At 38.6% G+C, this 72,089-nt stretch overlaps 4 protein-coding genes across 6 annotated transcripts in view; 2 read left to right on the plus strand and 2 right to left on the minus strand.

Moving 5' to 3' along the window:
* The first annotated feature begins 735 nt into the window (after positions 1-735).
* Positions 736-20,224, plus strand: LOC140238583 (mesenchyme-specific cell surface glycoprotein-like). The gene is made up of 12 exons (XM_072318483.1): positions 736-931; positions 12,258-12,479; positions 13,110-13,380; positions 14,679-14,820; positions 15,310-15,430; positions 15,733-15,924; positions 16,327-16,371; positions 16,902-17,008; positions 17,828-17,992; positions 18,690-18,907; positions 19,272-19,396; positions 20,121-20,224. The coding sequence occupies exons 1-12, from the start codon at positions 736-738 to the stop codon at positions 20,222-20,224; spliced, it is 1,908 nt and encodes a 635-aa protein (XP_072174584.1).
* An 8,142-nt stretch (positions 20,225-28,366) lies between these two features.
* LOC140238918 (adaptin ear-binding coat-associated protein 1-like) lies at positions 28,367-43,100 on the minus strand. The gene is made up of 8 exons (XM_072318816.1): positions 43,004-43,100; positions 34,330-34,427; positions 33,822-33,926; positions 33,273-33,354; positions 32,801-32,915; positions 31,693-31,879; positions 29,367-29,505; positions 28,367-28,444 (listed from the first exon to the last, which is right to left on the minus strand). The coding sequence occupies exons 1-8, from the start codon at positions 43,087-43,089 to the stop codon at positions 28,411-28,413; spliced, it is 846 nt and encodes a 281-aa protein (XP_072174917.1). The 5' UTR covers positions 43,090-43,100; the 3' UTR covers positions 28,367-28,410.
* Positions 43,101-47,377: 4,277 nt separating this feature from the next.
* LOC140239280 (ATPase family AAA domain-containing protein 3-B-like) lies at positions 47,378-58,466 on the minus strand. The gene is made up of 13 exons (XM_072319152.1): positions 58,394-58,466; positions 57,015-57,176; positions 56,142-56,211; positions 55,485-55,650; positions 55,031-55,100; positions 54,393-54,605; positions 53,789-53,914; positions 52,943-53,067; positions 51,739-51,790; positions 50,932-51,002; positions 50,216-50,383; positions 48,372-48,480; positions 47,378-47,906 (listed from the first exon to the last, which is right to left on the minus strand). The coding sequence occupies exons 1-13, from the start codon at positions 58,436-58,438 to the stop codon at positions 47,751-47,753; spliced, it is 1,533 nt and encodes a 510-aa protein (XP_072175253.1). The 5' UTR covers positions 58,439-58,466; the 3' UTR covers positions 47,378-47,750.
* Positions 58,467-60,889: 2,423 nt separating this feature from the next.
* Positions 60,890-72,089, plus strand: part of LOC140239281 (uncharacterized) — a 15,059-nt gene continuing 3,859 nt past the window's right edge. For 2 of the 3 annotated variants that reach the window (XM_072319154.1, XM_072319156.1), the window contains exons 1-3: positions 65,094-65,148; positions 67,279-67,913; positions 68,874-68,974. In XM_072319154.1, coding sequence (XP_072175255.1) covers positions 67,427-67,913; positions 68,874-68,974 — 588 coding nt within the window. In that variant the 5' untranslated portion in view covers positions 65,094-65,148; positions 67,279-67,426. Of the gene's footprint in view, positions 61,019-65,093; positions 65,149-67,278; positions 67,914-68,873; positions 68,975-72,089 lie in introns of those variants that run through there. The other variant, XM_072319155.1, reaches the window with a different exon arrangement.

Below are 72,089 nucleotides of genomic sequence, written 5' to 3' on the forward strand. Positions count from 1 at the left end.
AACTTTGAATTCCTCTTAGAATGGTATGCTCTTTACTATTTCATAAGACTGTTTTCTTGGTATCTTGCAAAAAGTTGAAAGCCCAATCCTCAGCTCCACCAATACTATACCATCCCTTTAAAGCATCATTGATAAGATAATAATGACGTTGCTATTTGAACCAAGCAAATATCATATTGCTACTCCTGAAAATAAAAAAATAAAAATCCACTTTTAAGAAAAGAAAACTTAGAGAGAGTGTAACTATAGTTTGTAGTTAAGGAAACACATTTTACGTCACAGAGGGTGATTATGAGAGATTCCCCTTACTGGCCAGTGTTGTGGTAATTAACTCTATTTCACACATCCGCTCAAGGCAAGGGAGAGGGCCGAATTATTAAGCCCTATTTCACAATTTAACTCTCTTGATGTCAAAGCAGTCAGAATAGGTTGGCTGGCTGTGTTCTCCAATGCCTTTAGTCATCGTGGCGTGAGCTTTGTAAGATATAACACGAGATCTTTACGTCAGAGCACTCTTACTAATTCTAGCATCCGCGCATGCGCGTGAGTCTTTTGGGGAAGTTTTGCTCCACCTTCATCGATCCCTCTAGAACACCCTCTGCATTTGTGGACGTCCTTGGGTGATCCACGTTCTCTAGCGAGCCTCTTCTTCAACTTCATCATCTCACAAAGGAGTCCACTTGTGAGGTACATCCATCTCTCCTTGAAGGACTCTGCCCTTTGTACACCCCAACCATGGGACTTTTGCGAATCTTATCCGTTTTCTTGTTGTCAATCCACGGCGCCTTTGCCGTGTGGACTCTTCAAAAACTCTCCACCCAGTACGTTCCTGCGGACTATATCAACGCAGCAGAGCCAACTTACGTCTATGATGGAGGTGCAGTGAACAGCGTGGTTTACGACCCAGTTACCTCCTACGCATACGTTGCAGGTAAGTCAGTCTAAAGTGGTCAAACCAAGAAGGTATATTGATAAAACTAATGGTGCCTCTGGCTATCAATGTCCAGGGTATTTCTCGTCGAGGAAGCTGGCATCAAAAGTAAAGATAGGAGAACGAGGAGGAAGGGGCAGAAAAGAAATATAGTATGGTGCAAAGTGCATCGCAAGTATCAGGACTGAGATTTGAACCTATATTTACATTGAAAAAAGATATACATAATGATATGCAGCGCAGAATGAAGCTGGGACTTCTGGAACCGTCCTGAAATGGAATGGTTACTATATAACAATAGCAATGGAAATGTACAGATTGAAAATATAAGAATAAGGAAGAAACAAAGTGTATATTATCAACATTAAACATTTGAATTATTGATAGTATACAGCGCGATATGAACTATAACGGGAACCTCGACGATGCCAAGACATTCATCTCGTCTTAGTAGAGTTTATTGATTAGTAATAGCCCAATTATTGCTGCTAATATCTGGATGGTTTTATGTCCACTCTTGCCAGATGAAAAATTCGATCGGGCTATGTAACTTTTTCTTTTTTTCGAAGTTGGTCCGCGTGCCAATTCAGGGGGGCTAATTTTGGAATGGGAAATTGTTGGCAGCTGGCTGGCTAAATTAAGTCTATCCGGGCGTAGGGAAGGCTGTGCATTCGTCTCTCTACGAGGGCACAATTAAAGGTAGCATATTGGATGCAAACATCCCCAATTCATTAAGATTTTATCAATGGAATGCATGACACAGTGTTTTTTGTGGCCTGAATTCTTGATATGAGTTACGATGAATATCATAACTATTGAATAAGGGAGGATGAAAAGGGCCTCTTACAGTGTTTTAATCTCCTATCTATAGTTATATCCATAATCTAATAAATACTTTCGAGATTTAAGCATTACATTCCTGAAGCAGAGTAGATAAATGTTATTTCCAGCTATTTGGCCATTTTATAGACGCCTCTGCATGCTCACATATCAAATCGGGTTCGTTAGCTATAGGAAATTTCAATGAATTTTGTGAAAACTTTTCATGAAACTGACTTTTAACGTGATGAGATGTTCGCGGTTTCATTCACGTGCAACATCTACTCGTGACAGTGAGGTGTATCATGCTTTCGGGGGGGGGGGGGGTACGCAGTGCACGTGTTCTGTTGGCTCTTATCGTCTGTGAGCTAAACACAATAGACCACAGCATATTAATCAATGGTACGGAAACATTTCAACGAAACTGACTCTGATTGTTCTTATTTCAAACATCTCAGTATCAATAATGATTGTTCCTAAATAGTGTATTAACGTTATCAATTTCAGCAGATTTGTTTTGTTTTGTTTCATCATTCAAGAAAAAAAAACCCACAAAAGTATATAAGGTATATTGGAAACATTGAAGTTAAAAAATATCAAGGTGCATAATCCAAGTATAGTAGGGCTACATTAAATCATCATATATAAATATATATATATATATATATATATATATATATATATATATATATATATATATATATATATATAATCATGCAGCATTAGATGCGAGTTTCAGTCTATCTTCTTGTGTAGCATGCGACATCAAACTAGAAAAGTCATGACAACGCTACTGGAATAAACTTACATGTAGTTCTTATACCTTCTTACTTGCAAATATATATATATAATATATATATATATATATAACTACTATTAACGTATAGTTGAATTCAACTCTATATAGTGCAGATTAGAAAAAAAAAAGAACACGTTTAACACTTCTACGATTTTTTATTGATTATATATTCGAGCTTTTAACTTTATTTTTAACACATTTTTTTTTTCTGGTTTCATGTCCATGCTGACTCTTCTTCTGATAGGGTACTTCATATATTAGATTTTTGCTGTGCTATTCTCTTTGGTTAACTCATCCTTGTAGGCTAATCATCACACCTTTTGTTCCATGTTGCTGTTTTTTCTTTTCATTTTGAACAAAAATATAGATGTACCAAACATATCATGCTAATTAAATTATACATTCCTGTTGTACAAACATTCTCTTTCTGCAGTTTCTATTCATTGTTTGTTGAACCCGGTAATGCCATTAAGTTGTCGAATTTCTTTCTTCTTGAAAACTTTTCTTTCAGGAGTGCAATGTTACCCCTTGTCACCACATGAGTGTTTCATAAGAGAGATAAGATATCACTATTCTCTCTCTCTCTCTCTCCCTCTCTCTCTCTAACACACACACTTTCTTCTGTCTGTCTCTTCTTCTTCTTCTACTAATATTTCTTCTTTTTTTCTTCTTCTTCTACTAATATTTCTTCTTCTTTTTCTTCTTCTTCTTCTACTAACATTTTTTCTTTTTTTTTCTTCTTCTTCTTCTACTAACATTTTTTTTTCTTTTTTCTTCTTCTTCTACTAATATTTCTTCTTCTTCTTCTTCTTCTTCTTCTTCTTCTTCTTCTTCTTCTCGGTTTTGATTTCTGTCTCTGTTGGCGAAACCCATCTCAAGGTTTTGATTTCTTTGTGTCTAGTCCCTGTGCGTCGTTTCGACATCCTTAGTCTGCTCCACGCTGCGATGTGTCATTTCCCGTACTCGACTCTCTCGTCCTAGGCCGCTGTCTACCCCCTCTCCAGCGCTTCCCTTCCCCTTCCTCTTCCCCGGCTCATGTAAAGGTCAATCCAGAATAAAAATACACCAGTATATAGAACAACGTGCTTCAAATTTTATCCTTAAATCCTAACACTAACTGCTCCTCAGTTAATGTCGCCTTTTTCAAAGATGACAATGTGTCAAATTTCACCAAGCCTTAATTGTAGGCCTATACATTGAGTCAAAATTTGGTTCAAAGCGGATCAATATTATGGTGTTTGATAAAATGAAAACACTTCCAAAATATCCTCAGTTATCAACTCACCGCAAGTAAATCTTTCTATATCAGTCAATTCAAACTTCAAATTTCATGTCCTATTTTCGTGACAGCAATCAATCGACAAGCTTGTGTACGATGTCGCCAAAATGAGTAATCAAACAGTCCTAATTCAGTCTGTGTTCACCTGAAGACTTTTTTTTTGTAGTCGTGGCAAGTATTGATACTATTTTTGGGAATAATACATCAATTAAATTATCAACAAGTTCATGACTCGTGTATGAAGGCACTGTCTGCGCGTGAACATTTGAATGCCACAATCGTCATGTACCCGTCGCTTTTTACGCCCTGTCCAACAGGAAACGGCATTCTATATAATTTGCAGTCTTTGCCCATTGTAGGCTCACAGAATATCGCAGATGAAAGGAATCCGGAAATATGCGTTTAGTTTATTAATTTAGATAGTGCCCAAGAAAAAAGAGATTTCATTTTGAACACGTAATGTCAAAACCCAAACTTTGTGTTCTTTATTGGACGCACCGCAAGGAAGTGCTCACTAATCAAGGTTCTATGGCAATATCATAACATCTCCCTCCGCACAGGGGGCTGTCTGAGCCCTCTCCGTTCTGGACTTGAGAGAAAGAGCAAAACTTTGCTACAGGTGATTAAGATCAATATCCGTCGGGGTTTGTTTGGTGATAACGTGCGTTTTCCTCTCCAGGAAACGTGGATTATACCTTTAATAATGATCGCATTTTGCACTCCTACAATATAATGGTATATTGTTCCAACCAAGGAAAAGTCAAACAACGCCAAAGTCATTCTCAAGAATTTTAATACGCCGAATTTTAGTGACTGTTGTAGCATTCTAACAAATAATGTCTTCCAGAATTAGAAGAGATCGTGCTGGTGGTTGTCAGATGATTTGGCAACTAGATCCCTTTCGCTAATACGTGAGGCTGGTACTATCTTCCTGTATTAGCTTAGGTATCACTTTTCACTGAGGAGCTTGGAGACGACATCTGTTACTGTGTGTAGTTAAAAAGATAAATAGATAAGCAAAATGAATAAACAAATAAATGAATAAATAAATAGTAGATTTGTTAGTAATTAATTATATGTCTACAATTATGCATATCAAGAATACATAATTATGCTACCATTTTGTAAAAGAAAAGTAAACGATGCAATGTTAGAGTTTAAACTCTCACATAAATAAGAAAGGTATATAAGACGACGATGTTTTAAGTTTCACATAGTTTAATCAAGTTAAATTACGTTTCGTACAAGGATAACATAATATCGTCACACACTTGCTGATTTAGTCACCTTTTGTTAAAAGAAAAAAGTTGCCAAGGTTTAAGTGAAATTCAGCTTGAGACTTCTAATATGCATGGGCGTAAATCCCGGGGGGGATGGGGGGGATATATCCCCCCCTGAAATGGAGGAGGGGGGGATGGCCTGTACAATCATCCCCCCCTGAATTTTGAAAAAAAAAAATGGAGGAAGCAGAAATGTGATTGTATCAATTTTGGCATATTGCGTGACGTTTGTACGCCGGCCTTCAGACAGGAAACAGAGCTGAACAGTATTCTATCTTGTAGGAAAATGTATACATAATTTTCTCAAGCGCTCGCTCGCTTCGCTCGCTCGCGAAGAAAGTAACATCGACATAACCGTCGGCCTTATGCCAAAAGGCCTTAACACCATAGACTTTGTACACTATTAGTGCCCTTTCGGCATGAGGCCGACGATACTGTACAATGTAAGGTATGGCTCAGACGTTGACAACGTCACATAGTATAGGCCTACATGTAAACATGCTATGACGCGAGTAACTTGGGACCATCTGCAAAATATGTATGAAAACAAACAAACAAACAAACAATAAAAAAAACTATATCGCCATAATTGAACCCTCTCCATTTCCTGAATCATTCCTGAGAAACGACAGTGACTGGTGACTCAGTCAGGATACATCTATGGGCATACCAGGGAAGATCAGGGGCGTCGAATCTATTTTTTTTTTTTTGGGGGGGGGGGCAAAGGGGGGCAAGTGTTTAGGCAGACAAATCATTTATCCCCCAAGCAATTCCCGAGATGAGGACAAATCTCGAACCTTCTTAATGGAAAATTGTCCAAATATCGCCAGAACTATGCACCAGATAGTTGTATTGCAATCTTTAACATGCAAAAGCTCCGCTATACAGGATCCCTTTCGATAGACTTTGTACACTTTTGAGATTGACGTATATTTCCCTAATTTATCAAAGAGTGTGCAGCTGATCTTTCACTTAACAAAAGCACCCTCATATGCAGAGGCGTCGATGGGGGTGGGGGGGGAATGGTTCCCCCATAAACGTGGGACAAACAAAAGCGAAAAATATAGCCACAAACGGCAGTTTTTGGAGTGTAAAATGTCAAAATTTTAAAGCTCGCTCGCTCCGCTCGCTCGCATTTAATCGCTATGCCATTCTTCTGATGTTGCTGCCAGTGACTGACAGCAGTTGCGCCCGGTGCGCCCCCCTTAATTTCCAAAGCGAAATATGGTATAGCTGCAAACGACAGTTTTTGGACTGTAAAATGTCAAAATTTTGAAGCTCGCTCGCTTTGCTCGCTCGCATTTAATCATTATACCATTCTCCTGATGTTGCAGCCAGTAATTGCCAGCAGTTTTCGCCCGATGCGCCCCCCCCCCCTTAATTTCCCAAGCGAAAAATATAGCTACAAACGGCAGTTTTTGGACTGTAAAATGTCAAAATTTTGAAGCTCGCTCGCTTCGCTCGCTCGCATTTAATCGCTATGCCATTCTTCTGATGTTGCTGCCAGTGACTGACAGCAGTTGCGCCCGGTGCGCCCCCCTTAATTTCCAAAGCGAAATATAGCTACAAACGACAGTGTTTGGACTGTAAAATGTCAAAATTTTGAAGCTCGCTCGCTTTGCTCGCTTGCATTTAATCATTACACCATTCTCCTGATGTTGCAGCCAGCAATTGCCAGTAGTTTTCGCCCGGTGCGCCTCCTTAATTTCCAAAGCGAAAAAATACAGCCACAAACGACAGTTTTGGGGACTGTAAAATGTCAAAATATTCAAGCTCACTCGCATTTAATCATTATGCCGTTCTCCTGATGTTGCTGCCAGTAACTGCCAGCAGTTTTCACCTGGTGCGCCCCCTTGATTTCCAAAGCGAAATAATACAGCCACAAAGGACAGTTTTTGGGACTGTAAAATATCAAAATTTTCAAGCTCACTCGCTTCGCTCGCTCGCATTTAATCGTTATGCCATTCTCCTGATGTTGCTGCCAATAATTGCCGGCAGTTGGCCCGGCGTGCCCCCCCCCCTTAATTTCCAAAGCGAAAAAATACAGCCACAAACGGCACTTTGGGGACTGTAAAAAATAATGTCAAAATTTTCAAACTCGCTCGCTTCGCTTGCTCGCATTCAATCGTTATGCCATTCTCCTGATGTTGCATACTGCCAGTAATTGCCAGCACTTGTGCCCGGTGCGCCCCCCCCCCTTAATTTCCAAAGCGAAAAATATAGCTACAAACGACAGTTTTAGGACTGTACAAAGTCAAAATTTTCAAGCTCACTCGCTTCGCTCGCTCGCATTTAATCGTTATACCATTCCCCTGATGTTGCTGCCAGTAATTGCCGGCAGTTGGCCCGGTGTGCCCCCCCCCCCCCTTAATTTTCAAAGCGAAAAAATACAGCAACAAACGGCACTTTGGGGACTGTAAAATGTCAAGATTTTCAAACTCGCTCGCTTCGCTTGCTCGCATTCAATCGTTATGCCATTCCCCTGATGTTGCTGCCAGTAACTGCCAGCAGTTGCGCCCGGTGTGCCCCCCCCCCCTTAATTTCCAAAGCGAAGAATTAGCTACAAAGACAGTTTTGGGACTGTAAAAAGTCAAAATTTTCAAGCTCACTCGCTTCGCTCGCTCGCATTTAATCGTTATGCCATTCCCCTGATGCTGCTGCCAGTAACTGCCAGCAGTTGTGCCCGGTGCGCCCCCCTTAATTTCCAAAGCGAAGAATATAGCTACAAAGACAGTTTGGAGACTGTCAAAAGTCAACATTTTCAAGCTCACTCGCTTCGCTCGCTCGCATTTAATCGTTATGCCATTCCCCTGATGTTGCTGCCAGTACTAACTGCCAGCAGTTGCGCCCGGTGTGCCCCCCCCCCTTAATTTTCAAAGCGAAAAAATACAGCTACAAACGGCACTTTATGGGGACTGTAAATATTAATGTCAAAATTTTCAAACTCGCTCGCTTCGCTCGCTCGCATTCAATCGTTATGCCATTCCCCTGATGTTGCATGCTGCCAGTAATTGCCAGCAGTTGTGCCCGGTGCGCCTCCTTAATTTCCAAAGCGAAGAATATAGCTACAAAGACAGTTTTGGGACTGTCAAAAGTCAACATATTCAAGCTCACTCGCTTCACTCGCTCGCATTTAATCGTTATGCCATTCCCCTGATGTTGCTGCCAGTAACTGCCAGCAGTTGCGCCCGGTGCGCCCTCCTTAATTTCCAAAGCGAAAAAATACAGCCAAAAACGGCAGTTTTTGGACTGTAAAATGTCAAGATTTTCAAGCTCGCTTGCTTCACTCGCTCGCATTCAATTGTTATGCCATTCTCCTGATGTTGCTGCCAGTAATTGCCAGCAATTGCACCCGGTGTGCCCCCCTTAATTTCCAAAGCAAAAAAAATACAGCCACAAACGGCAGTTTTTGGACTGTAAAATGCCAAAATTTTCAAGCTCGCTCGCATTTAATCGCTACACCATTCTCCTGATGTTGCTGCCAGTAATTGCCAGCAGTTGCACCCGGTGCGCCCCCCTTAATTTCCAAAGCAAAAAAAAAAAAAAAATACAGCCACAAACGGCAGTTTTTGGACTGTAAAATGCCAAAATTTTCAAGCTCGCTCGCATTTAATCGCTACACCATTCTCCTGATGTTGCTGCCAGTGATTGACAGCAGTTGCGCCCGGTGCGGCGCCCGGTGCGGCACCCCTTAATTCCCAAAGCGAAGAAGTATATCTACAAAAGGCAGTTTTTAGACTGTAAAAGTATTATGTCAAATTTTTCAAGCTCGCTCGCTCCGCTCGCTCGCATTTAATTGCTATGCCATTCTCCTGATGTTGCTGCCAGTGATTGACAGCAGTTGCGCCGGTGTGCCCCCCCCCCCCTTAGTTTCCAAAGCGAAGAATATAGCTACAAACGGCAGTTTTTGGACAGTAAAATGTCAAAATTTCAATGTAAAAAGATGGGAGGGGGAAACCCCCCTACCATACCCTCCCCCCCCCCTTGCTTGCTTCGCTCCCTCACGATCTCAAAACCGCTCCCCCTAAGATCAAATCCTGTCTACGCCGGTGATAGGCCCCACTATTTAGTAGGCCTTTGCAGTGATGTCGCACAGGCGGAGCAAGAGCTGAAATACCACGATTTAGTCATTCAATAATATATTGTGAATATTTCATTTTCTATTGGGTTTTTTTAAAGAAAAAAAAACACAAAAATTTCACCAAACGTGTGCACCAGATCGCTGAATTTCAGGTCTTAAAATGCAAAATCTTCCTCGTGTGGGAGAGGGATACACCCCCCCCCCCATACACACCCTCCCCCCGTTCGGTCGCTCCGCTCCCTCTCACAGATATTTCAAATACAAACTGATTTTCCGCCGCAAGTCATCTGACAAGCAAAAAAAAAAGCAACAACAAGAACAAAAAGTCTTCATATTTTTGCTGCCATTCTCCTCCCGCTTTATATTTCTGCAAAAGAATGCATGGGACATCCGATCCCTGTAAAGTGTGTCTGTGGTGGGGGGGGGGGGAGGGGAGGGGGCACAAAGCTTCCCCCCCCCCCCCCGGTTATGGGCTTGTGATCGTGGTGATGACCATCCCCCCCACTCCTCAGTACGGATTTACGCCGTTGCTAATATGAGACGATGATACCCAAACTTCGGTGGCCTATATTTTTATTTTGATTGTGACCAAAGTCAGTGTTTCATGGGGGGAAAAATCTGATGTTTCTTTTCTTTGTGCGATTTTAACAATAAAACTTCTACCGTTTTGTCACTTTAGGTTCGGTTGGCTTTTATTTACGCTATATATTCAAGACAAACTAGATACGTATGTCATTGCGATTGTCCTCCACAATAACTTACTGTAATCATAATTGTCTAAACGCTTTGTCGTTTTCTTTCCAAACCAATGTAGATTGTTACTCATCATGTTTTGATGATTCGGAGCACGACCTCTCTCGCTCCGTCTGTATTTCATTTTTGTCAACTTTATGTGAATCCTCTTGTAATAACTGTACCATCTTGACTCATGAAACACTGAATTCAAGATCTTATGAATTGAACAAACTACCAGTGGGATAACTAATGTACAAATACAAAAATAACACTTGTTGTGTTCAGAGAATGCCGTCAGTATTGCAAGATAATTACAAATAGAATGCAGCGTAGTACATGATCATAAGAAATCCTTATTCTGGTTGTGTAGGGGCGACTTATTTGAACTATATTCAGAAGACATGGGGTCTCTCTATACTTCTTAATTGCTTCTGTAACCAACATTTACTTATCCCAATTATTCTTTGTGAATTCTGTACAAAGAGAAGGAAAAGGAAAAAAGTTTCTGAAGTGCTCATTTTTTCTTCATTTCCATAAGACTTCAGCACCAGTCAAAGAAGCAGCAGCCTGGAAACTTACGTCGTACCACTCACCCCCCCCCCCCCCTTCTTAAAGGTCAAATCTATACACTGCACGCGGTCAAGAGGAATTCGGTATCAAATTATTTATCCAGTCATTTGAAACTAGTCACGAATGGTTATTTAGTCGGGAAACGGAGTGAGGAAACATCTTATGCGGACCTGAAAATAAACCTCGGCCTGCCGACATCGATTAATGAGACTCATCACCGGATTCCTGTTATCAAAAAACCGCCCTGCGAGGGGATGACGTAAGAGGATGTGCCCCCGAATCAGCTAGAAACGCCCTGCTGACTTCATGGAGTGTATACTGTATACTGCGGGGGAAAGTAACCGTGATACCCAGTTGGTGCTGTTATGTTTAAACTATTAGTATCATGATTATAAGGTCTCCATAGAGAAGGATTAATGCCAGTAATCATGGTAATGTCTTAAAGCCATAATAGTGCTGTCAGGCAGCTAATTGATATGACCTATCTCTGAACCCATGCCAGCTCTTTATAGCTATGAATCTTCCAAGGGATATACATTGCTGTAGCAGCAGTAAAACACTGTATCGAACCTGACATCATTTTATCTCAGCTCCTTCACGAAGTTGAGGTATGAAAAGAATCCAAGAGTTGTTCGTGTAGCATCTTCGTGTTCAGTGAGTTACATTAACGTTTTGAAAAATACATGTACTGGGAACTTCACGTGACATGCACCAAGCTGAAACTTGCTCATGTTTTCTGTACCTGTTGGTTAATATTGGCAGTAAAGTAAAGTGAATTCCACCCCCATAAAAACAACAACAACAAAATAATACAATACTAAACAATATACAATTTTTCAGCTGAAACAATGTCAAAGTCCGACGTCTTCATGAAGTTCATTCAGCAAGAGAGTTCAAGAGCACAAAATAATTTTCAATCACCGACAATCATCATTCTGTGCCGAATGAAAAAACAAAAACAAAAAACTAACAGTTGTGGCAATAGGCGATTAATGATAAATAGAGATACGCCTTACGTATTATTATTATTTGCAATAAAAAAAAGAATCAAGCAATGGCCCCTTTCCTCTGTATAGTGTGTTGTATCCCAGTTCTCTTTGTAAAACACCAAATGGGGTACTATCTTGCTGTCATAACCCATTCATCACAGTCGTATTAATAGATAATGTACATGTATTACATAATAATGATAATGACGAGTGTATATCTGATTTCCAATGGTTCTAAGATAGATTGTTTTTGTTGCTGTTGCCTTTCAGTCATATTTTCGATGTAATTCTGTGACGCACTGATAAAAGTAGCCTCTATGAATTTGCAAATTATAGATATATCATGAACAAGTTGTATTTTACACTGCATATTTGTCAGTGCACAATGTGATTGACCCATTGTTCTCTTTGAGTAAAGATAAGCACAGAAAACTCATTGCAGAATAATACACACTGTCCAACGTCTTTAACACAGAGAGGGTTAAAGAGCGGGGTTCACGGTTTGTATAGAAGGACTGGTGACGTAGTGATGTAATGAGACAGGCATGCTCATTCACCGAGAATAATACACACTGTCCAACGTCTTTAACACAGAGAGGGTTAAAGAGCGGGGTTCACGGTTTGTATAGAAGGACTGGTGACGTAGTGATGTAATGAGACAGGCATGCTCATTCACCGAACCTTAAAACCATAGTACGATGAATTGGAAAGTTTTTGGAAAGTTTTTGGGAAGTTTTTGCAAAGTTTCATATTTCCCATTTATCATCTCCCTAGGTGACAAGCATGTCCAGGTTGTCGACTTCGCGCGCTTCCGGCGCCCAGACATCGTGGCTAAGGTCAAGTCTACAGGTGGGGCAGTCACGAACATTGCCCAGTGCGGATACTTTGTGGCCTGGCTGACCCGCGGTGCGTCGATCACCGATCCGGGAACCCTGACGATATACGACAGCTATAGGCGGGTCTCCAAGAAATGGAACATGCTGTGCTCAGCACAAGGTAAGAAAAAGAGATAATAAAGGTTAAGGAGGGGAAGAAGAGGAAGGGGAATAAAAACAAAGGAAACTATGAATTTTCACTTCATTGAATATACAAGATATCCTTCACTTCGTATCATGCTGATAGCAGGAGGTGGATGGATACGTATGCCTATATAGAGATATAACATCTCTGACAATGGTGAGGATTAGTGACGGATCCAGGCGGGGGCGTACCTGTCGCCCCCTATTTTTTTTTTGTTAAAACAGAAGAAATAAAAAGAAAAATGGGGATGCGCGTGCGTCTCCCCTTTAATTTTGTAAAGCCCCCCTTCCTCCACCCCCCCCCCCCCCCCTTTACGAAATTCCCAGAGCCGCCTCTGGGTGATGTTAACGATGAAATAAATCTTGATGATATATAATAGTAGAATTAATTACAGGAAAAATGCTAGTCGAATGTATGCTAATGATGACGATGATCACCAATAACCAATCTGTTACACATACACCTCGGAACGCGTCGCTGTCATTAGGTACGTTACTATAAGAAAGCATACCACAGATTACGAGCAAGTTGTGCTTTCCTATTTGTTGTGTTAATTGTGTTACATTCTGTTCGTTCAACTTCTTGATAAAACTACGTCCTTTGCAGTCGGAAGTGATCCAGTGCATCTTCGCTTCTTCCATGACTGCTCGACCATCGTCGTCGCCAACAAGGGCACAGCTGCCGGTGACGCCTCTGCCGGAACTTTCACCAACCCCGAAGGGACAGTCTCCATTGTTCGTCTGTACCCCAACTCCGGCAACCAGCAGTTACCGCCAAATGGCCCACCAGCAGGTCCCGGTGTACCACAAAACTGTGGTACGGCTGCTCCATTCAGAATGACGATCAGCACCATTGACTTCACACGATTCAATGATCCGTAAGTCCATAGAGCCTGATATTGTTTATGGAAAAACAGATTACAACCAATTTATTTGAAATGGTCTAAATTTGAGGGGTTTTTTTGAAACACCATATGACCCCGTAAAGTGACTTGTAAGCCTCGAATGAGTGAGGAGGTGTCTGACAGCCTGAGTAAAATATATCCCACAGAAAGACTCGTTTTGAATAAATGAAGTGAGAGGAAGGAAAAAAAGATGGGTGGAAGTTCGTATCTACATTCAATGACTGATTTATAGCAATCTTAATATCGACGAATCATCAATAATGTCGAATGATGATGCCGAAAAAAAAAAATCTGGGTCGTACGTGACTGTAGCAGGTGATATGCTTGTAAGGGATAAATAGGAGCCTACAGTGTAGTTGTTTGCGTGAGTTTCCACGAAAGAGATAAAGAAAGGTAGGAGCCTGCATGAGTGTTTGTGTGTATATGTGTTCGAGGAATCAGCGGTTGATAGGGTTAGTCTATCGGGCAATGGGGAGCAAAACTATGACGTCACGATCAAAACACCGAGACGCTTATGTCTCGCTTTATGTCCGAAACACCAGGTTTGATTCCTGGCTGATGCATATTCTTGTGATTCGGTAGCTCCACGGTTCTATCACATTAAATAATGATCGAAACCTTACCAAATTTGCTGTTTTTATTACGCAGTGTTCGTGTTAACAAAACTTTGTTTAACACGACAAAGTACCCTTAGTGACGCATTTGTTTTGAAATCAAAATTATTCTTTCGTACTTTGATTGCAGTCTACAGGTAGTTTCCATGGTAGCTCTGCAATGCTCATTACTCGGTAGATCGGGTATAAAATTGGTTGTTGCTAAGGAAACTGCAGTTCGTAACTGATAGTCTTAATTCGGAAGGGACTTGGCATCATCGGTCAAATGATAGCTTATTAGTAAGCATCTATAAGTCCCTTTTTAACTGGTGCCTTAAAAGAAGTCCAGGCACGCTCCTTGTCAATGAAGCCAGGAATTCTACCTGCTGCCACCCGAAAATCAAACGCAGATCTTACAGTCTATATATCCTCCTATCCTCCTATCCTCCTATCCACCTATCCTGCTTTCCACTCACTTACTGATACTGAAACAAAGAACACCGTCACAGGCTGGACATGCTCAGATTAAACCAGAATGGCTTGCATTGTTTTATAATTACGTTAAAATTAACGTTTCTGAGTATAGAAAGATGAATTTCCAAATCTACGTTCAGAGAATATGATGCCATCTTATTTACTAAAGCCAACGGTTGGTCTTCGTATGTTCACAATTTGCAGAAAGTTCGCCCCATACCTGTCCTTCGTCCGAACACCCTATGACGGTTCACTCGATAGCAGCACACCGACTTTCTCTCAGGGAGTAGAGCCCTACTATGTAACAGGAGACCCCACGTACAACAGCGCCTACGTCAGCTTGAGGGTAAGAAGCGAATTCGAAACTCTTTCCATGTTTAATATGTGATATTGACATCACCATTGTGTTTTCATTGATTTGAACAAATTGTGTGAATGCTAATCATTTGGAAAAACTGGAACACAAGAAGGAAGAATTCGATTCCATGCACATTTTAGTCAAGCTGTTGTTATTCATTTCGATGCAGTCATCACAGAAAGAAACTGAAGAACTAAAACTTTAAATTTAATATCAAGAGTGCGAACACCGCCATCGAACGATTCCCCCTCAACAAACAACAACAAAATATCATATCAATCATAAATGAAACTACAATCATTATTTTCGATCGCAATGCTTTACGTTCATTTTGTCGGAGCTCCCCAGGATACTTTTGAATGTCTTAATCAAGTTTTGGTGCAGATGGTGCAATGAAAATTCAGAGAGAAAACTAAATGCGCGCATTAAGTCACAGCATTGTTTTGATTTTCTCTCTTTCTTGTCTTTAATATTCAGGAAAATAACGCCATAGTCCAGATCAACCTCGAGTATGGCAATGAGACCGTGTCGGCATTCAACTCTCTCCGTACTAAGGAATGGTTTCAGCTCAACCTGGACGCCACCAACGCTCCCCAACGTACGTCTAGCTCACTCTGTTCATAGTTTACATTGAACATAGCCAATTGAAACTATTAAACATTTGATTTATCATACCACAAGCATTAGTAGTTCAAGTCAACCTCATACCTCTTTGCGCCCTTCTTTTTGCTCCACATGACGGTGAGTGATGTGAGCGTTTATTGTGGCTTGTCAATACTCGTTAAGTACTGACATTTCTAATGAGTCCGCATATTAATCATGAAAAGAGATCTATGTGGAACGACCAAAATGCTCTAGCTCAACATTTTATTATGAACCCCCTGTTTCGATTCGTTTCAGCTGGACCTTCATTCGGCCGCTACGACATCTCCAGCCTTCGGCAGGCCGCCGCCATCGAGCCGTTCGAACGCAAGACCGGCTGGAACATGCTGGACACGTACCTCCTGACAGCCGATCAGGGAGCCATGACTCGGTACTCCTTCGAGGGACGCACCTGGTCCGATGCTATCCGCGGAGCTCGCCTCGAAAACGGTGATTAACTTCATTCATTATCACATTCTTATAACAAGCAAGATTACCACAAAATATATATTGCGTAATGTCTCACGCCTCGAAGTAGAATGGATATTCCCGAGTCCCACAGCTCTGTAGTATCAAAAATACTAAAATATAAAAAAACATTTTAATAAAGATACGGAATGCATTGCATCATGCAAGTTTTATACGACTGTCCTGCCCCAACTCCCACCCCCCCCCCCAAAAAAAAAAAAAAAATGCCAAGAAATTCCTTATAATGATAACAACGACCATGATGGGGAAAAAAACTTAAGCAAAAATAAATGCATTGATATGCTTACTAGTTAATAATATGTCCGATCCTTATGAACCAATAATCATGAAATTATTTCACGATTTGTTTCATTGCTAACACAGCGCCAGCCGCCCTCCAAGCTGACCTTCAAGATCCAGAAAAACTTGGTAAGTTGTCCATAAACCATGCTGACCCTGCTAAAAAGAGCATTGTCCAACGTTCCTTGGGAAAGAGACAGAGAACGGTAGAAGTTTCATAACAATCGGATGTAAGATAGAAACGGAGTTTTCAAGTTGTACGTATTTCTTTAAAGTATCGACTGTGGTTATGAGCAATTTGTTCTTGAAAATGGAATAAAGTATAGTGATGTTATTGTTCAAAAGTCTCCCAAAAACCGAAGCTCAAATCTTCAATAGGAGAAGTATGTTTTTGTTAAAAAAAAACCTGAAGAGAGAACATTATTATAATGTCCTTTGCAACAAGATTGCGAACTTTCGACAACTGGATTATGCAGCTCTTGTGTTTGATAGAGAGGTGCTGCAGTACATTGTGTCCTATTGTCCATTAGTTCTGTATTCCTGCCATGCTCTTTGCTTGCGATCACATCAAAGACTATTTTATAAAGTCTAAATATGAAACAACCGATTTTCGCCAAGGATATATTCATTAGCTCATGATCATTTCTCTTTTCTCTCAGGCAAGTTGATGGTGAGCAAAGTGGACGGCAGGTCAGATCCCTCAAATCCTCAGTCACCCATCAACCGTCTTCACTTCTTCGGCTCCAGAGGAATCTCCCTCTTCAAGGTAACAAGCTACATAATCAAATCTAACGCCATCATTTTTCAATTAATGGCTTATCTTGTCAAATACATATGTTACAATTACTTATATATTATATAATATATGTTATAGTATATGATTATGTATGATATAAATCATGTATTTGATAACATATGTATAACATTCATAATATGTAAGTCTATGTAGTTAGCATCATAGCACGGAATGAATAACAGGTCTGAAGCAACTTATGAGGTATAACTATGAAATACAGTTAGAGAGTGATGGCGTATGATACGAGGCACAACAAAAGAAGATGTATATATTTACCTATGAAATGGTGCACAAAAATCAGCATTTGACTACAGCTGTTGATTTCCACTCAAGGAAGCGAGGTATAAAACATTTCTATGAACGCAGAAAAATATGTGATATTGAAGAATGCATGGGAGATAATAATCAGGGTTACACTGTACCGTAAATTCACAATTCGATATTAAAGATCAGAACAATAGATCACGCACTGATCAACAATGAAATGGACACCAAGATCCTGTAACCAACACTTGTCACAATAATTGCTCACGAGGGAATCTCCAAGCAACATTTATCTTGGAATAGTTTTGCTCAGTGACCAAGACCATCAAAGTGTAAGTTTCGTCCGCCTGACTGCTCCGTTTAATATGATGCGATATTTTCAAAAGTTAACGAATTAACCACTATGTGTAAAAGCACGATCGACAGCCTAATAGATATACGTAGGCTACATGTATCATTATTAGCTCGTGGCATGACATATCCGTGATAACCCGATTTTCCCGAAACATTATCTTTTGACTTCAGTTCAACGGCACAACAAGCGATCTGGAATTTGTCTGGGATAGTGGCGACATAATCGCCACCGCCGTACAGGAGACCTTCCCGGACGTGTTCAACAGCAAGAGCAAGACTGCCGACGCCCAGTCCCATGGACCTGCCTCACAGGCTGATAAGGCCTCTATGTCACTGGTACGAATCAGCTTCTTTTCCCTCTCAGAGATTTCTGTTTAATGCATCTCTTCTATATTTAGACGAGTTGTAATGATAATAATAACAAGAAGAATAAGAAAAAGAAGAAGAAAAAAAAAAGAAAAGAAAAGTCGCCTTACAAAGGCAAAGCTGGCTGACAGGTTGCGAAAAATAAGAGACCGAAGAAAGCAAGGTCTAATAGCATATCACTCTTATATACTCATGTTATATGGAACGCAGAAGTTATACGGAATGTACTCAAATTATATGCCGACAAAATGCATAAATTCTTCTAGCAATTTGTAAACAGACATTAGTAGGCCCTACAGACACGCACACGAACAAATATACATATATACATAATTATACAATCAAACCTGTCTATTATATAACGGCCAAAGAGAAGCAGCACATGTATGGATGTATTTGTGTACGATCCATGTAATATTTTTAATGAATATTAGCAATAACTATCGACAGTTATACATATTTCTTGTACAAAAAACAACAACAGGTGTTTAAGAAATTACGCAGTTGTTATTGTTGTAGTTGGTGATGATGATGATGTGTGGACTTTTTCTGCTCAATCCTAAAATGGCATCAGTGGCCGCTATAATACACGCAATTTACCGACAGTTCAGCATATTGGTTGAGATCATAATAACTCGTTACAACCTTTTCCCACAATGTTGCACAGGGTGCAGAATGCAAGAGTCTTGCCATCGGTCAGGTGGCCGGCACCGATTTGGTCTTCGTCGGTGTCGACGGGCCCAGCGTCATCGCCATCTTCAGCGTTGGAGCCAACAACGTCACTCCCGCCTTCGAGTCCGTGTACCGCAATGCGCCCACGACGCCAGAGTTCAGCATTCTGATGGACGCCAAGACGATCGGCGACGTAGATCCCGCCACGCTGCAGTGAGTCGTCAATTCCCGATTACCTCTCGCAAGGCAATCCAGTACTAGTACACGTATCATGTTTCCCTATAAGAGGAATTAAAACCTATAAATATTACAGTGATGGATTGAGTGAAAGCAGCAATATTAGTGAAACACATCAGTGAAGGTTGAGGAAAATCGGATAATCCGTTTGAGGGTTTTAAATTTTGAATAACACATGATGTTCCATCTTACTAGAGAGCTTATCCAAGACTTTCCTGACATAGCAACAACTAATACATGCAAACGGGATTACATAATATATATATATACATACATACGTCCAAGTAAAAATAAAGTAAGCATAAACTGGTAAATTATCTCTTATTTGCCTCTGTTCTAGATTCATCCCACCGTCAAAGACGATCGACAAGAATGCCTACCTAATGGTTGGTGGAAAGAAGAGTGGTACGGTGACAATGTACAGAGTGACCAACGAGCCCAGGAAACTCATGATTGCAAGACTCAGTAAGTATTTTGAATCATAATAGTATGATTTGATTAGATTTGAATTGTAACATGGTTTATAAGCTGCTAAAGAGGCAATGAATAAGCAACCATGGGACTCGGCAATATGGAGAAAGTACCTTGCCTAGGGGCACAACCGCCACAACCACGAGGGGTCTCGAACCAGGAACCTTGTGATTGTGGTTCTATTCTTGTTTACTTTCTCTCCCCTTTTTTTTCAAGTTCAGGGTAATTTAAGTGACAAATTCTCAATTTTATACTTTTCTATCAACCCCAATGAAGAAAATGATGTAGACAGCACGGAAGAGGATCAGGTATTCATGTTTTTGAATCTAGCCACCTGGGCTACAATAGCGTAATAATTGCCACTGTGCACAAGTCCTTCCTACTATACAACATTATTGTCACTTTCTATCATCCTTAACACATTTTCATGTAATGCGGATTTGAAATATATATATATATATATATATATATATATATATATATATATATATATATATATATATATATATATATATATATATATATTTAGGCCTATATTCTAATTTGTGATATCTTATATAAAGATGGAATCATTATGATGGATTATGGATGGATGAATGACTGGATGAAAGACTAATTATCTGACTAATTCTAATGAATCTAACTTGCTCATGTGTTAATGAAGAAGTCACACTAAATCCCCTTCTTTCTCCTGTCACTTTTTCCTTCCACACCACAGAGAAGGAGGCTGCGATGTCAAGAAGCGGTGCGGCGAGCCGCCCGTCTCCCCTGCCAGCCGTTCTGCTCTCACTGCTACTGGCTGCTGCTACTCGCTTCATGTGAACAAGCTATGACGCAAGAACACTCTTGTGTAAAAAAAAAAAAAACAAAACAAAAAAACAAACAAACAAAACTGCCGTCTTTCAGCGAGAAACCATTTTACGCCGATGTAGCCACGGGTGGTTGTACAATTGACGCAAATGGGATACAACTGAAACTCACTTTACTTTAGAGTGGGAATCTCTCTCTTTTTTTCTTCTTCTTCTTTCTTTCTGGTGTGGAGGGGGAGGGGTGGGTCCTTGTGTGCAATATTTTTGAATGTATATTTCCAATCTTATGACTCTATTCTTGACCACAAACAAAATATTAATGTGCAACATAGAGCTAATTGAGCTGGCGGACGAATGAATGCATGGAAATGGATTCACATAGAGTGAATATTGTGATACTCTGTGCATCAGCACAGCTGGAAATACTGGTAGTTACTTTATGATTGATGTCACTTTCACTGTATTTTGTAGTTGGACTGTGGCTATTGTATTTAGGGGTAGTTTAGAGAAAGTTTTATGTGCATTTTCTGATGCAGATGTTTAAAGAGGAATATGTATTTACACACTTGTATGAAATCTGACCTTTTGAATCATATCAATACCACGTATTCCACAATATTTTATATTCGTAGATATGTTTTATGTTTAAATAAAACAATGTAGACTCAAACATAAACCTGCGTTGGAATTGTCATGCTAAAGGCTGAAGACAGCATCCCAGAGAGAGAGAGCAAGAGAGAGAGAGAGAGAGAGAATAATATTTGAATATATATATATATATATATATATATATATACACATACATATACATGTATATATATATATACATATATTCAGTGATTGGGCAAAAAATGTTCATTACCACCTATATCACTCTTCCCTTCAGCTGCAACACCATATATGCAATATACAGTGGAATCTACTGCAACTCAAATTTTAAGCTCTCTGTACAAGCAGTATTCAAATTGTGATGTTCTTCACATATTTCTTCCATTTTTTTGTTTTATAGAGTTTACTTCAAGTTTATTAGGCTGATGATATACTTTCATGTGTTCAGCAGGAGTGAGTAAACAGCTAACTGAGCCTCACTCTTACCTATCAGAGCTCAAGTATAAGTTTGACTTGGGCCATGTTCCACTTTTGCAATGTCGTACCAGCTTTTAAGTCGGGTTCAACATCTATATACTTTGACTCAAGCAAAAATATGACTTGGCCAGCTCCAACATATGCAGAGCTGACTGTAGAAAAACTGCTACATGAACTGGTGTCTAACATTATACCATACTATTTCTGCCATATCTATCTATACTACATGTATATGTGACACCTATAATCTGTCATTTGTTAACATTCTTATTACCTCACAACACAACACACATACACAGGAGAAGACATCTTGCATAAATGCTCATAAATCACATTTTAATGTCATATCTCTCACTTTCTGATAAAAATTTGTAGTTGGATCATACATCATAACATGTGCATATTGAATAGTACACACATATATCTGACATCCTTCTTCACTTGTACTCTACAACACTGTAAAGCAAGAAATATTCACAGTATGAAATTGTCACAAATTGGAGCCGATGGCCTTTTCACAAATTGCCACTGGCATCCGATGCATTATGGTGTACATAAGAACTTTCGCATGCATTTTAATTTCGCAAATCTTGGCTTTCGTGAAATTTGTGAAATTCAAATGCATGCAAAAATGTCTGGTTTTACAGTACCTTGTCATATCGTATGCCATACACGGGACATGTCAAAACCTATGGACAGGAATTATACGGCAGAGTTCCAACATATTCATCCAAGAATGGATAAACTGTTGAATTGAATGTCCCCGGGCCCACATTGCCATGGAAATTTGCTACATATTCACCCTTAAAAATACAGCTAGAGAGTGAATGGCTCATTTGTGGGGACAAAATTAGTCTGTGTTCAAAGTTTTCATCTAAGTCACCTCACATCACAGTTTCACCTTTTTTCCACTAACACAGAAATCAAGGGGAAAACAAACTGCAGGGGAAAAAAATGCAATGTACATCTACAAATGAAAGGAGATATACACTTCTTTGAACAGATTACCTATCCACTTTAGGAACATTAGGGAATGGCGATAATCAATATTCTTGATACTTCAAATACATCGAAGATAAAACATATACAAAGATATACTTTATCAGCACATCTATCGTCTATCTGTCCATTCATGTACATTATGGATAATGTGCAGATACACTATATAATTTGTAACTGATTGGAATTACAGGAACATATAGACATATCTTCTGGTTGGCGAAAAATACATGTCTACTTTCATTGACAATATGCCTAGAAATCTCGGAAAGATTTCTTGTACTAAATCCACTGTGCACACTAAGGATACATTGTGGGAAAAAAGGGAAAAGGAAAGAGGACCACGCATTAAATAAAACCAGCTGTGAACCGACCTTCTGCTATTGTGATATCATGTGCAAAAAAGGGGTTAGTTACCCCAGAAAAGGAGCATGTCATGAAGTAGATCAAAGCCAGCAATGTTACCACAAGAAAATATATCATATGTTGCTCATCTTCCTTTTCTGATTTTTTGGTTTCAGGAGATAAGAATAAATTCAAATTTGTTATTACTATGTAACACACGGTAAATCCAATGTCTTGGGACAACAAGGACATTAAAACAGCCATCGTTGAACATCACAGGCACAATCAGCTGATCTTCACATCACAAATAAACAATCAGCAGTCATATATAATGTGCATGCTGCAAGGTGAAAGCCTAATAAATCACACTATACATTCATAACATATCAATATGCTACACAAAATGCATGTTATTACATGAATGACTCTAAAACAGTATAATCTATTTAAAGATAGATAAATGATAATCTCTGCCAATGAGAGGATTCTACTGAATTGTGACCAGATGCATTGTGTAATATGTCAATACAGTTGTATCATCCATACATGGTATAATTTGCTTCCACAATTTTCAGTGTGTCAGGCATAACGTACTATTGAAAGACAGCAATATGGGATGACAACAGCGTAGAAATAGTTTGGATGGTCACTATCTACTTTTTGAACAACCAGTTCAATATGGGCAGAAATGAGGGTTTTCTACATGGGCCATACACAACAGGAAACTGTATGGGATACTTAAGGCAGACCTTCCAACCTTCTGGGGGGTGTTTCATCAACGCTTGTCAGTGCCGACAACTGTCGGCACTGACCAATTTCAGCAAAATCCTTGGTTTTGATTGGCTGAGATGCTCTGGTCACTGACTGTTACTATGGTGATTCAAGTTGTCAGCGCCGACAAACGTTGATGAAACACCCCCCTGGACTGAGCAATATGGATGATTTGGCTCAAAAGTAGGAAAGAAAGAGCAGCTCCCATAGAAGTATGTAGTAAAATTATTATGAAAAGTAAGAAACTCCTGTTGAAAAAAAAAAAAAAGAGTGGGGAATGGTCAAAATTCAGATTCTTTCCTTAAAAATTCAGAATGGTTGGGAGGTCTGCTTACGGTCACAGAAGACAAGAACCTAACATTTGTTTCTATCAAAGCAGAGGTACACAAAAAAAGCTGAACAACTTTATTCCTATCACTGTAATAATATAGATAAAAGGAACATTCTGTCTAACATTCAATTAATAATGAACGAATAGGTGTCTCTATTATGACATACTGTATATGCCACATATCTAGTGAGTCTAATTTTTCACAAATCAGGACTTCCAGACAATTTTGCGAGTGGTTTAAATTCGTGTTCATGGAGTACAGAAATGAATGGAGAAATGTATGCATGCATGTTGCATTCATGTTTGGATCAGAGTGAATATATCTGCATGTTGTTAAATTTGCAAATAGCACCCGACTCAATCAATCTGCATTTTATTTGAATTGATGTGAATACTCAATGTGTAGGAGTGGCTGTAGCAAACACAAGAGGTGTAAACTCCTGTATCTTGATCCTTCAGCGTAGATTCTAAATGATAGGAAATATGTCAGGAATGTCCATACAATAAAATGTAACTTTTCAGTACTGCATACTACCTTACAAAAACAATCATTTTATGAAGTTTAATCAGGCTCATTTGATGTTAAAAAAAACCCAACATCTCTGTCAGTAGGCATTTACCCATGTCAGCAACAACCTAGAGCTGACACGATTTAGATATATGCTCTACTGCATATACACTCAAGTCTGTATGAGAACACTACGCCGTGCAATAAATATCACTGAAAGAAGAAAATGTTGTAAGACATGATACAGAATATGCTTTATAGGCACATTAGACTAGACAACGCCTTCTTTGAATCGACATGCAAGCAAACATGACATGATTAGATTTCACCAAAAATGTTCTGAATTATTGCTTGTAAGGTGAAAGTTTGGCCTAAATCGTGGACCAGCAACCTCTGACCTCATGACCTCAAATGTCATACCTTCACCAGTGTATGGTCAGTTAACTAAACTAAATATTATAACAATACTTCAACATTCACATGTAATTTTCAAGTTTAATCATTATGACACAAAATGCATCGACTAAAAGATAATCCACATGAAGAAGAAGATATCGCTGTACGACAGAAGCATAAAATGATAAAACATACATGTCTTTCATGCTGACTTGATGCACCGATAGTCTACACGTAGGTCTTTGTAAAAAGTCTCAATATGAGCTAGGCCTAAAGTGTCATGAGCATGAAGCAATATTTCCCCTTCAGAGTAATTCATGTCTTCATCCCTGCAAACAAATGTGATGAGCTTACAGTGAAGACAAATGATACATGTCACCAATGACTGGAATAACATGAAACTTTTAAACACCAAGGATGAGCGTTCGTTCTTCTTGTAAGGTTTTAATTTTATCTGCTACAGGCCCTTTAATAGTACACTTGGTGTGGAATTAAATAATTTGGAAAACACAAAAGCAATGACTCTGCTATGAAAACAGTGTAGTAAAAACATGCTACTCACTGTACAGACTTTTAAGTGCCCTTTCCAGTTATTTCATTTGCGAACATGTACACCAACCCTTTGTGGAACATTCAATACAATCACAAACATGTTTGCACTCTAAATTAAGAAGGCATGTAGTACATTGTATATGCAGCAGGTTGATAGATGGACACTGAATAAAGTAGTCATATCTGTATTAATAACTCATGATTTGTATGAGAGCGCTACGAGTATACAGCTGTGCTTGAGGCTCCATAAACAAATCAACAGTAAAATAATGGTGCAACATACATGTAGAAAAATAAACATGCACATTCAATGCACACAGTGCAATATTGGAGTATATTTCATGTTTATTTGTGAAGTCTGTTATCAGATGGCAGACACTGTAGCAAATTTACAAATATTATATCTACTAAAAGCAGTTAAGAACACCAACATACAATACTGGCCATGTGGCATCACCACTGGGTGTATGGGGGGGGGGGGGCAATGAACTAGATTAGGTGTCTAACAATCTCATTACAAGCAAGAAAATTTTGTGGAACACAATGATATGAGGAGCTAAGGAGCAGTTCACACGGCTTTGCGTATGCCGTCATACTGTATACACAGTTTGAGAAACTGCATCTGGAGGCCAGCAAACGTGACAGGCAAAACAAACCCACCTTACACTGAACTCACTCACTCTGATAAGCCAGTTCATAGTTAGCCCATATGCATATTTTCCAAATGATCCTTCTTTCTTCTTGGTCAGTTAGGCAATGCATTCATTTTAACAATGACATAATGCATAAAGCTTGCCTAATTTATGGAATTCATGTTCAAACAAAGAATGAACATGCATAGAGCACGTGACCAGAACCGCAAGTCCTTTTGGAAGCATCCATTTCATTGTTTTGCACTTTATGCATTACCAAAATTTTTCTATTATTAATGCCAAATATTAGTCTTTAATGACCACTTTTAATTGGCAGTCTGATACATCAACGGTTTCAAAAAGTACTTATAGTCATCAAACAAAAAGTGGTCCTACATCTGGTGTACAATAAACACACAAAACTACTTCCCAATTCATTTAAAAAGTTTCTTTATACTTGATGACACTATCTCCCACTGGTTAAACCGGAGTGATAAAATCAGGTTTGCTAAATTCTTGCATGATCTCAAGCATACAGGACAAGTTGATTTCGATTTTTTTTTAAAGTTATCATGAGATAATTAATCAATAAATAATAAGCAAACCCCTCCCTCCAGATATGCTACCTTCTGCACGAATATCTTTTCAAAAATTTTGATATAAAAACCAACATAGCAACTTCCCATTCTCATATATTACATACCCTGAAAGTAGCTCGACAATGATTAAATTTCCTACTATAACTGAACTACATTCACAAATCATTATTACATGGATTTCATTGCTGCATAAAAAAAAAAAGGCTTAGAGTCTGCATGGATATGCAACACTACTTTACAGGAAAACACATTGAAGCATATCAATAGAATGTAACACAGTTCAGCTAAGCTCCCAGAACTACCATATACTTTACGCAGAGAAAAATGAAAACAACTGTCCAAAACTGAAAATTAAAACAAAAGACAAAACCAAAATCCAGCGGAGAGAAATGTGCGAAATACCAAAAAAAAAAAAAAAAAAAAAAAAAAAAAATCCTGAAATGAGGCTTCGTTCGGTCCCATCCAGCTCCAGATTGTCGGTCAAGTCTACGTAGTCAATACTTGCTGGTCACTATCAGGTTCTTTGGCTCCCAGATTCCTACAGAAATGAGGTCACATCACTAAAGCAACATCGTCGCACAGTGCTGTCTGTCTTTTCCTCCACAAGAAAATTATGGGGGGAAATAAAGAAAAATGAAGAATGTCCACTCACATGAGTCTTTAAAGAACACTGAAAAGTACCCACAGGGAGAGGAGGCAGTCCTGCTTTTATCCAACAAAGCAGCTTTTCGTCTTGTATAGCGACTGTTGCTATGGGAGACATCCAGACATCGCTCTTCAGTACTTGGACTCCCTGTTGAGTCAGGTCCTCTGTGCAGGTTGCAAGGACAGTCAGAGAAGTGGAAACAAAGTCAGAATTTAACCACACATTCACCTACACTTAGCCCAGCAAACAGACAAAGTTCTATATGTATGTATGTTTAACTATCACACGAAAAAAACATTACATTAGAGAAAGATAGTCCCACACATGCTAAAATTTTGTATAAATACACCTGATCGTAATAAATGGCACACTATCTGTAGTCATGTTCACAGTTTGAATTGTCCAATTATCTATGAAATAATATGGCTGATGAGCATCATTCTATACCCATTTTTTGACTAATATAGAGCAAACTGCAATTTTAAGTTACTAATTTCTGCAGTTACTGTATACGCCATATATTTCGCGAGTCTAAATTTTCGCAAATTGGGAATGCCAGACGATTTTGTGAGTGGTTAAATTCGCAATTGTGGAGTCCTGTCAAAGCTGACCGAAGAAGTGTACACACGTACGTCACATTCACATCGAGATCAGAGGAAATATTTTCGCGTGTCTTTAATTTCGTGAATAGCACCCGACTTGCGAAATTCACAAAAAATAAAAACCTTACTAAATATTCGGCATATACAGCAAGTGAAACAGCTCGTCACGTTTAACAACAATTCCATTTATTACACTGCCTTGATGCTGCATCAATACATAACACAGAAATTTCCCTTTACAGCAGCTAGAAGCATCTCATTGACAACTAACAAACTTACACATCCCGAAAAGGAAGCACTTCAATTTCAACATAAGGTTTGATCAGACAATGATTTTTTTGATTTGTTATTTTTTTTTGTTGCATAACTGTGTTTTCATCAAGATTTGGAAGGATTACATCATGGGGCTAATATCTTTACAGATCCTTCTCAGAACCTGAGCTTAAGAGGTCTAGAAATATAGCTTTAGCTTTATGTTGTTAATTCAGCTGTAATATCATTTCTTCCCACTTTCTCTATTCTTCTTTTTTTTTGGGGGGGGGGGGGGGAGGAGAGAATCAATAATAAACTTTAGCCTGTCAGTTGAATTATTTCTACTACCACAAGTTCAGAAAAGACAAATAATTTTTATTGTTTCTACTAACGCACATTTATAATGGGGAAAAAAAAAAGATTTTGCATGTCATACCATATCAATCACATGTACTTGGTCACTACACAGATATAGTTGGTTTAGAACTGGACCCATCCACCACCATCTGCAGACCTGGAGCAGAGAGCAGAGAGAGAGAGAGATGGAGAAAATAAAAACAGTTAATAGACAAATAACAAAATAAAATAATAAGTACGGACATCCACCCCTCTAGGACAGTTATAAGTGTTTCAGGCATTCAGTAGATCGTGGACTAAAGTGACATGAAATGGCATCCACTTACAAATTTTATTAAAGAGAAATACGCATCAGTGCACAGTTACACTTTATCTCTACGTACTCGGTATTGGGTCTATGGAATACTGTAATAGTGGATATTTTTGCGCGACTAATTTTTCGCGCTTGGCCGTGTCCAAAGACTTTCGCATGTTTTTAATTTTGCGGAATCAAGACATGAAGTACTGGAACATATGGCATGCAAAAATATTCGCCTGCTTTTATTTTTGCGCTTGTTTAACGTTGCGCGAAATGCGCGAAAATCTCAACACCGCGAAAATTTCCACTTTTACAGTAGTCCTAATATTGTTGAGATTTCCTGACTTGTGTGCAAATAAGCAGCCTTTATCTTGGGAATATCAAATGTGGCATTTTTGCATACCTTGAGCTGTGTCACAAATACATTTGTGTTTTTTTCTTTAATTGAAACGGGTGACATAACATTAAAAATCAAACAATAAAAGCTCTAAATATATCATCATAGGACAGTTATAAACAGGTAACACAGTCAGATAAGATGTTTACCGACATCTTATGGTAATCACTTCCCTTTCACTTGATGATGCTGTATCAGCTCTCTTTTGCTTTTGATGCCTTTCATCTACTCAGAGCAAAATTTTTGAGGGAGAAAATTCCCCTTCCACATTTGAGGCTTGGATGCCGTCTGGTGCATCTGCAATTGAGTTTCCCATTCTTACTGTGAAATGAGTTCTAATCCAATCTTATGACTTGAGAGAAGGGAACAACTTTCTGAGCTTACTGCTGTGCGCTTGTGAACTCGCCCCACTCTGATCCGGCTGTGTTTGTGCGTTGTTGCTGCTGGGCAGCTGGGGGTGGGGCGCTGAAGCCACCTAATAAATTTGCTCCTTGCTGCTGGCCCTGGGAAGCACCGAATCCTGCTGGGAGATTAAAAGGAAAAAGTCTGGTAACAATCGAAAGACAACATAGGAAGCAATATGTAGGGCCCACTAACAGGCCTATGGTCTTGCCAATTGGAATACTTCACTCTACTTACTGCTCACTGAACACATCACAAACATACAGGTATGATGAATGTACACCACCTTTATGCCCTGAAAACAATTCCTTGGCTGCTCTCTTGGGCTTGGTTAAGATGAATCTATGCAATATGCATGCATTCTACATAACTATGTACACATGTACTGGTACAGGGCCCCGTTGCAAGAAAGTTGCAATCAATTGCAAATAATTGCTAGTTTTGAAACAACCATTCTGATTGGCTCAGGGTCTGCCCTATTAAGAAGACATGCATGCAACAATGATTTTGATTGGCCAGTGACAATCAGTTGCAAGTTGCGTTTAAACGCAAAGTTTCTAGCAACAGGGCCCAGGTCTGCCAACATTCCCACATCCAAATCAGGGAGATTCCACACAGCAATCAGGGAGATATCTGTGTTACATGCATTTCAATGGACGGAAATAATTCCCAAATCAGGGAGATTTTGATATTCTCTTATTCAGACATGAACAGATTTTGACATTTCAGGGAGACTCCTGCAGAATCAGGAAGACTTGGCAGCTCTGACTGGTATATGCCTGGGCAAAACGAAAGGAAGTGTACCTACTGAAAGAGCTGGCAAATTTGCTGCAAAACCCATTCCTCAAGAGGTGTGTATTCATTGTACACTGTAATTACTGCAATTACCATAGCAATCACTCTAGATTGATTGCTGGTCGTAAAACTGCATGAAAAAAAGCAATCTTTGCAATTTGTCATTGATGTAGAGTGCATCATGTAATGGGGATCTGTACCTCTGAATGGACAGCTCTAATATTGCTTTCACACATGCTACTGCCTGACCTTACAAAATGATACTGTATATTGCTTAAAGCAATAAAGCATTTTAACTACACAAGTCAAAGTCAGGTACGACATTGCTCTGGCCAGGGTAATGGGCTACCAGTGTCCTCTGAAAATAAGTCAGCTGGTTCCACAATTCTATTTGTGTCATCACAGTCTATCATCATCAAATGACACAAGAAAAGCTTGACAAGCAACACTATATAGATGATGACTGGCGGGGAAGGGAACATACCGAATGTTCCACCTAAAGGGTTTGAAATGCTATTGAGGGACTTATAGCCTCCCGAAATAGCATTTCAAACCCTGAGGGTGGAACGTTTATATGTTCCCGACAACAAAAGTCATCATCTGTTATATTATATGGGTTAGTCAAATACCATCATTATCGATTGATTTCACGCTCTGAAAGTGGCGCATTAAATCGTACACCGTACCTTATTGATATCATGATACGCTTAGCGTAAAGGTCCAGCACACGCACAACGCACTTGATCGTGCTAGCTCGGGTAGAGCCAAATTCACTGTGCACGTGGGTATTTGTTACGTGAAAATGTTTTCCCATGGGAGAACATAACAAGAATGTTCGCCCATGGGCAAACATAACGAATGTACCTGTAACATGTATTTGTTACGTGAAAATGTTTTCCCATGGGAGAACATAACAAGAATGTTCGCCCATGGGCAAACATAACGAATGTACCTCCATCACGTGACTGTGTTTAGCCAATCACTAACCGGTATTTGACTAACCCATTTAATATTATAAATTATATATCTCACTTGATGAATACTTGCTTGCGTTAGTTACATTGCTCTCACAGTGTGAGAGCTACCTGTATTGTAGGCATACGTGGCCACTACCTACACGTACGCACAACGCAATCACCGTGCTGATGATCACGATGTGTGAACTGGCTACTAGCACGATCTCTATTGACCAAATCACATTCATTTTACTTTTGTTCAGTAAATAAAACAGAAAGAGACTGCTTTTATTCAGGGTATGGTTGATATTAGTCGTCCCTCATGATCTCAACTCTACGCTATGACTCTTGGAGCAAGCTCCTAGGGTCTTAGCATGGAGTTGAGATTCCTCTGGCAACTAATATCAACCACACCCCAAAAAGCAGTTTACATCTGTATACTATGGAACGTCTCTACTCTGGTACAGTAGTAGCTCCAGGTGTATCTTACTGGCAGATGAATCATTATAAAATATTGTGGCCAGAGGGTCTGAGAGAGAGAGAGAATGTCTGCTCACCTGGTACGTTATTACTGGACTGAGGCTGTACTGGTTGTGATGGTTGGGCTGCTGCTCTGCTGGGAGGAGGAATGACTGGTACCCTTGCCCCTGCCCCTGCCGCTGCCCCTGGGGGTGGTGGTAGTAAGACAGGTGTGCCTCCAACTCCACCCCCAGATGGCTTTGGTCTTGATTTGACAGGCTTGTTCTGTTCCATACAGGGGACATGGAATGAAAGCCGACATGAAATATGTCTATCACTTGAATGTGGAGTATAAACTCGTTGAGGAAGAGTCTCAAGTATACTCGGGCAGGGGTCTATGGGAAATGCGTGTTGTAGCAAAATCAGTCTGTCTCAACGAGTTAAGGCTTCATACCTAATGTGCGGTCTACCATGCATCAACATTAACAATGGGCTGAAAAATGGTAACTTTGCAAAATCAGTTTGTCCTAACTGGGTGAAATTATCTCCCACTTCGAATACATGCATAGACATTAGTAAATCCTAAAGGTCTTGTTTACCTTTGGGAGCAGTGACTTAAAAAATGTTCAAGATGTCACTTTTGATGCATATGTGTAGGTCAGTTGTATCACAAAACATCCTACCATATAAAATGTTTGCAATAAAGCCTAAAATCTAAGGAGATATCACTATTTTTCTCATTAAACCCTAACTGTAGACGGTTTAGTCTGTAAACATTTCTATTGTTTTGTTCACATTTTGTACATTTAACAGTACTGTAAAAGTGGATATTTTCGCGCGACTAATTTTTCGCGCTAGGCCGGGTCAGAAGAGTTTTGCGTGTTTTTAATTTCGTGGAATCAAGACATCACGCACAGGAACGTATGGCAAGCAAAAATATTCGCGTGTTTTTATTTTTGCGCTAGTTTCTGGTTGCGCGAAATGCGTGAAAATTTCAACACCGCGAAAATTTCCACTTTTACAGTACTTCAGATTACAATGGTTCAAATTTTTACATTGGTTGTTTCTATCCCTAACTCACATTTTAGAACTACTTTGGAGCACTAATGCTGGATTTTTGTTTCATCTACAAATGGTAAATTATGCCTTTAAGATATAACACACAGCAGCTAACCCATTCTAGTTATCAACAGCTTGTGTACTTACTCCAATGTTGATTGTGATGGTTTGACCTTCTTTGAAGCCAAGATCCAGCTTTGGTCCTGGGTTTTTGGCAGCATCCTGCTCTTCTTTCTCTAACTCTTTCTGCTGTTTCAGTAATCTGTGTACAATACAGACAGGAAAACAAAGAAAATTTGGACATGAAGAACATGCAAATATGTACACCATACATTCATAATCAAAACAAAGGCATTAAGATAAAATTACTCTTTAACAGTAGGCTTGCTCTTTCCTTCAAGAATATAACAATTTATGAAAACAGGTATTTGAAACACATTTTGATGCATGCTGTACCAATTCCTTTTTTCTCTCTCTAATTCCAAACTTTGAGTTACAAAGGCTTGTATGGGATAAAGCACTGGCAATAAAGCTTCAATTCAGATTGACATCACAAATGAAGGCTCAACTATTCCTTTAGTATTTGGGACTAACAGACACAAAGATGCAATGTACTCACTTGAAATGGTCTTGAAGGGCTACATTGAAGTCAAAGGAATCCCCGCGATCTTGGAAACCAATACCGATGAAAGCTTTGCGACCTTTGTGTGGGAAGCACAGAAATAAGAATGTTGTGAATCATCTGTACTAATGGAGAAGAGATATGTCTTCAGAATGTGAACAAAAAGCTTCTCATACATTTTGTCAGTTATCTAAGTTTGACCAAACAAATATCATCTTGTGAGTTCATCAAATATGATAAAAGGGATACACACAATAATCATACTAAAAGGAAAGACAGGCAGGGGTTGATTTACAAACCATAATCTTGAGAGATCTAATGGTAATGACTTAGTAACAATATGAGTCTTCAAACAAAAACATATCATTGAAATGAACATGGGATTGTCAAAAGTATTTAGTCTGCTAGAATATCCAAGGATCATACCATGGCCACTAATTTATACTTCTGAATTACAATTCCTTTACATTTTTTTTTTTTTTTTTGCATGCAGTCATGTTTATCTGGCATGTATTCCTTGCACTTTAAAAAAACAAAGTAACTCACCAGAATCATCTTGTATTCTAATCACAAAGTATCGGCTTGAGTCCAGAACTGCTTCCACCTCAATTCCAGGATATGACTCAATGGGAGCTTGAGCGAACAACTCCCCTGTCACAAAGGAAGGAGACATTTACTCCCATAAGTGAGGATATTTTGACTGTCAAAATCAGCAGGATGACGTAAAAGAGAAATTCACATTTCCTTGATGCTTATGTGAGAGATTACATTTGGATTGATTAAATTCTGTGATGTGTCAGGTGCTGAGATTTGCAAACTTGTTGAAAGTGGGACCCTAGTACAAAAGCTGTAGGACAACCCTACACAATAAAAACTAACACAGTATCAGCACTTTCATGAATCAGCTAATACATCTCCCTTTAGATAAAATAGGAGATTCAACTGATCATACACTTACATACTGCATAGACAAGGCAGTGTCATTCTGCATGTACCTGGCATCAATATTGGAATGCTGTTCTGCAGCCCTACCACTCATAAACTAGAAACTAACCTGCTTTGTCTTCAAGTTTGATAAACACATTGTTTCCTTTTGTCACGATCCGCAGCCTTCCTGTCCAGTCTGGAGCATCTAACTTCCAGTCTGCTGCTCTGTTAGGGCAAAATGGAAAATATACAAGAGCTAAAGGCCTCATGAAGCAGAACAGCACTTTTTCGTTTCTCTTTTCCGTGGTGGTGGTGGTGGTGGTGGTGTGTGTATGTGTGTGTATTTCTCCTTCCTTACTTGCTAGATACAGCTGTACCTGGAAAACAAACATCTCATTGAAACGCAGGGCAGTGTCCATGAGGCATACTTTAACCCATTGAGAATGGGCTGATTTTGCTACAACACGCATTTCCCATCAGACGCTTGCCCGGGTTTACTCGAGACTTGTTCTCAACGGGTTGACATGAACATACTGCATCATTACTATATTCGCACGATTTCTGTAGAACATTAATACTCTTCTCTGCATTTCACAATGTAATTCTCTTTCTATTCAAATCTGCCACTGACTGCCATTTTGCATGGAACAATCAGACCACATCAGGTTATTCAACCAATCATGCAAAGATTAGTGACAGCTATGCATCTATAGTGAGATACTTCCCATTCACACAAAAAGTGATAAATGAATCTATTATAAGATTGTAAAGAAAACATACAGACAGGAGGAAAATGCTGTAAGAACAAAAATCAAAATTAGCAACTTTTCCAGCTTACTATTCTGACTCACTCATAGTATTTATCTAACAAACACTACAGAACAGACTTAAAAAAAAAAAAAAAAACAACTTTGAAAATTACCAATGAGTTTTATGGTGGTAAAGTTCCATGTAAATGCACTCTAAAATTCCGGAGGTTTTGTGCTTTGACACAACCTCAGTGTATAAGTTTTTGTGACAAAACTGTATCTTTTTTCAAAACAACTTTGATTATCTTTCAGCAAAAACAATTCAGTGGATACAATGTAGTGAGGGTGGAAACAATCCTCAAAACTGCCTGCTCCCTGATCAGCTACTTTGAGAACACCAAGTTCTAGTGTCAGCATGACTTTTGTCCAAAAAAAAAAAAAAAAAGTGGCATGAATCCACTGGAGCCCAACAAGCAGCCTAAATTAAAACTTCAGTGTATTTCATATTAGATGGAGCGATAAAAAGATCACTATGACTGCCAAACTCTGTGGGACCCCCCCCCCCCCCAAAAAAAAAAAAAGTAAAAGTTTATTTGTTCAAAATGCAAAAGATTTATTTTTTCCTGTAGAAAAAAAAAGGTCTGAATCAACAAAACTAGAAATACACAGTCTGAACAAGTTGAGGTTCCACCTCACTCTTATTTTTCCATCAAATAATTAGCATTGTCTGTGAAATTATCATTCATATATGGAAGAAACTTAACTTGAAAGCAAAAATAGGAAAATAAACCACTGAAGTTCCCAATCCTAATATACAATCACATTTGCAATTTACAGAACTCTGTGATGGACAGCCTCGCCCCAACAAGCACAGCACACACTCAATGAGCACTAAGCTCCCTGAATTTCATTATACTCTACTGCAATGGGCATAAATTGGTCCCCGACATTTGTACAACATACACTATCTGCCTATCATATAAAATATGTTGGTAGCATGCACGTTACTAGCATGATAAGGACAGGGTATGACCATGGTATTATAGGATTACAATGATTCCCTGTCATTAATCTATGGACTCAAGTGATATTTAGAAGGTAGATCTAAATGCAGTAGAATTCATCTCTTTGTCTGGTTCTTGTGGAATAATGTGATATTTTAGCCTCTTTCTTCACAGCACAAATTCAAACGCTTCAAGATAGCATGACATCTCCGATCCAACAAATTAAATTCCATGTGATCTAAGCTATTCACAACTAATTCATGGTTGCCTAATTGCCCATATTTGCCCAAAATGTTGATCTCTACCAAGTTCTATGCTGGCAGAAATGATGTAAAGAAGAACGAATAAATGGTTGAAAAACAAACAAACAACGACAATATATCCTACAATGAATGTGCAATGACAGATGTCTTGGTGACACATATTTTACTGATTTTTTTTTTTTTTTTTTTTTTTTTGGGGGGGGGGGATCATATCTCTATTAATGCCAGTAGTTTCATTACTTTCATACAATGTACCTAAAATAGTGCTTAGCAAACTGTGATTTACTACTTCTGGCTTTCACTTTCAGCTTTCATGTTTGCACAATTTCAGGGTTAGAAACATTGGTATATAACTGCACCCATGAAATCTGGCACAAATGCAATCTTGCATCAAATTGGTAGAAATGGTACAGAGGCAAGCAGCCTAATTTGTGACAGGGAATTTCATACCCCAGAGAATCCATTGCCACCAATATGATAATTGCACTTGGTTGGATCCCCTTGGAGGAGAGAAGTCAACATCTATGTTTCATCAGCATCTATAAGCTCATCCACAGAAAAATCAACTTAGGCCTACAGAGTGTAGATAAAAATAAAAAAGTAACTTGGTAACGACATTCCCATGATGAACAGTATGATGTCTTACCAAACTTCATCTCCACAAGCCAACTGGTAATCTCATTCTTCACATTATCCCACTAGAACGACCTCAAAAAAAAAAAAAAAAAAAAAAAAAACAACTGTGTAACTTCCAACAGCTTAGAAGTATTCAAAACCAAACAAGGAAAAGTAGAAATTACGCGGTGCGTAATATATGTCCCCGCCGGAAGTAGCATTTAGTAGCACAATGTACAATATAGGTAAAAAGATCAAGGTCAAAGGTCAAAGAAGTCAAAGGTCAAAATTTTGAAGCCCTCACCTAGTGCCATCACATAAGGCAAACGGAATCGAAATCGGGTTAGAAATGGGGAAGGAGTAGCATTTTGTAGCCAATGTACAATGTAGGTAAAAACTCAAGGTCAAAGGTCAAAGAAGTCAAAGGTCATAATTCTGTGTAGAAGTTTTGAAGCCCTCACCTAGTGCCATCACATAAAGCAAACGGAATCGAAATCGGGTTAGAAATGGCGAAGGAGTAGCATTTGGTAGTAATATGTACAATACAGGTCAAAAATCAAGGTCAGAGGTCAAAGAAGTCAAAGGTCAAAATTCTGTGTAGAAGTTTTGAAGCCCTCACCTAGTGCCATCACTTAAAGCAAACGGAATTGAAATCGGGTTACAAATGGCGAAGGAGTAGCATTTTGTAGCAAAATGTACAATATAGGTCAAAAATCAAGGTCAAAGGTCAAAGAAGTCAAAGGTCAAAATTCTGTGTAGAAGTTTTGAAGCCCTCACCTAGTGCCATCATATAAAGCAAACGGAATCAAAATCGGGTTAGAAATGGCGAAGGAGTAGCATTTTGAAGCAAAATGTACAATATAGGTCAAAGGTCAAGGTCAAAGGTCACAACTGAAATTCTGTATAGAAGTTTCAAAGCTCTCATGTAGTGCTATCATATAAAGCAAACAGAATCAAAATCGGGTTAGAAATGGCGAAGGAGTAGCATTTTGAACATTTTGATCACACACGGACGCACGGACGGACGCACGGACGGACGCACGGACGGACACACGGACACACAGACACACACACGTACGGAGCCCGTTTCATAGTCCCCTGCTCGAACTCGTTCGGCGGGGACAATTAAATGTGCAATAATTCTCAAAAGACATAGTTGATTAGTGCAACCACACTCATCAGCCCTGAGAAACCCTTCATGGAGGTCATTAGGGAAATCAACTAATCATCAACTAATCAAGTTGCCCAAAATTTGACCATAACGCCGTCCTGCTACATGTACAAACCTAGATGCTTTTGCGTTTGGTCAAATTTTGGCACAGGAGGTCGAACCTTGGTGCCTGTGTTTTACAAGGCACAAGGCACAAGGTACCCAAACAGATAACAATGGTTCAGCCTCCTGATAATGCACCAAACTGCATCAAAATTGCACAAAATATTTTCCAACATATATTTATATCAAACTAGAACTATTTACATTGTTAAACCTTATTGGATTATGGGAAAAGTGAATTTCACCTTGCTATTTAACCTTGCCTTGTCGCTAATAATATGTTGCATATTTTGAGAAACTATTCTTTCAACCAACTGCAACTGTGTGAACATTCCATAGTCATATACTGTAACATTATTAACCAAGATTGACACTTTCCATCATAATCCAATGAGTTTCAAATTCAAATGAGTGATTTGACACATGTTGCAAAGCATTTCATGCAATTTGACAAAGTTTGGTCAATCTGCTAATGCTTGGACACTAACCTGCACTCTCTAAAATCTAGTGGCTAGTGCCCATAATTCAATAATCCGACAGTATGCATCAATACTAGAATCTAGTAAGTACAGTTCGACCTCGATTATCCGGCCTCCTTTTATCCGGAAATCTCTATTATCCGGACGCGTTCACGCAGTGAAGCACTTTTTTTTTTTCATCCAAAAATTAAGCAAAAAACAGTGACTTTCATGGATCTATTTCACTAATTTCATAAGATGCGCATGATAGGTTTCTCAATATCTAATGAGGTAAAACATGTATGATTTTCACATAAAGATAAACTTCATTTTTGTGAAGAAGGGACTACAATTTTGCGCAGGCTAGCATAGATTACACCACAGTTGTGGGGTACGCTACCTGCCTACATGTAGATGCCAGTGCACTGGGACGGCAGCTTGGACAGCAGGTATATACATTAACATTGTGTCTCCCATATCCGGCCAATTCGCTTATCCGGATGAGCGCCGGTCCCGACATGGCCGGATAATCGAGGTCGAACTGTAGATATAGAGTAAAACCACTGGTCAGTTTTCAGCCACCCTCCAGAGTCTGGACACTTATCGCAAGCCAGCAAATTCTATTGTCACAGCACACGCATATCACATCATTTCACATACTGGCACAGTTGTTCAAAGCAGGAAACTCCCTTAGTATTAGCAACCTCCAAAAATCCATCCAAAATCCCAAATTTCACCATCAAAAATGCAGAATCAGCACAACTTTTCTAAAGCCCGCACAAATGTAGTCCTGTGTTAAAAATCAGGGTCGCCGAAAGAGCGTTAAAATTTAGAAATACGCCGTTCTGTTGCGAGATTTTTCGTTTATCACAAGCTCAGAGTGTGATGGTATCCTCAAAACACAAAAGAAAAACAAAGTCTCCGTACATGCCAATGCAGTGAGCCAGTGACTAAATGTACAGGGGTTGAATGCCAGTGCCAACACGCCAGAATTCGGACACCAACGTGCCCAACAATGTCCCAAATGCAACCTTACGCCAACAAGGTATGGCGCAGCATGGCGCAACATACAATGTATTTTTCAGTGGCCTTGCATGCGCATTGACATTGAACGCATTCGGACTCTGGAGAAGCCGGACAGATTCTGGTCGATTATCAAGGTGATAATTTGGGGAAATTCTGTGAAATTCTATGATGTTTTTTTACAAAATCAACATTGACGTAAAAGTAGTTTAATATATTTAACATACATTGTTATGATTTTCTATGTATCATTTGAGTAGAACAGATATTGCAGGAAAGCTTTATTGTCTGAAAACTGGGGGTTTTACTCTACACACACGTTAACTATACCAAGGAGATTCGAGAAATGGAGTCACAACAGTCTTATTCGCTTTGATCCCATGCTCGAAGCCGCCACTCAAAAATATTTGAAGTATGTGTCAAACTGGATCTGCCGCTCAGATGCGAAGACAATTGACTCGTGTCTCATTGCATAATCACCAGCCACTTTCCAAGGAAGATATGTCTTTGTGATGGTAATTACTTTTCGCTATCCCTACTTACAAACGATGGGCGGTAGACAATGGTAAAGGCACCGGGGGGAGCGAATAGAAATTGCTGAAATATTGCTGAAATAGATATCAAAATTACTTGAATGTACGTGATTGTACGCTAATCTGACACATTAATTCATAAAGAACTATACTTGAAGATGATACCATATAAGTTTCATTTTGCGGAAATAAGGAGAAAAGTGATAAAACCGGCTTTCCATGAGGGTAAAATTTTAAACACTTTCACAAAATACAGCTCAGATTTACACTTTTGCACATATTTTCGAACGGAATTGACTTTTGTTTTATATGTTTTATCATTAGGTGAAATTTCATTGCATTTGATATATAAACGAGCAGCATATACCCGATATTATGTTAGCGTTAAAAATGAATCTTCAGATTGCTCAGAAAGATGACGGCTTCAAGCATCGAACATCAAAGGCACAAATGCACCTGTGGAATTCGTTTGTCCATCCATAGAAAAATGACAGCTGATTGAATAATTATAGTCAGTTGTAACTCCATCTCTCGAACCTCCTTGACTATACTATACACAGCCCTGTTGCTGTAAACAAGTGTTGCAACTTTGCACGCTGTCTGGTCGAGCTATCTACAGTGTACATGTATGATCTAGACCCCTACACTTTTTACATTCTAGACAAGTCTCTAAAGAGAAAGATTTCGCGACACTTGTGTACTGCAACAGGGCTGTGCACAGTGATAAGTGATAAAATTCTATTTCTACAGGACTTCGAGTTTCGCTCAGACAGATGAAAATACTTGTGGCTGTTTAGTGTTGGATATTTAACGTTAGAGTGAGTTTGTGCATGTTTGCAGGCGCGGTGGAGCACCCCAATTTGCATCTCATTATCCCCTTTCCTATTTGAATTTCCAACGGGCATCCACGGCTGCCCGAAACGGTGTGCATGAAAAAGTCAAATCTTTACCTTCTCCTTGTGCCGCTATGCGTGCCGCTAGTAAACTCAAACTTCCCACAATATCTAAGTTTTTAAAAACCTTGCTTTTGGTGAAAAAATTATTAAATTTGCTGCACTAGAACTTGAGATATTAAAGCGTTTTGAAAATCACCTCTAGCAAAACTTGCTCTCTGTTTTTTTCCGACTGGACTATGGCCGGGCTCCAATGTGTCCGAATTTGGCAACATAAGTTCATCAGGCCTCAATCCATATAAATGGTGAAAATTTTCGCTTGGTTCCACCTGTACTTTTTGAGAAATCAACTTGTTTCTACAGGGTTTGGAATAGAAAATTGTACTCAGCAAAACAATTGAAAATGACGTCATTTCTTCTCCCGTAATATTAGGCATGCGTGGTACGTGAGATTCAGGATTTCGTGCTCATTGTTGGTTTGCATGTGACGCAGTCAATTTTGCTGAGTGTCGCACGGCGGTGACTGCTAAGCTGCTGCCGCGCACGCTGCATGCAGCAATGCGTTGTGTGTGCTGTGACATGCAACGCTACAGTGACGCGATTATATACATGGGACCGACCTGTACGCTTTGCGTTCGTTTCATTTTTGACATCACCTTCTGTTTTTTTCCGACTCAACCATGGCCGGGAATATTACGGTATGAAATTTATAATGCAAGCAGATAAATAAATTTCGGTGTACTTTGTTCGAATGGCGCTTTGGTTCCGCAATCACACTTCGTGAATTTTAGGATGATTTTCACGGCATATTTTTGGTAATTTTGCTCGCCAGGTTTTCGCTAAAATTTCACATTTTATCATTGTCAAATCCTTTAATATGTTATATGTGCACATTCGGACATGTTTTCAAATTCAAACTAACTCAATTTTAATCCGAAAATAGGTTTCCTGAAATTGTTATTAGCTTGAGAAGTTGTTTACTTTTTCTCAACTACGCGAGTACATGTTGTTTACTTTATGCAAATGAGGCTCGGCTGCCGATGGATTTCTGCGAGATAATTGGGGTGCTCCACCGCGCCTGTTTGGAGATCAATTGTGTGACGAGGAGGTGTGAAAGTACACAAGCTAGCACCAAGAATTCTGCATCTGTAGATTAGGGTCTATAGTAGAAAGTGTAGACCCTAACAACCATTACATCTATTTCCAGGAATAAATGCACTTACATTTGTATGCTCTCGGTAAGACAGAAAAGTCTGCACTGTCTGAAGGAATCTTTTAACATTTTTCGACTTTCCCATGAAGCCAGATGTAGTCTCTGTGGAACATGGATATCCCACTCCCAGATGACCAGATACAGACCAATCTTTCGGTCAAGCTCTCTTTAAGTTTAACTTTATCCACCAATTTAATATTCAAGTAGTGTAGACATATACTGCAATGACATAGCACAGTAATTTACTGCACGTTTCGTTTCTCACAGCATGCAAGATGCTGAACAGCTACTGTAAAGTAGTCTGCATATATGCCATAGGGTCTACCATGCACCAGTAGATCTCAGGGCTGCCAACTCTCACTCACTGAGAGTGAGACTCACTCATTTTGGTCCTTTCTCACTCTAAAACTTTATTTCATTTGCATGCATTTCTATTGATCTCACTCATTTTGACTCCTAAATTATAGCATTGGCCTATGGGAGTCTCACTCTCAACTAGTTTCCAATGTTGGCAGCCCTGCGATCTACAAGTCGACGTGCAGTGCTGCAGTCCACTTCACGTCACCTGGCGCCGCGCCGAACTGATTCGGCCGACAATGGAAACTCACACACATTTCACCAACTCCGGTCCGTCCGTTACACACACGCCCCTCTATCCTCTCTCGGGCATTGCCCAACTACTGAGGTAATTCCTTACGAATTTCCCTCACACACACCATCGACCTAACACACGTCTGGGTGTAACAGATAACGGTGGGTGGTCATTTTTTCACTCACCTATATCCTCTATTTGTTGTTCTCGGTGGAATCCGAAACACATGAACTTCAGGTTTCACACATATGACTCGTTCGTAGTCTGCCATGTTGAAGGTATCCTTGCCGAAACCGGAAGTGAATCTCAAAGAACGAAGATTATGGAGAGGCAATCCGATCCTAGTGATGAACGTACAACGTGCCGTAGCTAGCGCTGTGCATTCATCGAGCGCGCGCAACTCAAGTGCAGCGTCAAGATCGGCTAGCTTGGATGGCTGCGCACGGCGTATACCCGTACTACTAAGTACACTTCACTCGTAATCACTGCAGCTTCTGATGCTAGCATGTGTGCTCGCCCTCGGCCTCGGGCGCAGTCTGATCATATTAAAAATGATATTTTCGGATTTCAACTTATACAGCGAAACTCCTGCAATTATATGAGGCTTCTCCGCATTTTCACACCCTTCCATGATTTTCCTAAGGCACAATGTGTTTTCATGATTTTTATAGCTCCAAATTGTGTTAATTTTGATATTACACAAGCTATCAGGCAGTGGTACTGGATATTGTTCTGCATTAGATCTTGTCTTCATTTTAATCTCACTTTTCTTCACCCCCTTGAAAGAGTTTAAATATATTTCCATGTAGTAACCCACTTACTGTGGTGTATAATGTTCAAAGATCCTACATGTTCAATTACGTATAGGCCTACTGTAAACTATAGATTCTAAACATTTAGTTATAGGTCTATAGGTATTATCATAGGTCATCATTAGAGTATAAGGTATAGTATAGGTCATTACAGATAATAGCAAATGAATGTGATCCAAAATAGTGCAGCCTGATGTTGATTGCCATGTTCATCCCAACATGTCATACAACTTCATATTTAACCCAAATTCATGCTCAAATACATATACACATACACAGAAACACTGGAGAAATTAAATCTAATATCTATTCCTCTCATCACTCTCTCTCTCTCTCTCTCTCTCTTTCTTTAATATATATTTTGAATATTATATATATTATATATTTGAATTGTTACTGCACAGTTCATTTAAATCCATTGCCTTAACTTTTATGGAACCATTTTCCATCAAAGTAATTGTACATGTATTGCATTATTCGAAGATTTCATTATCACCACACATACTTTTCAGACTGATGAATTTGTGGGGATATAATGTGGTATCTGACAGTGTAGTGAATGGATCAGTGTTGTAAGAAAGCTCATGTGGATCACTTGGTGAGAAAATGCTTTGACCTACAGTGTAGGTAGAAAATCCCAAAGAACATATAGGCTATTGGTCCAATATAAACCAATATAACTTTTGTTTTCAGTGTGGAGACTGGTGCTATCGAAAACGCAAAGACTTTCTAAAGGAGTCTGTGAGCCTTGTAGGGGTAGATAGGGGACCTACAGAAATCCTGTAGGCATCAAAGGGACTAGGAGAGATCCTGTTGGAAACCTATAGATATCTAACAGGCGTCTATGGGGCCTATAAAAATCCCACAAATGTATATGTATATGACCAATATAAGTCACAGGCATTTCTATCGGATCAATAGAAATCATATAGAAATAGAATATAAATAGGAATAGAAGTAAACAAAAGAGACAATATATAGATGCGAAATAAGTTTATATCTTTTCATTATAATGATGAGAACCATGCTTTCTGCTGAAGAACAGACAAACAAAAGACATTGGCTCTTCATCAATGTATTTTATTTCAATATGAGCCTTCTCATACCATCAACAAGTGACAATAAAATCCAAGAGCTCTATGAGCTACAATGTCAGGTTGAATACCTCTTGGCTGCTTATACTTAGCTGCATAATTCTGGACAAGAGACGAGATGAACAGATCCGTATACATTGTATCCCCATGGTATATTGTCTCCAACAAACATCTAGACAAACCTCTGAATTCCTCACAAGGAACTTTGTAGTACACTGTTTAGTACTATTCTTCAAATACTCAGATTATAGAAATTTATTGTTACGACACAACCATTACAAGACAAAAATTCACTGACATTCACCAACACTATCAAAGACATCCATACACTGCTGGTCCTGTCACTTGTAATGCAGTGAATTGAATATCATTTTCAACCAGCATTGGCTGCTGGTATGGTAGCAGGCCAGGATCTTGTGAATATGGCTGAAATTGTTTGAAGTTATCCTCGAGGCTGACAAAATTTTGTTTTTAGATATTTTGCTATATCACGGAATAAAAACAGAAAAAAATTATGAAAATTATAGCCTTATGGAGACCAAGGCAAATATACATATAAATCAGGTGTTTCATTCCATGAGATTTATTCATACCTATGTTTCCACTGCACATGATTTCTCATCTCTGAAGCCATAAAAGCCTACTGACAGATATATACCATTTTGCAAAGGATGCAATCTGGACATTTATTCTTTTCTTTGCGACACATACACGTTTGCTCAATGATGTAATGATTTCAAGGTAACAGATTCCATGAACAGAATGTGCTTGTATTAAGACTTGACACAACATGTCTCCCCTTATGTGAACAAAGCAAGATTGTTGTAAGGTATAAATGGTCTGTACAGCCTTCAAAATTAAAGGGATGGTATCGTATTGGCTGAGGCGAGGATTCAGCTTTTTAACTTTTTGTGAGATACTTAGAAACCCCCATACAATTCAAAGAGGAATTCAAACTTTACATGATGAAAATCCATTTTGAAATGGCTGAGATATCCAAAACAAAGTAAAACAAAGCAATCCTAATTAAAAAAATGGGTCCCACCTTTTATTTCAATCACTTTGGGTGGGATATCTCAGCCATTACAAAACCAATTTTCATCAAATAAACTTCCTTTTAGAATTATACACGCTTCCATATTTCATAACAGGTTTCTCATTATCTCAAAAATAAAAAATAAAAAAATCATCATCAGAAAACATTGGAAACCTGACGCCTCATCTCAACCGAAATTGTACCATCCCTATAATCTTTTTAAAAAAGATAAAGAAAAGGGAGCATTTTAATTTCAAAAAAAAGAAAAAACAAAACAAAAAAACACCGAATTTTGAAGTACTATCATGTCAACTGCAGCATGATAAGGTTATAAAGTGTATCTTTGTCATACATGGTATTTAATATGTTTACTTTACAGCCATGAACTGTCCCTTGCCAAAACACTGAAGGATGGCGTGTCCTACAATACATCAGCAATGTAGCATAATGATGTAACTTGTTATGTCAGTGTATGAACACAGAAAATTCAGAAGTGACAATGGCCATTTTCCTATTCTTGCCTATATATGCATTGTCCAAAAAAAAAAAAATCTACTAATCAATCTCCTGTTCTTCTTCACATACTGCACCATGTTACATACCGATGTCAATTACTAATGCATAAAATATGGAATTTCAGCTCTTAATACTGACCATAGACAGATTCCATACCTTCCAAACAATTTTTGATAATTTCTAAATTTTTCTTCCGGTGGATTGTCCGATTTTATGCTACACTAACACAAAATGTGATTAAAACATAACAATAAATCCAATGGACGGCCATTCTGAATGAACCAATGCTCTGGGCACCTTTGATAACATGGTATTAATTACAAATAATGCACTCCCATTACCGTATGTCCCAAATAAATTACAACGGTACCCTCTGCAACGATAACTTTAAGAATAGTGAATCAATCCAAACACAATTTCAGGGTATGAAACTATAACTCATTGCCCACATCTTACAGAAAACCCCATTCAATTTGCTCCAGTGGTCAAAGAGAAATGAGGATTTTTGTAGAGCATGTCAGGAATCCCTTCCCTCCAAGTTCTGTCTATTGTGTTTACACATTAATATGCAGTTCCAAGAGCATCCAAGTGCTAAACTTGGAAGAATCAGACTCATGACATGCTTTACAACAATCCACATTTCTCTGTGACCACTTAACCAAACTGAATGGGGTTTTCTGCAAAATAGAGCTAAGATGTTATATCTTAAGACCCTAAAGTAGCATTTAGATGGTTTAATCATATTGGGTGTTATCAACGCAAAAAAATCCGATTGTAATTTTTTTGGGGGACATACTGTATAATGCACACGGTTATAATGAAATTTCAGATACAACTAAGATTCAGGGCCCAAAATTATTATCTCTATTATCACTTTATTTGTTCCGACATAACAAAACTTTGATACAAAGAAAGAAACCTGCCATTCCTGAGAACTTCGCTCTAATGGGAGTCGCCTGAACCACAAATTTAAAGAAAAATTGTTTGATATTTTTGTGTCATTGCAGGTCTCAACCACAACTCGTTTCCATACATTACAGGCTGCCGGGAAGTGCACAAAAGTAAAAAAGAATATATATATATATATATATATATATATATATGAAGGGAAGAATTATCTGACACCATGAGCACTCAAAAATATACTGAACAGACATATATCTGTAGGAGATAGTAAAAGAATCATTGCATCAGTTCCGTATCAAGTTTCATGCCTTTCTGCCCTTAGATGAATATCTAAGCTACATTTTCACGCGCATGCCAAATTCTCTCTTCCTTGAGGTAATTGCAAAAAAGCAGCATCATCTGGCGCAATTTCTTGAAAAGGTTTCCAATAATGTTGTGTGGGTATTAAACCCTTGAATTACTCCCACTGTCCCAAAGCCCCTTAGGCAAGTAGAGAGCAAGGGAGGGAAGACCTCACATTATAAACTGAACGATTCCATTCTATCTAAACCCTCTGTCCAATTAGCAATCATTTAACATTGTGGAGCTTCTCCAACTTTTCGTATCTCTCCTCCTCCGTCTTGTGCCAGTCAAGTTTCTGCCGGTGCTGCTTGACAGCGTCCGAGACACGAGCATCGATCATCTCGCTGGTGAGGATGCCATCTTCGGAGGCAAAGGCGCTGGCCTAAAGGTAAAACAAAGAAGCAAAATTGTTCAATTTGTGAAAATAAAGGTCATGCAAAACATTTGGCGTATACAGTAAGATCTCCGTAAGTCAAATCCTCATTTCCCTCATTGCATCTTTGTGGATCTGATGTTGTGATTTTTTGCCCAGAGAGCTGGCCATCTAATTCTATTTTTGTGCTTCAACAAATACACATTCAAATTTCACATTTCCCATCAAAGCAATCAAAGTCCATAGAAATACTCCCATCACTGACTTTGTCAATGTGATACCGTGCATGTGGAAGTTTTCATGTGAGTGATTTATCACGATCGGCCAGGATAAAATGAATTTAGCATGTTTTAATTCCGCAAAAACAAGATTTGGTATATTATTACATATGAGAAGCAAAAAAACATTCAGGCACTTCCACATTGCAAAAATTTTCATTTCTACAGTTGCTAAAGGATTTGAGGAGGTACCCACCTGCCAGGCCACCCCCAGCTTGGCGATCTCACGCCCTGACAGACCTTCTGTCATCTCTGCTATCTGGCTACACTTCTCATTGAAGTCAAACTGGCCAACCTTCAATCGCCTGAAAAGGGAGAGAAATATCAATTTTCATTTACTTTATTTCATCTTTTTGTCTCTTACTCACTTACTTGGCTCTAACAGACTTATGAATGAATACTACTGAATACATCATTGCTATAAAGGGTATCTGTAACATTAAATAACTAGAAATGTCGCTTTGGCGACTGGTATGCCTCCGCCATAATGCATGATTTTCCCAATAGGTGTAGATAGTACATGTGGACAATGTGTGATTACATTTTCACAAAATTGGCAAAATATTGAAATGACAAGTTTGTCACAAATGTGTTGAATGTTCACCTTCCTTGACCTAGGTTTACTTGGATGAATAGGAGAGCATGTATCTAGGGATTTAAGGACTTTAACTCGACTTTGACCCATTCATACATTTAGGCATTGAGTAATTTTCAAGGTACAGGTGTGGAGAAAAAGTGCAATTTCTGAATTGAATAGTAAATTGTTACCATTTTCATCTGGCCCTTGACCCTAAAATTCATAAGATAATCACTTTCAGGTAGAACATGCATAATATGTACTAAGTTTCAAGATAACTTGAGCCACTTCCGAGATATGGAGGAAAAAGTTAGTTCAGCACTTTCACTTGATCTTTGACCTTTTGACCTTTGAGGCAAAAAAAGAAGAAAAAAAAACTTTCCAGAGAATTTCAATTAGGTTACACATGTATGCATACACCAAGTGTAAAAAAAAAATAACCCTGCTGGCATTGCATGATAGGAGGGAAATAGCAAAATTTTGAAGTGTTGCACTTGACCTTTGACCCCTGACGGTTGACCCCATCAACCCTACATTCTCTAGATAATCACTTCTAGTCAGTATATGTATATACTATGTTCCATGAAGATACCTTGGACAATTTTCCAAGGTATGGAGAAAAAAAAAGAAGTTTTAATATTTTTACTTGACCTTTTGACCTTTGACCTTTGACCTCATGACCCAAACTTTCACCAGAGAATCTTAATTGGGTAATACATGTATACACTAAGTTTCAAGAAAATATCTTCAGGCATTCAATAGATATGGTGGAAATAGTGAAATTTTATGTATTTGACCCTGACCTTTTGACCTTTGACCTCATGACCCAAACTTTCATCAGAGAATCTTAATTGGGTAATACATGTATACACTAAGTTTCAAGAAAATATCTTCAGGCATTCAATAGATATGGTGGAAATAGTGAAATTTTATGTGTTTGACTTGACCTTTTGACCTTGACCTTGAGCATGTGCACCCAAAAGTTGATAGGCACAACTTCACCCCCTAATACACATACATGCCAAGTTTCATTAGGATACCTCAACAGGTTTTGATAGTTACCTTGTCCACAAAATTCATTACGGACGGACGGAAGGACGGACGGACGGACAACCCGAATACATAATGCCTCCGGCACCACTTCATGGCGGAGGCATAAAAATAATAATTGTGGTCTTAAGTGTACACTTAAACAGGGGAAGACAAACTGTCCATCTTTGTTGCAGAAAGCTTAAAAGCATGCCTCTTGAGAGTGTATTTTGGAGTAGACAGTGACACGGTGAGAAGACTGCGGGTACATGATCATATGGATACTCTCTCATTGAAAGCATGTAGTCCCAGTGGGAAACTTTGATGTTGTTCAGATGAGCAAAAATATCTCCATAAATATTATTCAGTCAATGAGCTCCAGGAATACAACTGCAGACCCCCACCTGTGAGGATGAAACTAGATTGCCACCTACCTCCTGCCCTGCGATGCTGGTTGGATGACATATTTGTCAAAGTACAGTCTGACCATTCTCTCTCTCTCCTCAGCACCAGGCAGGTCAAACTCTACCATCTCATCCAGACGGTCATTGATGGCCCAGTCAAATTGCTCGGGCTGGTTGCTGGCGAGCACGAGCATGAACCTATTTCCAAACAAATCAAATGTGGTGTTTTATAGATCATACAGAAAACAAAACAGCAAACAACAAACAAACAAAACAAGCTCTTCCTTGAACATAAAATGCACTTTGAATATTTATGTCAATGAAAGGCAATCTGTCGATCAGGTGCAAATGTATATGATCAAAATATATATTGATGGCTCATATATAGTCGAATCTATCTACAGCAACTGCTTATGGGAAACGCAAAATGTAGTCATCATAATTGTTATACACAGGTTCCATGCAGTAACCACTCTACAAGATACTTTCAGTGCCCAACATTACATATACACCACAATACTACAAGTACACACAATTCTTCTATATATATTCATTGCCATGAACAAAATAGCAAATATAATACCCACTGTGACTTTGTGTACTGACCTATATGGACATTGTAGTATACATAAATGTATAATATTTTATCATTTTAATATTTCATATTCTATTTGACATAGATTTATGTTATAGGTTATCATTAACATACCGAGTGTGTGCATGTTACACACCGAATGCTGACTTACTTGTTGGACTGTTCACCTGTGCGGTACAGGAAGGCATTTAGAGTGCTGCGAAGATCCTCACTGATAATTTCCTGTAAGCAGTAAAAAAGAAATAAAAAAATCCGACATTACATGACTTTCATGAAAAGACAAAATACTAAATCTACAGGGAGATTATAATCTACTGGATGTCCTCATGTGTGCTCAATTTGTCTTCTCTGGTAACAATTGTAATTTCTACTTGTTTCTTTTTTTTTTTATCTGGGACAATCTTAAGATATGTTTTTAAGCAGTAAAGATGAGCTACTACATTATTCATTATCATAGCAAGCATGAGACATGTATACAAACATTACAGCAAAGTGACAGAGAGAGAGATGTTTGATATGTCCCTCTGTGTTATCTTCTATCCTCAGAATTAAACATATTTGTATGACATGTTAATCCCTCACTATTTGATTTTTTTTTTCCAGCCCCAGTATTCTGCCTACTTTCATCCTCTAAATGTACACTGTATCACCTTTGGCTCTGAATCTCAGTGTTTCACAATCCTGTCTCAAACAGGCATATAACTTTATTTCTGTGGACACACAAATGTTACTGAACAAAATACACAATGTGAATTCATTCATCTAAATCTTCTTGTAGTTATCACTCAAGAATAGATGTATGAATTATCAATATCACCAAAATGAAGGTGACAGTGGATATATTCCATAGCACGTCATGGAAAACTATACAAAAACAGACAAAATAGCCTGATAAATTCCCATTTCACTGGCATATGTTTTCTGAAAGACACCAAAAATTGGTCAGATAGTGACTTACAGTGTTTCTTCTCCTGAGAAATGCATCTGCTTCATCACAAAAGAGTAATAACCTGCAAAATCAAGGAATAAAAATGAAATGCATTTGCACATTTACTCACTTGCATGTTTTCATGTTTGCAATATGTTCATATGCACACAAGCTATCCTCTACCTTGGATTCACTTTATTTGGGTTTAATACATTAAAGTAGTGTAGGTAAGCTCATTTATATTTGTTTAATCTTTTTTTATCTTTTTTCAGAGTAAATAAAAGTCCACTCAAATATACTTGGGAAATCAGAGGGTATAACTGTTTCACATCAATATCAAATTGCTTGCATGCATGACATACCAAGTGAATGAGATAAGACCCTTATACACTGTATCCACCATATATCTTGCATACAAAATTCTTAAATTCTTATATGTGATTGCTTCCCCTGCCAGTTTGTCATTTTGCCTCTCACAAAGATTCTGCTAGGATCAAAAGCTCAGGCCCCTTTTGACTCCCAAATTCTCAAAACATGGGACTAGTAAGACGGTTATTGTTTCTCACTACCAATAGTCTATTTTGGTGATGTACTTATATTCTGTGAACAGTTTTGAAAAGTTGCCCCATCAACCACAAAGCTTGCTATACGCTTGCCCTACCTAGCAACAACTAAGGGCATTTCTGCCTATATGTAAATTCACTGAAGGGAGCAGGTAAATGAAACTCTGTTATTTGGCTGCAAGAAAAGAACATTAATTGTACATGACAGAAGACATATTGTGCATCATGTACCATTGTTGGTAATATCTATACACATAACAATCATGTACTGGGGGGTACTTATGCATGCTGTTCATCTCAGAAATACCATGCAACTCTAAAAATTTGAAAGTATAAAGCCACTGCAAATTATGAGTCATGTACAGTAGCAAGGTTCTACAAGTACAATACTGGGCATAGTCAACATTAAATTTTACAACTACTACTTACTTACACTTTGTACAAAAAACAACGACAAAGTAATAAAGAAAGATCTTAATATTAAAGTGGACATGTAAATACTGCCACATCATTATGTTAAGTTGTAAAATACAAAATAGCCTTCTTAAATGCAAGTCAGGTCAATGTCATTAGCCATGTTAAGAATGGGTACTATCCTTTCTGTTTTGAATTCCCGGCTGTCAGTTTTATATCATAAATGCTAAATTTTCATCTTGCACATTTATACTCACCCTCTTCTACTTGTTGAGGCCCAGTCAAACAGTTTATGTATGGAACTAACTCCCTCCTTGCCCATTGGTGCTACATCACCCCCAGTCATAATGGCATAGTCCATTCCAGAATGCATGGCCAGTTTCTGGGAAATAAACCATACAGTTGCATTAAAAACATGTACAAAATTATTGACATACCCACACACACACACACACACACACACACACACACACACACACAAAAAAAAAAAACATGCATAAAGTAAAACAGAGCTGTCATCTATTGTCTGACAGAGGCTGAGAAGTATGGAAAACTAAAATGCTGAAACAATGCTAATCCATATACACACTAATAAAAACATTCTTGAAAGGATATCATCAACATTTGAATTACAAATGATCATGACACCATCATAAAACAAATGAACTGTAATGCCAAGAAGTATACCAAAATACAGATTGTTTCTCCCATTTGATGAATTAATATTGTGCTTCAGTGGGATTTCATCTAACATAAAAAGATTTAACCACTGCCTTTGTATCAGACCTAAAACAAATGAACAAAGGGACTGAATGTGAGAATGTGAGAAGGATGCAGTGAATTCCACTGATTTACCAGTGGAAGTGGATGGCATGTTTGGCAGAGCTCAACAAGCTTCGAAATGACTCCAAGACAAGATATTCCACCACATGGAAAACAAAGACCTACCATAAATACAATAAGAGATCAAAGTGCTTATTGAATACAAGCAAATGGCAAAAAGGCATGTGTAGCTTCATTTGTATGATAATTACAACATCATCTCACTCTTACTCAAGGGAAAGAAAAGGGAGGATGTTTCAACTGAATCCAATGCCACTTACCTTAGCAAACAAGGTCTTGCCTGTGCCTGGAGGGCCATGCATGAGAATGTTCCTGTACATTCCCTTGTTAGCTTTGGTGTTCCTCGTAGAGATGGCAATCTCTCGTAGACGCTCTTCCAGCTTGGGCTGTAAAGAGGACGTTGCCGAAACAGGGACAAAGAGTATCAATTTGAGACCATGCCCACAATTAGATAAACTGCTTAGTTTGGTGAACATATAATGTTCATCTCTAAATGCAGACTCCAAGGCAACATTGAGTTGTGATATCAAATTGAAGGGCAGATACACTGCAGCATTTTGGAATGACTATTTTGTACCTCCTCAACTTGGGATCAAAATCATCTGAGACAGAGATAACACTACACCAAAAGAAGATATAACTAACACACAGAAAATATGTCATACCTTGGATATCAGTGCATTGACATATAATGCAAATGGAAACTGCAGAAACAAAAAGGGGAAAGTCGATCAAAAGACTAGAGACAATACTGACATACAGTGATACACACCATTAAAACCAAAACAACAACACAGTAACTCTGCAGTTTTCATTCACTCTACCAGTTTAACTTGTATGCCAGCGAAGCATCTTATCACTCACCTCTAAAACCACACCAGCTAGGGCATCCTTTGGGTTGTTGAACAGGCGTTTGGCCACTTGGATAGGATGCCGCACAGCCTCAATCGGTGTTAGCCTTGATGTCTCTCTGACCAGGGAAGGCTTGCCTAACCTAGCCTCAATGTACCTTGCTGCCACCCCGGTTCCCATCTTGGCAGAGTACACACCCAGTGCTAATAAGGTCACTCCTGCAGCCTATATGATGTAAACAACAATTGCACTTAGAACATACACTTCTCTCTTATCCTTTTTACTGCACTTCAGCTGCAAATATTTATCCTGACACAAATAATAAGCTTAAAAATTAGCAAAGATGTAAAACCAATAGTCAGTGAAGAGGCATCATTTAAAAAAAAAAAAAAAAAATCATATAAAAGTACTGAATATTTTCAAAATAAATCCTGTGGGATATTTCATACTTTTGATAAGATTAGAGTTTAAGGACTTGTCTTTTGGCCAACAGTAATCAGAATTTAATTCCTCTGTGGTATTTATCTGTTTACCCAATGTGTCTGGCATTCATTTATTTGATAATACATGCACACCTTTGAGACACACTAATACATTTACATTCTACTAAAGCAAAGTGAGAGCCATCATGCCAATAAACATTACATTACCGTTGCAGTGACACGATCCCAGTCAGATACAAAGCTTCTGAAACCTTCACCAAGTATATTTCCAGCAGTCCTGTTCAGAAGGAACACAACAGTTGAAAATTAAGTTATTACATTTGTACCTGGTTCTCATCTTTCTTCAGCTGATATTACTACATTGCAATAACTAAATTAATCACACACACAATCCTATGGCACATTTTACGTTGGCATGAACTGCATTTCAGTTTACCGGTAATACATACCAGTATTAACATGTGATAACAATCCCTGACTGCACTTATATCCATATACAAAATGTATGTATGGTATACATCTAGCAAAGTTATGACCTTAGAGTTGACAAGTGTGGAATCTCATCTATTAAAAAAACAAGAAGGTCAAATTCCCACCAGTTTCCGAAAGAAGCATGTAATCAGATATAAGAGCTGAACAGGTTAAAATACTGTGGTCTCACTTGATGGATTGGAGGACTGTTTCCCTGTACTCTGCAGCCTCCAGTCTGATCTGCTCCTTACGGATATCTCTGTTTTCTCTCTCGACTTGAGCCTTGCCCCTCAGCTCTGCCTCAATCTTTTTCATGTCATTCTTCAGTCTCAGCTCTGATTCATATTCCATAGTAGCTGGAGGGAAAAAGAGGAATCCCAAAACAACTCTAATAAAGCAGGTGCAATCACTGCATGATTGAATGCACAAATAATTAATCTTACCATTTAATTCAATAAAGATATAAACACAAACACATGGATCTATGCACACAAGGTACATACATTTAAATTAAACATTTCACACTGTACATAAAGAAAACAATAATCCTCCAGCTACAGCACACCATGCACAGCATGTGACTACACACTCTTAATCCTATCAAACTAGCATTTTATCAGCCATTTCACCTGAATTGTGCCTTAATTGTGAGCCTGTAAAATAAAGAGAGGCATTTGAACATGTTTATTTCCACTGGCACTGACCTTTGACACCAAGGACTCAGAAAGGACACAGAGTAATACAGAGATGATTCCTCAAACCTATGATAAATGTGTATCAGGAATACTGTGCTTGAATTAAGCATCATGGGTCATTAGATAATCATCATACACCAGTTGGTACTCACATTTCCTCATGGCCTCCTGCTTTTTCACAGAGTCTTCTTGCTTTGCCAGGTTTTCCTCATTCATTCGTTTCTGAAAAATTTGAAATTGAACAAAGAAACAATAAACCTCTGTCAAACTCACAGACATAGGCCCCTATTCTGTGAACTTCCAAATCAGTCGAGTGTCCACAGCATGGAAAGCATAATCCCCAGAAAGCTAAATACATGTCACGAAAGAAATGATAGTAATTGATACACAATCCCCTGATCTCATAAAATGTCTCAGGATGCCAGTTTAGGTAAGAGATATATGCCAACATTGGTCAGTTGCAGTTAATGGTTTATGATAATTTCTGAAAAATAATATCACACCAAGTCACTGATGATAATGGAAAACACAGATACTCCACCTTTTTCAAGCATGGCTCAAAAAGCTGCTACAGCCATGCATTAAAAAACCAAAAGGGTTTCCAAATATCCTGGCAGGATCATAAAAGCATTTACTGAGGGAGACAAAAATGGCTTTCCCAGACACATTTTTGGTATAGAAATGTGTGAATAATTGGTATCATTAATACTGTAACTTTACAGCTGAATTCAAGACAAGAAGGCTATCACTACCTATGACTGAACACTTAGAAAAGTGTAATAGAATGTGAGCATACAAAATGATACCAATCAATCATATCATATCAAATGTATCAGCTGGGAGCAGCCCCATGCATGCAGCTTGGTAGAAGAAGGGTTAGAATGGGGCTGTCATGCTGCATAATGATTGTTAGTATCATTGTCACTGCCTACATCAACATTATCATCATCTTGACAATAATCAACACCATTAAATTTCTTCCAGCATGAAGTCACAGTGGATGGTTCTCTAAACTGTCAACAGACCTGCTGGGAGAGCTGGTCGTCGTAGCGTTTCCTGGCCAGCTGGTCCTGGTACTGGGCTCTCCTCTGATGCTCCTGGGTCTCCTGGGCCAGGGTCTTCCTCTTCTCATCCTGCTGGACTTTGGTCTGCTCAATCTTCATCTGCTCCACTGCTCCCTCATACTCCTATTAGAGAGGAAGGGGAGGGAGAGGTTGGAAGAGTCATATAGAAAATATTTGTGAATGGTTCCACAGATAGACACTGCAGTACTAAAGCTCTTATTATTGCTTTAAAATCAATGCTAAATGATGTCATGTCCCATTTCATATGTTAAGATCTAATTCACACCATACGTAAGCCATTTGAAATCTAACAGCTTGTCAATTTTCTATCTAAAATTGTACATATACATACGTTTCAGTTGCCTCTCATTCAGTTGAGAAACATGTTAAGCCTAATTTCTGCTAAATTGTTATTTTCATTTCACCCATTTCTAGTAGGAGCACACTACATCTTTCCACTCTGACATGAGTTTTCAGGCATTTGTTTGTTTTGTTTTTCCTGTCTCTCTCAAACCCTAAATTGGCAACTTTTGGCACTGGTCCTTTGAAATCAGTAGGTAATACAAAGAACACATTTGTTTAGGGATGTAGCAGACTCAACTCTTATGATCTCCAATATGAGAGGGGAAAATTATCCAGATAGCAGAGGTTCAAAACATCCACACATTCATGTCAGGCATCATATCGATTGTGCACATGAAAAGTGGATCCTGCAGGTAAGAATACAAACATGGAAAACAATCCTAGGTCTTCAGGGTAGATCATGCACTCAAAATCTGGTTTTCGTCTCTTCTATGACCAGCATGAGTGGTAGAAAGTAGCTTCATGTGAACTGCATTGCTGCAAACCCCTAACTCACCTTTCTCTGGCGTCTCATGATGTCTGTAACAACAATCACAGTAGCAGCTAGCCCTTAATTTAGGTAAACACTGCTGAAAATGTCACCTACGTATGTACACATACCTGCCAACATTTCAAGATGAAATATCTTACTCGTGGATTGCAAAAATCTTATTTCATATGCAAACCGAAGTTAAAAATCTTACTTTCAGTCAAATCTTCAGAAAATGCACATAAAAGGTATATATCTAAATATTTGTTCAAAATCTTATTTCTCTGACAGAAAATCTTATTTTGCTATTTTTAATGTAAAAAATGTTACTGAATCTGATAAAATCTTATTAGTTGGCAAGTATGTGTACACTCTGTCTGGTACCTCCTTGGAAGACAAGCTAAGATTAAGTACCCCTTCATGTGCCAAGGACTTTGGACACTGTGCATAATAGTATGGGGCTTTCTGTGCCAGTTGGCTCTCAAAGGGTTAACTACCAGAACCTCACCTTTACTTTCACTTGATGTTCCATCTGCTTGGTCTGCTCCTGCATCTTCGCAAGATCAAGAGCTCCTTTCGCATTTGCTACAGTGTGAATTAAAATACAAGTGAACTAGAAATGTCGCTTTGGCGACTGGTATGCCTCCGCCATAATGCATGATTTTCCCAATAGGTCTAGATATGTACATGTGGACAATGTGTGATTACATTTTCACAAAACTGGCAAAATACTGGAATGACAAGTTTGTCACAAATGTGTTGAATGTTCACCTTCCATGACGTAGGTTTAATTGGATGAATAAGAGAGCATGTATCTAGGGATTTAAGGACTTTAACTTGACTTTGAACCATTCATACCTTTAGGCATTGAGTAATTTTCAAGGTAGAGGTGTGGAGAAAAAGTGCAATTTCTGAATTAAATAGTAAATTGTTACCATTTTCATCTGGCCCTTGACCCTAAAATTCATGAGATAATTACTTTCAGGTAGAACATGCATAATATGTACTAAGTTTCAAGGTAACTTGAGCCATTTCCGAGATATGGAGGAAAAAGTTAGTTCAGCACTTTCAATTGATCTTTGACCTTTTGACCTTTGAGGCAAAAAGAGAAAAAAAAACTTTCCAGAGAATTTCTATTAGGTTACACATGCATACACCAAGTGTAAAAAAAATAACCCTGCTGGCATTGCATAAATATGAGGGTAATAGTAAAATTTTGAAGTGTTGCACTTGACCTTTGACCCCTGACCTTTGACCCCATGAACCCTACATTCTCTAGATAATCACTTCCAGTCAGTACATGTATATACTATGTTCCATGAAGATACCTTGAACAATTTTCCAAGGTACAGAGAAAAAAAAGAAGTTTTAATATTTCTACTTGACCTTTTGACCTTTGACCTCATGACCCAAACTTTCACCAGAGAATCTTAATTGGGTAATACATGTATACACTAAGTTCCAAGAAAATATCTTCAGGCATTCAATAGATACACACACTGTATGGTGGAAATAGTGAAATTTTATGTATTTGACCCTGACCTTTTGACCTTTGACCTTTGACCTCATGACCCAAACTTTCACCAGAGAATCTTAATTGGATAATACATGTATACACTAAGTTTCAAGAAAATATCTTCAGGCATTCAATAGATATGGTGGAAATAGTGAAATTTTATGTATTTGACCCTGACCTTTTGACCTTTGACCTTTGACCTCATGACCCAAACTTTCACCAGAGAATCTTAATTGGGTAATACATGTATACACTAAGTTTCAAGAAAATATCTTCTGGCATTCAATAGATATGGTGGAAATAGTGAAATATATGTATTTGACCTTGACCTTTTGACCTTTGACCTTGAGCATGTGCACCCAAAAGTTGATAGGCACAACTTCACCCCCTAATACACATACATGCCAAGTTTCATTAGGATACCTCAACAGGTTTCGATAGTTACCTTGTCCACAAAATTCATTACGGACGGACGGAAGGACGGACGGACGGACGGATGGACGGACGGACGGAAGGACGGACGGACGGACGGACGGAAGGAAGGACGGACGGACGGACGGACGGACAACCCGAAAACATAATGCCTCCGGCACCACTTCGTGGCGGAGGCATAAAAAGAAAAAAAAACACAATAATAGTACATAAACAGGTCTCCTTGGCCCTGCTCAATAAGAAAGAAGCATTCAAAGGACCTGTTTATTGCCTAACTTTTGCTTTACATTCCTTTTACCAGTCCAGGAAAAAAGAATGTACTGCCAATAATGGATTTTTTGGTAACCAAAGCATCTGAACTTAACTATGAATAGTCAGATTCCCTTCAAAGCTTACTCTGTGGCCACATGGGTTTCTTATTTGTATCTACATGTTCATAAGAACATATCTGATTGTGAACAGCCGGTCCTACTGTCTTACTGACTTCCGAGTCCCAAGTCCTACTACGACTACCTAGTACATCATGTGACATGTATTTGTTCCTTAAAATATACTGAAAATAGAAATACTCTAAGGAATCACTTTAACTTTTTATTTAGGTAAATTAATATGACTACTGAATTGGCAATCGTGGTGCAGAAAATACTGCTGATTATCATCAATCTGCAAGAAGAGTTTAATTCTTGTCCTTCAGGCTGGAGCTTTTTGGATGTCCATTTGAATTGACAAAAACAAACAAACAAACAAACAATGAAACATAGCCTCATCCCATTTAGGCCTAGGGTGTCTTTGTCAAGTTTGATTATAGCGTTAAAAGGTTTTGATAGTTGAACGGTTGTTAAAATTAGTGAAACTGCTTGCTGGGGAAGTTGTGCTGTGATCAGAGTTCAGTGCCATCATCAAAATGATCATACGTGTAGTGACCACGCAACGTACCGTACCTGATTTATCGAGATCACGGGCAGCCTTCGCAGCCCGCTCCAAACCTGTGGGGTCGAAGTTACTCCAGCTACTGCTTCCACCTCCCTGTCCTCCACCAGCTGCGCCTCCACGTCTGCCATCATTTTCCTTCCCATCTCCACTTTGAGCACTTTCACCTGGGATAGTGGGTAACTGAGGAGCCTCAGCGAGAGGTTGATCTTTACGTATACCAAAAAGCCACGACATTTTGGCTGTATATTAAAGGTAAGTAATACCGAGTTCTCGTAGTTCAACACGAACACTCCACCTACATGTAATATAACTCTAACTCGGGATCACCTCGAGCACAGTTAGTAGTCGTGATGCAATGAGTTTCTGTATGGAACCCACGTGCGCGCAAGACTGTACTGTCGGGTAATGCAATGCATGCACGGCGCGATAGGTAGGCTAGTCTATGTTCTGAACTGTAAATGTTCTTATCTTCTTCTTTTTTTCGATCACCGATTCCGCATACCTCATCACAGGATATTGAGTGAGCTAGCACATTATTTACTCATCCATAATTGATAATCCTCGTACAATTAATATCTCAACAGTCGTATCTAGGGGCTGCACTCAGTTTAGTGGTAGTCCTGTAAAATGCTAGTGTCTAGAATCTAGACTAGATAATCCACGGGAACCAAACATGTCGACCACAAAACAGTCCGCTTATTTCGATTGTAGGTGTGCTGCAACACTTACTTCTTTCAAAATTCTTAAAATGAGGGACCAATCCAAATTACATAGATTAAGATCTCAATCTAATAGATTTAGAAGTCAATCCCTTTTCTCTACATAATTTGGAATTGGTCCCTCACCACAATCTTATAGATTGGTTTTCAGTCTGATAGTGTAGTACTCTAATTCTTAGGCGTGCATAATTACACCGTACGTAAATGCACGCCTAAGAAATAGACATTATATGTATGTATATAGGCCCCTACCACTATTAATATTGAGTTACTCAATTCTAGATTTACTCTTGATGAAGATTCAGCTTGGAAGCCTTATATGACTTACTAATATTGCACAGTTATCTCTGGGAATATTGCAGTTTTGTTTATAATATATGTTTATACTTTTTGCCTAAACCACCTTAGCTCATATACAACAAAACACAAGATATAACATAACTTTTGAACGAAGGGGTTTTAAGCAAAATAATTTGGCATTGATATTTCCACATTTATTGACTAATTTCTGTGTAAAAATTATTATGGAATGGTTAATGTTATCAATATTCAAAATTTCAAAAATCTAAAACTCCCCATGCACATCAGAAGAGGTGTCTTAACGTTTTATCACCCACCCTTTGACCTCTTCACACACCTATATCGTGACACTTTTCATGTGTGTGTGTGTGTGTGTGTGTTTTACAGTCAGGTGAGCACAGTTTTAGGGGAATGACTATGTCCAACCCCTTCCTATAACTGCAATGGATAAGCCACTCAATGGCCTCAGATATTGTTATACCAATATGTAACAACACATAATTGTCTTCAATGATTACTCACCTAATTACACATGACACAACAAAATATGTCTCATTTTTACACAGAAGTTAATCAAGTGCAGAAATCCCTCAGCGAAATCAATTTGCTCATAACCTATAACTGCAATGGATAAGCCACTCAATGGCCTCAGATATTGTTATACCAATATGTAACAACACATAATTGTCTTCAATGATTACTCACATAATTATACATGACACATAACTACTCCAACAAAATATGTCTCATTTTTACACAGAAGTTAATCAAGTGCAGAAATCCCTCAGCGAAATCAGTTTGCTCTTAATCTTTTCATTAAAAGGTTAAATATTTGGATTAAGGAGGGGTTACTTGTGTGTGTGTGTGTGTGTGTGTGTGTGTGTGTGTGCATGTGCGTGTGCGTGTGCGTGTGTGTGTGTGATATGTGCATGGTAATGATAGTCAAACTCGATGTTACTTTTACAAAATAAACGCTCAGAATACTGATTTTTAAGCTCACACGGGTAACCTTTTTTTTTTTTTACTGAAATTTCATGATATTCACTCTTTGAAATGAAAACGTTCATTTGTACATTTTCTTGAACATTTTTTTAAATCACTGCTCCAAAAGGTAAACAGGACCTTTAAATATTTCCATGTGAACAGATCAGTATAGGAGCTCCTCCCCCGCCCCCCCCCCCCCCCCCCTTTGCTCCCGCAGTTGTATCTTACCCTTTCCCATGTGTTGTGTGCTTATAGAAGTGTGCAGATATATATACACAGCTATTTCTCTCAAGCTTTTTTTTTTTTTTCAGTGTTTGGTTATAATCTGGGTTTTTTTTATAGATAAATCCACATAAATGCAAGCTATTCTTTCAAGTGGAATCCTCATTTTCAACATACTTTTCTAATTACATGGCTGACAATTATTTGGTATTTTGTATATCTAACTATACTCTATATGACAGTTTTTGTTAGTTTAGCATTATGTTATTCAACATTTAATACTAATGTTATGTATTTTGCCATGTTGCTGATTGTTCATTTATCTATGTAAAGCATGGTGTCAAATTTTGTTTATTTTAGTTGTTCATCGTCATTATCGTTTATTTTCAAACTATATACCAACATATAGAAGAGTGACTGTATGATTATACTTGTAGTTGTAACCTTCTTGAAATTGACTATGCATTGTGTCCATCACTGGCCGAGGATGGACTATATACGTGGGGTGTTGTTGTATGTTGAAAGTATTTTCCATAGTGTGTGTGTGTGTGTGCGTGTGTGTGTGTACGGTGTGTGCGTGTGTGTTTGTGTTTGTGTTTTGTTTTGTTTTCTGTTTTAGGGGATCGGAGCAACTAAGAGTGTGGTATGCCCCTCTACAGCCTAATTTTCATTCCCCGGGATGTGCATGAATTTGAACCCCCCCCCCCCCCCAAAAAAAAAAAAAAAGATGGCTAAAAACAAAAAACCTGGGTATATAGACTAGAGATACACATTAAATTTGATTATGTAGATATATATATATATATATATATATAGAGATAGATAGATAGATAGATATCTATGTATGTATATAAAAGATGACGAAGTAGAGTGGTAATGCATTTTGACAGTACACCAGTATGTATGTATATATATATATATATATATATATATATATATATATATATCCTGCGCTTTCCTCGCCAGGATAAAGCGTTAGTTTAATGCCATTTTAGGTTTTTATCACATATACATATATACACGTGATTCACAACAGTAGTTCAATATGTTCTTTTTTTCAGTTGGAAGGGAGGATGAAACTGTTAATTGGTCACTCATTAGTTTGTTTGCTTGTTTGTTTGTTTTATTTTCCTTCCCAATCTCGGAATATCGCTCTTGAACAAGATCTGATTTGTATATGGTAACTTAATGTTCTGCCTTTTTTTCTTCTTTTTTACAATTCCTCTACATTGTTCAGTGATTGTGTTATTCTAATCAAGTTAATTGTTGTAAATAGTGTGATTCTGTATAATTTTTCATTAAAACATAAATAAAAAAAAAGTAGTTCAATATGAAAACTCTGTGAGAGACGTAGTTTTGACAAATTTTTGCCCATGTATACGTATATATGTATATATATATATACATGTATATATATATATATATATATATATATATATATATATCAAGGTGTATATCACATACGAAAATAACTACGTCGATACTCTACTTTCATGTTATTGTTAGTATTCCACAAATACGTAAATGACTTGGACATCTTTTTCGGTTTAACCCCATCTCCTGAAGCAAGGATGCGACGGATTGCATCAGTTTGTAATGGTAATGCTGCAGGTTTGGTTAGTAACAATGATTCACGCATTATCTGATTGTGAACGATTTTTTTTTTTTTTTCACATCATTCGCATTGGTGTCTAGAAATTATCGTCTATAAATAGAACATGATGGTAGGACACTATTGGGGATAGGGTCTGTGACGTCTTTCTAAACCAAGATTGTTTATTTCTGAAAGGAGAAAACACTCGTCTGCATTAAATTTGCCGTATACATTGTATTCGCATCTCGTATTACAAAAGGTAGCACTACAAAGGCGTGTATGTACTAGTACACGAATTCTCAACCCATTTACGTCAATAGGAAGATTACGCAATCGCGAGGGAAATACACGTAGCTTTACGAGGGGCAGGGTCGGCGGGTCAGTAGTGCAATCAACAACAGATCATGCAGCAGCGCGGCCACAGAATCACAAACCCACCGGCGCGGAGCGAGCTAGCTAGCTAGCAGTACCGGTACGGTGACAACGCGGGCGGTCAGTGTGCCGTATCCAACAGTGGGCAACAGACATCGCACGTCACAGCAGCCTAAATCACGCAAGTTTATGTGAGTGAAAAAGAAATATTGTTACACATCTTTTTATTACAGCGCAGTTGTTCTTCCTAGAGCAAACATTTGTCGAAAATGTATGCGATCAAGCCCGTCAGTTCAACTCAGCCATGGGGGAGCTCGCTCGAACGCTGCGCGATGCCGCTGGCGCTGATTGTGGCCCCATACGTGTAGATTTACGTTGGAAAATCTTTCTACATCCCAGCCCGTTAATTATACGTTAGTTATTTACATTCATGTATTGTAATCTTCATACCTGTATGTATACCTTAAACCTTGAACCTTGAAGAAGTAATCCCTGTTGCAGCTTTTCGTGGGAAGCTATACTGGGATGGTACACGGTGACATCAACGGCCAACGGACAGAGTGTATTTACAGATGGCAAATATAATCAATTATAAATAAATTTACAAAATGAAAATTTTGCCATGTGCAAGTAAAAACCAAGCCAGTTGGTTTATAGCATTCTGGATCCTACTGGGGGCTGCATGTTCCAAATAGATGGGAGGGCATCCTCTTGGAAAGCAGTAGGTGTTCTTGAACTTGTTGAAGTAACTGTAGAGTATGGTAGGCGGTTCCACAGTTTTGTTGCTCTTGGGAAGAATGAATATTTGTATGGATCGATTGTGGCTTCCGGGACTGTGTATTTGAGGAGGTGGTCATTTCTGCCAATATAAGTTGCTGGGATTATGATGGCTGGGAAGGAGATATTCACCAGGTTATGTTGTATTTTGTAAAACATTGTTGCTTGTGCAAGAAGACGGCGGGTGTGTAACAGGTCCCAGTCCAACTTGGATAGTAATGGCGTGACAGGAGATGAACGTATGGTCTTGGTAGACAAAATGGGCAGCAGCTCGTTGTACCTGTTCCAATCGGTTGATGGAAGTATCCTCATAAGGATTCCAGGCTTCTACTCCATACTCAAGTTATGGTCGGACGAGTGACTTGTAGGCTTGGACTTTCACCTCTTTGGAACATGGAGACAGAGTCCTCTGCAACAGACCTAGGGCTTGGTTGACTCTAGAAAGCACAGACTGGCAGTGGGCACTCCAACGGAGGTCATGTGTGACTGTGACTCCAAGGTATTTATACTGATCTACTCGTGGGATGTTGGTGTCAAGTAGAGTGTACCTTTGCATGCTGGGCTTGCGCTTTCTTCTAATACTAATAGTCATCACTGCGCATTTCTGGATGTTGAAACCTATCAGCCACTTCTTTGACCAGTCTGACAGCTTGTGTAAGTCATATTGGAGGATGTTGTGATCATGCAGAGTCATGATCTCCCAATAGATGATGCTGTCGTCCGCAAAGAGGCGCATTTTGGACTGAATATTGGTGTTGATGTCGTTACGTGTAATATATAACAGAAATAAGACAGGCCCAATCACCGAACCTTGCGGTACCCCTGACGTCACAGGTTTCCATGGTGAGCGAGTCCCATTTACCATGACTGCTTGCTGGCGATCAGACAGGAGTGCTGTTATCCAGCGAAGAGCATCACTGGTTATGCCATGATACTCAAGTTTGGCACAGAGTCAGTGGTGTGGGACGCAATCAAATGCCTTATTGAAATCAAGGAAGACTACATCTAAGCTACATAGTAAGCTACTTGTACATAATAGACTATGCTCTAATGAGGCAATGTGATTGAATTTTATGGATGGGTGGTTAGATAATCTACCTCACCACTACCAACGGTTGTATTTTGTTCTTTGAGTCTGTTCTTGCAAGTATATGAATACGCTATTCACAATGCAATGCTTTCATTGTGTTTCTCTCCCTCTCTCTCTCTCTCGGGCTTTGGGTTTTCATCACATTTTCCACTGAGTTATATTTTCCCTTGTTGTTTTGTCCCCCCCCCCCCTTCTGAATTTTTTTTATTGTCCTCTTTGTACACTCCTAGACAGCTTTGTTAAAGATATTGTAAATGACAATCCAAGGTACACAAGCTCGAAACCATCATTCACAATTGAGGCTTTGGTGCTCACATTTGTTAATGGGATGCATGTACTGAAGATATTCATAATCTTAATTAACAGAGCACAATGATACAAACAAAAAGACTTGGATATGCTGTTTTAAATGTTCAATATTTAATAATTATTTCACACATTTTCTCATTTGTAGGTTTATGTAAATGCACACTCCTACCTAGCTGAGAGCAGATTCAGACTCAACTGTATGTATCCAGGAGCCAAGTGTGGACAAGAAATTTGAGTCAACAGTGGTGTCAGTTTGCTAAGTTTTGTGGAAGGGAACGTCAACTGTGTCAACTATGGGATATAAGAGTGGAAACTATCCTCAAGGCCCAAATAAAGGCTCCCTTGATAAACTCGAAGAGAACTTGGATGGTCCTCTCCTTTTCGCTCTCCAAATTGTATTTGTAATCGGTGTCATTTTCGTGACACATAAGATCTACACTTGGTGCAGCGGTGGTTCTAAGTCAAAGAAAAAAGCTACTACACCAAGAACTTCTACCACAAATTCCGGAGCTGGAAGTGGAGATAGTGGTTCTGATCAACAGAGGAGAGCACCAAACAGAGATCCTCCATCATACGACAGCCTTTATCCCGACCTCTCGAAGGAGTTGAGTGCCATGAAGAGTCCTTCCTGTGGTAGCCTCTTCTCCAGACTGTTTGGTTCATTTTGTGCTGTAGATCGCAACACAGTGTTCCAAAGGATCGCAGACAAGTTTTACTCTGTTGATGAGGTCAGCAACGCCATTCGCCAATCAGGCTTGGAGTCCAGCAACCTTATATTTGGTATTAATACTAAATGATATTTTGTTATCATACCTTCCGCCATGAAGCTTTAATAACGAATATCTAGTACCTGTTGAGTTTGCAGATTCATTTCTTTGCTATCTGTCATTATTGTAATAGCCCTTTTAGTACGAATATCAAACATGGGTCATGTATCTGTTTCATGGCCTGCTGACCACAGGAAGCAATATGTGGTATAAAGTGCATGACATCCTCACTGCCCTGAAGGAATGAATTCCTTTTCAGAAATTCAGTAACTGAAAAAGCATGTGGAGAGCACAGACCTTCGCCAAGCCAGCAACTCATTTCCACCCATTATACAAGCATGCATTTCCCAATACAGTTGAACCTCTATTATCCGGCCTCCCTTTATCCGGATCTCTCTATTATACGGACGCAATCTCGCCGTGATTTTTTTTTTTTTTTTTATTATAATTACGGGAGGAAAGGGGGATTCCCAACTCCATGAGATATACTTGATACATTTCTTAATAATTATTTAGGTAAATCATCCCAAGAATTTATAAAAGAAAATGATTTCATTCTTGCAAACACAAACCTCTATTTTGGGGTCTGTTACTGAGTGTAACAATGAAAAGGTTGCAGTATACACATTACTACATGTGGTACTACAATGGGCTACATCAGTACATGTGTATGTATATGTACATGTATAAAGCATTGAGTCTCCCATATCCGGCCAAATCCCTTATCCGGATGAGCCCCGGTCCCAACTTGTCCGGATACGAGAGGTTCAACTGTATTAGAATCTCAGTTTCGTGCAGTGTAGTGAGGATGCCATGATCCACAATGGTTTCCTGAAAGTAAAATAAAGAAGAAGAAGAAGAATTCCGTGAATATTTGTTATAGTTTTGTGATGTTTTTCAATAAAGTATAAAATAGAGCAGTATTTAAGACACATTTATTCACTCTTATTGGTGGTTTCATTATTTTCCATAGGAATTGATTTCACAAAGAGCAACCTACACACAGGAATGCAGACCTACGGGGGCCGGAGTTTGCATGAAATTCAACCAGGACATCTTAACCCCTACCAGCAGGTTTGTTTGCTCATGTCAGCATCAGCCATCAGGTTTTTTTTTTCTTTTCTTTTTTCTCTCTCTCTTTCTTTATTGAGCTTTTGTATGAACTGCCATATCTGAGTGCTTGCTGAGTTTGCCTTTAGGCACATATATATATTTTTTTTATTCATTTTTTTTTTTTTATTCAAAGTGCTTAAATACTAGTAGATAATATTTGTGTATTTCAAACAGCTGTTTTTATGCCTCCGCCACGAAGTGGTGCCGGAGGCATTATGTTTTCGGGTTGTCCGTCCGTCCGTCCGTCCGTCCGTCCGTCCTTCCGTCCGTCCGTCCTTCCGTCCGTCCGTCCTTCCGTCCGTCCGCAATGAATTTTGTGGACAAGGTAACTATCGAAACCTGTTGAGGTATTCTAATGAAACTTGGCATGTATGTGTATTAGGGGGTGAAGTTGTGCCTATCAACTTTTGGGTGCACATGCTCAAGGTCAAAGGTCAAAAGGTCAAGGTCAAATACATAAAATTTCACTATTTCTACCATATCTATTGAATGCCTGAAGATATTTTCTTGAAACTTAGTGTATACATGTATTACCCAATTAAGATTCTCTGGTGAAAGTTTGGGTCATGAGGTCAAAGGTCAAAGGTCAAAAGGTCAGGGTCAAATACATAACATTTCACTATTTCCACCATATCTATTGAATGCCTGAAGATATTTTCTTGGAACTTAGTGTATACATGTATTACCCAATTAAGATTCTCTGGTGAAAGTTTGGGTCATGCGGTCAAAGGTCAAAGGTCAAAAGGTCAAGTAGAAATATTAAAACTTCTTTTTTTTTCTCTGTACCTTGGAAAATTGTTCAAGGTATCTTCATGGAACATAGTATATACATATACTGACTGGAAGTGATTAGAGAATGTAGGGTTCATGGGGTCAAAGGTCAGGGGTCAAAGGTCAAGTGCAAGACTTCAAAATTTTACTATTACCCTCATGTTTATGCAATGCCAGCAGGGTTATTTTTTTACACTTGGTGTATGCGTGTGTAACTTAATAGAAATTCTCTGGAAAGTTTTTTTTCTCTTTTTTGCCTCAAAGGTCAAAAGGTCAAAAGGTCAAAGATCAATTGAAAGTGCTGAACTAACTTTTTCCTCCATATCTCGGAAGTGGCTCAAGTTACCTTGAAACTTAGTACATATTATGCATGTTCTACCTGAAAGTAATTATCTCATGAATTTTAGGGTCAAGGGCCAGATGAAAATGGTAACAATTTACTATTCAATTCAGAAATTGCACTTTTTCTCCACACCTGTACCTTGAAAATTACTCAATGCCTAAATGTATGAATGGTTCAAAGTCAAGTTAAAGTCCTTAAATCCCTAGATACATGCTCTCCTATTCATCCAATTAAACCTACGTCAAGGAAGGTGAACATTCAACACATTTGTGACAAACTTGTCATTCCAATATTTTGCCAATTTTGTGAAAATGTAATCACACAGTGTCCACATGTACTATCTAGACCTATTGGGAAAATCATGCATTATGGCGGAGGCATACCAGTCGCCAAAGCGACATTTCTAGTTATATTTAGATTTTCAAAACAATCTCTGCCTTTAATTTTTCAAAACACTTTCGTACATAATGCCAGTGTCCATTCTTATGCAACTCATCATACTTCTGATATTCACTTAAAGGGGAAGGCTAGTAACTGATCAGTGGGAATCAGTGGAAATGCTGGGAGATGATTGTTCCAATCCTTATGGGATTCATTCAAGAATACATTGTATATCTATTGTTGTGTGAAAATTATTTGCTTCAGAATGGTCTCATATTCAAGTAATGTGCAGTTTAATGCCCCGTCACTGACCAGGGACGCTTACCTGGAAACATTAAACTGCACAATTCAATTCAATTCAATTTTATTTCCATTTCCATTGAATAAACAGAAAAAATATATACAATACATTTACAGAACAAATTTATAACAATTTCAAAGAAAACGTACAAGAGGTCACAAGTAACAACAGAATTTTGTTTCTAAGGTATACCTAATACAAAGATTAGAATGGAAATGGAGGGTCCCACTTAAAAAGCAAAGCTTGTAGGGTATGGGACCCTCTAAAAATACGTACACAAAGTCAAAGAAACCAATGTCAACTGACATGAAATTAACTTGGGAAGGGAAAAAAAAAAGAACAAAAAAAGGGGGAAATGAGACTATGGTACAACACGCGCCATCGTGGACACAAGCATACTGTACTTCATTATGAAAATGCAATAACAAAACAATACAACGCTCCCTGGTTTGAAATTGCGATTGATTGGGTGCATATGCCGGTATGAATGCATAGGAACGGATATAAAAAAAAAAAGAGAAAGAGAATAGACTCACTGTTACTGGTACACTAAAAGAAATATCTGAGGTAAACTTATGTTAGACAGATTACTTGAATACGAGACCATTCTGAAGCAAATAATTTTCACACAACAATAGATATATAATGTACTCTTGAATGAATCCCATAAGGATTTAAACAATCATCTCCCAGCATTTCCACCGATTCCCACTGATCAGTTACTAGCCTTCCCCTTTAAACAACCCCAACCACAGTGCAAAACAACAACAAAAACTATGCAAAATGGTCCTAATGCCTGGAAGTCGGTACCCAAATAGAGAAAGCTGCCTCTTCTCAGTTTTCTGTTGAGGCCCTTGTAAGTACTCACTGCTGAAATACACCCATGAATGATTGATTTGAATGTCAAGATCTAATTTTGCTTTCTCTTCTTTTCTTCTTTAACCAAATAATCCTTCTGAACATTGGCACTATTACTCCACAAATTCAAAATTCCCAGCAACATGCACACTGCATGACCAGTACACCTTGCATGTGCAATACAATACAATGTTTATATGCAATATCCTATGAAATTATACAAACAAATTTGTATTGATCTATTCAAACAAGGTTTTGTAATAGATATTGTATACACCCTGTTTTGTATGCTTTTGCTTGATTATATCTATTATGAACACACACACATATCTATGTTTCTCTCTGTCTACACACACACATACTTATATATTATGTATGTATATATATACATATATATATATATATATATATATATATATATA

The sequence above is a fragment of the Diadema setosum genome, chromosome 15 (assembly GCF_964275005.1).
Source record: "Diadema setosum chromosome 15, eeDiaSeto1, whole genome shotgun sequence".
NCBI classification, from domain to species: domain Eukaryota; kingdom Metazoa; phylum Echinodermata; class Echinoidea; order Diadematoida; family Diadematidae; genus Diadema; species Diadema setosum.

Coding starts and splice junctions, on each gene's coding strand:
- LOC140238583 (XM_072318483.1), top strand. CDS start 736: ATGGGACTTTTGCGAATCTTATCCGTTTTCTTGTTGTCAATCCACGGC. Junction 932..12,257: donor CTCCTACGCATACGTTGCAG/GTAAGTCAGTCT, acceptor TCATCTCCCTAG/GTGACAAGCATGTCCAGGTT. Junction 13,381..14,678: donor TTCACACGATTCAATGATCC/GTAAGTCCATAG, acceptor CACAATTTGCAG/AAAGTTCGCCCCATACCTGT.
- LOC140238918 (XM_072318816.1), bottom strand. CDS start 43,089: ATGGCAGACTACGAACGAGTCATATGTGTGAAACCTGAAGTTCATGTG. Junction 33,927..34,329: donor CAAACTTGAAGACAAAGCAG/GTTAGTTTCTAG, acceptor CCTTTGTGACAG/GGGAGTTGTTCGCTCAAGCT. Junction 28,445..29,366: donor GAGTTCACAAGCGCACAGCA/GTAAGCTCAGAA, acceptor TCTCTGCTCCAG/GTCTGCAGATGGTGGTGGAT.
- LOC140239280 (XM_072319152.1), bottom strand. CDS start 58,438: ATGCAGGAGCAGACCAAGCAGATGGAACATCAAGTGAAAGTAAAG. Junction 54,606..55,030: donor GGGATCGTGTCACTGCAACG/GTAATGTAATGT, acceptor TACATCATATAG/GCTGCAGGAGTGACCTTATT. Junction 50,384..50,931: donor ACAGGTGAACAGTCCAACAA/GTAAGTCAGCAT, acceptor GTTTGGAAATAG/GTTCATGCTCGTGCTCGCCA.